This window comes from Gobio gobio (genome assembly GCF_949357685.1).
Source record: "Gobio gobio genome assembly, chromosome: 3".
Taxonomy (NCBI): Eukaryota; Metazoa; Chordata; class Actinopteri; order Cypriniformes; family Gobionidae; genus Gobio; species Gobio gobio.
In genome coordinates, this window is record NC_137099.1 from 22,745,267 (window position 1) to 22,817,355 (window position 72,089).

Consider the following 72,089-nt stretch of genomic DNA (forward strand, 5'->3'; position numbering starts at 1 on the left):
TGGTCCGTCCCGCCCCGCGGTCTCGCCATAGGTTGCTGCAGTTGCAGCGGCACAGCCAATCAGCACACAGCTGCTTCCTGCTGAGAGCTGTGCAGCTGCACTGCGTGTATAAGGTATTTTTGGATAAAAATTTGCTTCAATATCTCGAGGAAAGGAATTTCCCCCATAGCGTTTAGCAAACGCAATACTCGTTCCCTCATCTCAGGGAACCGATCTTACGTTAGTAACCGAAGCGTTTCACAGCACTGCTTGTGTTCTCCAAATTAAAAGCGAGTTTTTCCACTGCTGGCATATAATGAAATATTGGTGTCTGTTTTGTTAAGGTTTTTTCTCTGTAACTTCATTAATCATACTAAATAAATACAATTCGGTCACAATTTTTTGTTTATTAAATTTCAAAATGCCTTCGTCTCAGGCAGCTTATAGGCTACACTTTCATTGAGGTATACTTTATAGTGCAGTAGTATCGCATATGCTCAAGATATCGCATATGCTCTGCGGACTGACAGGGACTTTTAAATTGAATGAGAAACATTTGTCATTTCCTGTGTAGGCAGTAATTGGAGATATTTAAGAAAAGGTTCCTAATTTAGGTCAAGGTTTTGGTTTGAGTTGTCACGCAGATACGAATTTAGATGACTAGTAAAATCGTTTTTTTTTGCACAAATCATCTGAGAACCCCTTACAAGACGGACGTATTGCTAATACATAATTAAATATTGGGTGGTAATGCATTAATTGCATGTGTGCAAGTCTAGTCACAAGAAACGAATTGCCACAGCATAAGCGGTGCGTGATTTTGATCATCTGCTTTGCCAACATGATGCGCGTGCAAAAGGGGGAGTTGGGGGTCGAAAGCTAAATATCACGTGTATTGTTGCACAGTAAAAGCCATGTTGCTTAACAACTGTGTCAGACAAGAGGGAAAAGTTGTCGTTGTCCTTCGTAAGAGAACATCCCCCGCCTTCTGAATGAATATACGCGAGCCCTGTTTTCCACGCCTTTAAAAACAAGGAAAATACGCCAAGAAATTTTCACCGGATGGGTGTTTGGTTTCTGCTCCTAATCTAAGAGAAAAACGGCCGCGATGACCTGTACGTCCGATAAAATGCTTGTTGGAAACAGTATTGTCAGAGGTAGGCTCGTTTGTTTTTTTATTGCGCTGAATCAGATGGCAGCATCGTAACATGTCGTTGTCACGCAGATACGAAGTTGCTGCAGAAACGATGGACGTGTTATTTTCCTTTGCCATGTTTCCCTTTCCTTTGAGCTTAAGTCGAATGCATTCATGACCGTTTTCATTTGTGTGCTCTTATTGCGTCCTGTGTTGCTTTGTTATTCCATGCAGGTCAGGGCATTGTGATGATACATATTGTGTTCGCATTGCATAGGCTATACATTTGGTGGCAAAAAGACATATAAAGAATATTTGCACAGAACGTCTCAGATGGAACCCTTCTAATGTTTTCGGTAATAAATATGTTCTTTTCAGGTATTGGCAACAGGGACACTGAATATAACGAACAAAAATAATACTGCAAAAAATACTAAAAACAAACTTCCAACATTATTTTAATGTTATCTAATAGTGAAAGAAGAACCTTTCAGCAAAAAAACACAACAATAAAACAAGCTTGCATATTTTTTGTTGCATAAAATGAACTATTTGTTAATGTTATGTGTGTAATCCTATAGTGAAAGATCCTCAGCGTGTTGTGCAGCCCTAAATAGGTTTTTATAAATTGCTTGACCCAAAAATATTTGATCATGTCCCATGAATTCAAAATTAGAGTTCTGTGATAACAGGGACACTGAATATAACAAACCAAAACAATATTGCAAAAAATACTAAAAGCAAGCTTCCAACACAATTTTTATGTCATATCTGTAATCCTGTAGTGAAATAACCTTTCAGCAAAAAATACTAAAAGCAAATTCATGTCCCATGAATTCAAAATTAAAGTTATGTGATGGCTATTCTTGTGTATTCCTAAAAGTTGAAAAAATGAACTTTTAGCCGATAAATTACCATTCAAAAGTTTGGGTCAGTAAGATTTCGAATACACTCCTGAGAAAATAAATTAGGCCAAGCCCAAAATGGCTAAACAAACACTAAGCTTTTAATTTAATAAGTCTTAACCACAAATTGGCATTTAGAAACTAGCATAATTTAAAGGGTTAGTTCACCTAAAGAGGAAAAAATGTAATTTATTACTCACCCTCATGCCGTTCCACACCCGTAAGACCACAAATTAAGATATTTTTGTTGAAATCCGAAGGCTCAGTGAGGCCTGCATAGGCATCAATGTAATTTACACTCTCAAGATCCATTAATGTACTAAAAAGATATTTAAATCAGTCCATTACAGTACAGTGGTATAATATTTATATTATAAAGCGAGGAGAATATTTTTTGTGCGCCAAAAAAAATTCAGGATTTCAACAAAAATATCTTCATTTGTGTTCCGAAGATGAACGGAGGTCTTACAGGTGTGGAACGGCATGAGGGTGAGTAATAAATTACATTATTTTCAGTTTTGGGTGAACTAACCCTTTAAGGAAATGCACTACTTAAAAAGCCATTGCTGTCTCAAAAAAACATAAAAGACAGAATAAAGTTTTTGGCACAAGAGTTGCATGGTGATGCTCCAGAGCGGTGTTTTCGAAAATCTGGTGAGAAATATAACAATAAATGCATCTCTATCACAGTGAAGCATGGAAGAAGAGGGGTCATTGTGTGGGACTTTTTAGCTGCTGGTATTGGTGAGCTACTTCACTGTGAAAAGTCATTTAATGCTTTGGCGTACAGGAGAATAATGCAGAATGGCTTGCTTCCCACAAATGAAAAGTTATCTACAGAGGAATGATCAGATGTTATTTTTCAATAAGACAATGTTTCTGCCCAAATTGCAAAGACAACCAAGAACTGGCTTGAGAAAAGTCCATCAGGCTCATGTTTTGGCCTGGGCAGAGTCCTGTAGTGAATATTTGGTGTCACATTAAACTTAAACAAACTGGCAAACATTTTTCAACTACTCATGAACAATTTGAAGACATCAACATAGAGTGGAAAAACACTGACTCTTCTTCCTGTAAAAAGCGGTCTGCAAGTTTACCCACACAGCTTAAATATTTAAAGAAAACAAGGGGAAGGCTGTTCTGTGCCAAGTTACTTTATCAACAGTATTTGTGCAATTCTTGGTCATTTCCTGACCAGTGATTTGTGATATAAAATGTTTAGGCCCTTAAAAGACCTCTAAATATTGTGCCATTTTTGGCTTGGCCCATTGTACATGCTGTTCTTATAAACCTTCTATTCATCAAAATATCCTGAAAAAATGCACAGTGATTTCCACCTAATTAAGCTACACAACTTTTTCCAACATTGATAATAAGTCTCTTGAGTACCAAATCAGCATATCAAAAATGATTTCTGAAGGATCATGTGACACTGAAGACTGGAGTTTTGCCATCACTGGAATAAATTACATTTAAAAAATATTAAAATAAAAATAAATAAAATTTGAACAACAAATACTGTATTTTTGATCAAATAAATTCAGCCTTGGAATTCTATTAAAAAAAAAAAAACGCATTTAAAAACTGTAGTGCAGGTTGAGTCATGAGTATTTGTTGGTCTGTTTCCCAAAAGGTAATGAATCCCAAATAGTAATGAATTACAAATTACTAACGGTTATGGTATGTTTATGAAATATTCTCATTTGACTGGACAAAAAAACTGTAATGCATGATGAGTCATGAGTATTTTTGGACCAAAGTACTCATAAGCATCCCATAACTGTATTTTATAAGCGAGTATTTCATAAGCATCCCATAACCGTACTTGCTAATTTGTAATTCATTACTAAAGCCTATTTTATTTAATAATAATAAAAACATATAAAAAAGAGGAACTTCAGTATGTCCTGCCCAAGCTTTGTTTCAACAGGAAAAATGTCAATACAAGAAAGAAAACTGTAATTACAATGATATTTATTATTGTATTTAACAAATGCATTTGTCCTGTTTACACTAAGGTGATCTGCCCAGGTGAGGTGGCTTGGTACTGACAGATATGGAGGTGGGAAGTCTGCCTGTCGAGCTTTGGCGCCTCATCCTGGCATACCTGCCTCTGCCAGATCTGGGTCGATGCTGTCTGGTGTGCAGAGCCTGGCGGGAACTCATTTTGAGCTTGGACAGTACACGCTGGCGGCAGCTCTGTCTAGGATGCCCTGAATGTCGCCATCCAAATTGGCCCCGTCGCCCCCATCTGCCCCCGGTGTCCTGGAGAGAGGCTCTCCGTCAGCATGCTCTTGCCAGCCGAACCTGGACCCAGAACGGCTCGGACCTTCATTCGTCTGCCTGCCTCCACCTTTTCCGCCGGAGGAAAGACCGCAGAGTTTGGCATGTTGGTACAGTGGCAGGGCGCGGCTATGAGACTCTCAGGGGGGCGCTGGCTGCGGCAGGGCCGTACGATAAGGTGGTGCTCCATGCAGGTGTATATGAGGAACAGGTGGAGGTGTCCCTCAAGGTGCCTGTGGAGATTGTTGGAATGGGCAAGTTGGGGGACGTATCGTTGTTGGTGAGCTTTGATCAACAGTGCCCGACGGCGAGACTGTGCAATCTGGTGTTCATGCCAGCGTGGTTTTCACCAGTGGTTTATAAGGTGAGCCTTGATACTTCCACAAGCACACACATCCACTTCAAAAGCATCCATCCATCCTTTATCCATCTATCTGTCTCTTCGTCTATCGTCTGTCTATCTAACACCTAAAGGGATAGATCACCCCTGTCATCATTTACTCGCCCTGAAGTTGTTAAAAATTTGAACACAGAAAAATATATTTTGAAGAATATGGGGAACTAGACAGTTGATAGACCACAGTGACTTCCATAGTAGGGGGGAAAAAACACTGGTTACGGACATTCTTCAAAATATCATCTTATGTGTTCAGCAGAAAGAAGAAATTCATACAGTTTTGGAACAACTTGAGGGTGAATAAATGATGACAGAATTAAAAATTTTGGGTGAACTATTCCTTTAAGTATATTGTTTATCATCTCTTTTATCTGAAGGTTGATTAATATTGGTTCCATGTGTCCCTGACACTCTGTAACAGGCTTTACACAGAAAACACTGTCGGTTTTCCTATGCTATAGTTACATATTTTTCTTGTTTCTTTCTTAGACGTCTTCTGGTCACGTCCAGTTGGACAACTGCAACTTTGAGGGCTGTCAGCTGCATGTCCGGGGTCCAGGGACGTGTCAGGCTCGTTTCTGCTCTTTTGCCCAGGGCAGCTCTGCCCATTTTCTAGGAGTGGCCATCAGTTTAATGGACAGTTGTGAATTCTCAGGGGGCGATTCCGCCTCTGTCACTGTGGAAGGTGCTCCGGTCTCTGAACGCAACTGGGCCTTCAAACACCTAGTCGCCTTGGCCAAGACCTTCACCATGATGACTAGTAATGGGTCAACTGAAATATCTAACCAGGGTGGAAAAGACAGCATGGGTGCTGGTAGTCCTGGAGAAACACCCTCGGAAGGAGTAAACACAATGAAGGACTGGAGTAAACAGGAAGTAGATTGGGAAACAAACTGGGCAAAACAGAAAGGTGGGGAGAGTCTTCTTCCAGGGCAGGATGGTACAATGATTGAGGAGGATGGCATGGAAACATCAAGTGAGTCAAGTGAGGACGATGATGTGCTAGATGGCGAGAAAAGCACAGGTTTAAAGCTTTCATACGACCAGCATGGACTAGCGCATCTCTCCAAAGCGGATATGCCTGATTCTTCTGCATTTCCTGCACTGTTGAGTCTGTCTGCAGAGCTGCAGAGGGATACAGAGGCACGGGAGTTGGCCGCATTGGTTCAAGGCTGCCTGCTGCGCCGTTGTCTGCTACGGGATGGAAAAGGTGGTGTGCATCTGTGCAATCATGGTCAAGCTCGACTGGAGGCCAATGTGTTCAGGGGGCTCAACTATGCAGTGCGCTGCATCCAGAATGCCAAAGTGTGTAATACATGTATCTTCATGCCCTTTGAAGCTGAAGTGTGTAATTTTGTCAACGTTAAAATTCCTTCTCCAAGTTTAATGTGCAGAGACGACTGTAAGTAAGCCTTTAGTTGGCTGATTTTCCTTCAAAGTGTAAATATTGAAGCTCTGTGGTGCAACTGGTTTTATGGTATGGTTAGTTTTAAGGGTGGGTTAAGATGTAAAGGAAGGGTCAACAGTTTAACTGTAGATACAGTTACAGAAATTAATTGCAGCTTGTAGTTATATGCAGGTATTTTTTTTCAATATAAGTACAATGTAAAAACGTGTACACAGTAGTTGCATTCTAATAAATGATCAATTTAAAGGTAGGGTAGGCCATTTTCAGAGGAGCTAGCAATAGCAAGTTAGCTTTAAATGCATGAGATTCCTCCCTCCCTTCAGAGCGCATCCAAAGCCACGCCTCCTTCAAAACACATGAACGCACACAGCAAGGAGCAAACAAAAGTGTCACCAGAGACAGTGTTAAAACTACCTCATGTCTCAAAGCACACATCCTTAAACAACTTAAAGAGTGCTGACCTGTACCACCTAACTGCTGCAGATTCATTTTAGTGTTGATAGTGTTGCCATTGAAGCGCTTAAATTCGAGTCACAAACCGCTCCGAGTATAACATCACAGGTTTCCATTTCTTCAAAATTACAGTAGTTATGGCGTGAATGCAGCATTTGTTTTTGGTTCAGGAGGAACTGTAAAAGGTGGCTGCTGTTTCGGTTGCGTTGCTCGGTGACGGACGCATGTCTAACCTTGCATAGTGTTAAGGGACATAAGTTTAGGACCCAAGACCAGTTGTGAAGAATGAAGACCACGAATTAGGAGTGCAATTAATTAAAGAAAAAATGACTGAAGAATAGTTTGCAGTTTCATCAGCAGAAGCCAGCTTCAAGTCTCACAAGGAGTTTCAAGGCAGCGCTCCCTCTCTACCAGTTTTTCGTACATACAATTTTTTCAACAGTTATACTCTTTTCAAGGTGTAGCTACGTCATTACTGCAGGATGAATGATTTTGATTGGCTAAGAGAAAATAGATCGTCATAGTAAATTTCCACACATTGTCAGTTAATCAGATGCACGTCTCCATAGATCACTTGTTGACGCTTTCACCCCGGAATTAGGCACGTAGTGACCTTCCAGGTCTGGAGCAGGCGCCAGCTTGTCCAAAACAACATGCCCGTTGTAAACCTCTAATACTGATCTGCAATACAGAACCCTAGCGCACATACACAGATACACAGGCTTCTCTGAGGTTGGAGTTGGCTGAGCCCCAGCTCTGACCAGAAAGTTTCCCAAAACAAACTGATAACATGTGCTTTCTCTCAGTAAGAGGTACAGACAATATTCAGTTTCTTTAGTGTTTCAATAAAAGGAAATAATATAAAATGGGCTATGTGAGTAAGCACTGTTACTGCACTCCTGGCATGGGCCAGACCCTCAGTCAATCCTCCAGAGACCAAATACGAACTTTAGAAAACATATATGAAGAAACAATAAACAATCGGTGGTTCTATTGATTAAGTAATACCATAACTGGAAAAAATTATTAAAAATCATTATAATAATATAGGAGGATAAATATTGATTAAGGCTTTGATTATAAATTGAATTAGGAAATATATATTTATATATATTTATATATATATATATATATATATATAAATATATATTTCCTAATTCAATTTATAATTGAATATATATATATATATTGAAGCAGCAGTGGATTTCAGAATCCACCCCTTCAATAGCATGAAACGCGCTGATGACCTGCATGAGCGGGGTGTGCGGAGGTATGAAAATGCATATTCTGACAGGAAGGTCATCGTACCATTGCATTCGGACGGAATGCAATGATTGGACAAATATTTTATGATATTACGCCTTCCGCAGACAATATATATAAATACATTTAGACCACTTAACTTAAGCTAGCTTAAGCTATCAGGATGTGAAGAGCTTTTCAACCAGCATTTAAAAAAAAATGTCCTTGAACAAATTGCCTACCCTGCCTTTAAATGTTAGTTCATAGTAGTTAAATGCGCTTAATATAAGTGGGGTCATAATGTCATTACTGGACCTACCTGTGAAAGTGACCGACTTCTTTCTGGTCACGACTCAAACTGATGCATAGAACCAAGTTCCTGTCCTACATTTTTTTCCCGATAAACGTCACAATACAGAAGAAAAGATCTGTTGCTAATTCCACACATCTCAAAATCAATATCCATTTTCATACTGTACATTTATAATGTTGTGATACCTAAGTTCACATAGCATTTCAAATGATATATATCTTTTTTTTGTGTGTGTTTCATTTCTAATTTATTTAGGCAACGTAGTATAGATTTTATTATATTGGCTTAATAATTATTGGCTTATTGGTGTTAGCCAGAGTTTTAATATGATTAGCTCATGCTTGCCATTTGTGCAAAAGTATTTTGGCAAATGAAGTCTGGAATACACTACACGACTTTGTCCAGAGTCGATGCTATTTGCCGAAACCAGTAGGCAGACATTGGGCAGTTGGAGTTGACAGATTTCACAGATGAAAGACGTTGTGAAAGACATTTCACAGACATTGTGCAGTGTATGATGGGTACAGACTCAGACACAAACTTTTAGCTTCAGACTATGATTCCGTCCAGTCGAATGTTTGGTATTTTGAAACTAATTTAGAACAGATACATTTCATTTGTCATGCATCTTGCATGCAACGAGGCGCGTATTATTGCAGTTCATAACATGCGATCAGAATTACAATTTTTACTTGGCAGATGTTAAAACGGCAAAGAAGCGAACACTTAGAACACCCTAGCAACTGCATAGTGATACTCAGAAACCACTCAAAACACCTTAGTAATGGCATAGCACCTTCCTGACAACTATCCATAACACCCTAGTGTCATGTCAGAGCCTTCTGCACAGGCAGGCACCAGCAACAATTTCTTAAGAAATGTATTTTTTCATTCCATTTTATACTTGCAAGCACAACTATTACAACCAGCAGATGTAATAATATCTGCAATCATAGAAAATATTTCATGATGACATTTGCTGATGATCTTCCCTCTTTTATCTTCTTTTCATGTTTTAGTTCTCTTTCATGAATCTCTCTCCCTTTCTCTCTCTCATACTGTGTCTCCTTTTTTCTGTTTAGATGGTGATGTTACGTAATGAAGTGTGTGGGTGCAAGGCGTCTGGTGTGTTCCTGCGACTCTCTGCTCAAGGTCTCATTGCTGACAACAACATTCACTCCAATGGAGAAGCGGGACTAGATATCCGCAAAGGGGCTAATCCTATCATACTGGTACAAATTTATTTTAGTACAAAAAAATACTTTAGATTCTAAGAGTTAGTTAATCTTTTTTTTCCTTACCCCAATCACAAATAGTCCTTTCTCACACCATCAAAAATGTATCCAAATTTAGTGAGGTTTATATGCTTTAAACGTGGAAAACAACTTGCCAGTGGGGTAAAAAAACACTGTATAAACTTGTTATACAGTTAAAAATCTTAATATTTTACATGATTGTGCTTTTAAATAAATTTGTTTTAGGGAGTTTGTGTATATTTAATGGGAAACAAGACAAAAATACTGATTAAAAACATTTTGTTTTCACTTTTTTAACTTTAGTTATTGTGTAATGTTGCTGTTTGAGCATAAACAACATCTGCAAAGTTCAAAACAAAGGGAGATAATTTTTCTTTTATAGAAATCTCTTTTTAAGGACTACAACAAACGGCTGGTAGGGACTACAACGAGCTTCTTCACGGGTTAGTGACATCACTAACCCTAAAATTTACACAAACCCTGCCCCTGTGAAACACGAAACAAAGGGGGTGAGGCCATGTTGGGCTGCTTTTGAGAAGATGAAGAGTTGTTGTAGTAGAGCATATTTGGGAGTCTGCTCAAGCTGTCACATTCACCTTTTTACATTTATTGCAATACAGTACCTAACACAAATGCAATAGCATGTCATAAAAGCAAGATGACAACGTAAGTTATAACCGTAAATAAACTAAACTATACCTGTTCTACCTTCATGTGGCATATATTTTCTGGTTCTGTAGGCATTTTACAACAGTTCCCACTCAAGCGATTTATAGACTCATGACAGAATATGTTAATCAATGACTTGAACATAGTTAAGTCCACATCAGTTACATAAAATCATCAACTAACCATTCAGAAACATCCTGTTGCATTCTTCATGTTTTCACTTCTTAGTGAGTCTCTCCATCATAGTCCAAATCCGGTTTGAACATATAAGGCTGAACAGTTTCGTACATTTTCAGTGGTGTCTGCGTGAGGTAATCGGAGCTGCTAACATGAGCTCTTGAAGCTGCGCCCTCTTCTAGAAAGGGGGCTGGGAGCAGCATCTCATTTGCATTTAAAGGGACACCGAAAAACGGTGCGTTTTTGCCAAGCGGCAACCTCCCGCAGTCTCTCTTGAAGCCAATACCAAAGTGACTTAAACTGCAATTCATCGACTGGTCGCTAGAGACAGGCTCCAAAAAGGAGCAGAAACTCATTGAGCCCCATGTTAAAAAGCCCAACTTTACAGCAGAAAAAAACATGTTTACAGCCTGGTACAAATTGTGGTTTTGGTCTATATAGCTAATTTTTCCCTTCATGATAACTGTGAGAGGGGTTTTTTTATAACTCATCCGTTTAAATTATATTAAGCCTTAAAGTTCTGCATAATTAAGGGCGTGGCCACCAGAGTGAGAATTGGATTGCTGCTATGGTTGAGCTAGATGGGCGTGGGTTCAGCAACCAGTCACCTCAACTCCAGCCACGTCTCGCCTCTTTGCCCATTTTCTGTTATCTAGGAGTGACGTGCTGCTAAGATGACAACGGCTGACTTTTAGGCCTCAAAACTGCTCTTCGGAAACCTACGGGCCATGGACACTGTCCATATTTTTTTACAGTCTTATGGTTTTTGTTCACCCTCAAAAAGTGACAATTTTAAAATGCTAAAAAAAAAAGATCTGTGGGTATTTTGAGCTAAAATTTCATATACACACTCTGGGGACATCAGAGACTTATTTTACACCTTGTAAAAAGGTTTTTTTTTAAAAAAATTATAGGACCCCTTTAATATTAACTAACATGAACTAACAATGAAAAAAACATTTGTTACAGTATTTATTAATCTTTGTTAATATTAGTTAATACATTGTTTGTTCATGTTTGTTCACAGTGCATTAACTAATGTTAACAAACACAACATTTTAATAATGTATTAGTAAATGTTGAAATTAACATTAATTTAGATTAATAAATGCTGTTGAAGTCTTGTTCATTCTTAATTTGTGTTAACTAATGAAACCTTATTGTACATTTTTACCGGGATTTCTGCTGTTCCATATAATTTTCTGTGTATACTGTGTAAATATAAATTTTTTTTTTCTTTCCCTTTTTCTTTTCCTGGCTGTAGTGTAATAGAATCCACAGTGGCTTGCGTTCCGGGATCGTTGTCCTGGGCAACGGGAGAGGTTCCATTCGCAGCAACCAGATCTACGGCAACAAGGAAGCTGGCGTGTATATTCTCTTTAATGGCAATCCTGTTGTCAGGTATGCAGTGCAGGCCAGGGGTCTTTGTGTTTTAATGCAAATCAAGTTGGATAACAAGAACCATTAGATATATTTGTTTGTTATCCTGAAACTAATAAGACTAAAGATCTGACTTCTGTTTCTTTCTGTCTTCATGATAGTGGAAATCACATTTTCCAGGGTCTTGCAGCAGGCGTTGCTGTCAATGAGAACGGAAGAGGACTGATCTCTGGTCTGTTTCCATTTTCCATTTAATTGTTTATAGATGCAAGGTTCAAGCACTGTAGACCTTGCTTTTTTCAAGTGTTTCCTCATGCTCTTGAAACAGCTAAATAAATGTACCTGCTGCTTTCCTTCTCTCGTCTCTGATAGAGAATGTTATTAGGCAGAATCAGTGGGGTGGCGCTGATATCCGCCGTGGAGGTGATCCAGTCCTGCGCAATAACTTCATCTGTTATGGCTACTCGGACGGAGTGGTGGTGGGAGAGAGAGGGAGGGGTCTCATTGAAGGCAACCACATATACGGTGTGAATATTTCAGCTTTTTGTATTTAAGGCATTTGGCAAATGTTATCCAGAATTTGTTCATTCTGTATGCGATCAGGCATAACATTATGTCCTAATATATGCTATGCAACCCCATATGCAACAAACTTTTGTATTCTTTGTATTCATCTTTCTATCAAAACCATCATTAACTTCTTGAGCAATTTAAGCTACAGTTGCTCGTCTGTTTGATCAGACCACATGGCCCAGCCTTTGCTCCCCACATGCATCAATGAGCCTTGGCCACCCATAACCCTGTCGCCGGTTCACCACTGTTCCTTCCTTGGACCACTTTTGATAGATACTGACAACTGCAGACCGGGAACACCCCCCTAGAGCTGCAGTTTTGGAGATGCTCTGACCCAAACTCGCTCAAATCCTTACGCTTGCCCATTTTCCTGCTTCTAACACATCAACTTTGAGGACAAAGGCTGCGTCCGAAAACCTAGGCAGCTGACTTGTTGCCTTATCAGACAATGGCTTGGAAGGCAGCGTTTGTGCATGAAGGCACCTCACTAAACTGATTTCAGACAGACTTCTTAGGCAGTGTAACCGTTTAATGATCTACAGCAAAATAGAGAGAGCTTTGGTGAGAACTAAACAAATATTTAATTACTACATTAGTAATTTCTCGCTAGAAATGACATCAGACGTAGAAAATGTTTATAAAAAACGTACATTTACATACAAACTGACCAAACTGAGCAAACGCAACTTTCGGACACCATCTTTTTTTCCCAGGTCAACTGTGACAGAATGGAAAGCACAGGATTGTGGGATATCAAAGGCAGCGAAGGATACAAATATGCTGCCTTCAAAAATCGATCAGATGAAGGTATCTCAGGAGACAGGAAGTGAAGCTAACATGAGATTCGGACGTGCCTTGATGCCTTCCTGCCTTGAAATGTGTCCTCCGAAGGCAGCATTTTCCAGGTTTCGGACGCAGCCCAAATGTTCACTCGCTGCCTAATATATCCCACCCACTAACAGGAGCCGTAAAGAAGAGATAATCAGTGTTATTCACTTCACCTGTCACACTTCACCTGCCATTGTTCATAATGTTATGCCTGATCGGTTAATGTGTGTGATAGAAATGAGTTATGTGCGTGCCATGCAACACAAAAATTGTGTGCCCTAACACAAAAGCTGCATCCAAAAAAAAAAAAAATAATAATAATAATTATATATATATAGTAGGCGAAAAACAGTATATGAGAAAAGAGGTATGTATAAAGTACTAATATTTGAAGATGAAGTCACAATTACAAAGGCATAACAATAGCTGTTTCCATCCAAAGTTGCGAATTTTAACTTGGAGTATCGCAAAGAACATTTGCAAATGAAGCAGGAAATTCCTGGGAAATTGACACAATGTGATAAAAATGGAAGTTGCTGCAATAGGGGAAACCACTGTGGCTGTTTTTCCTACATCACTTGTATCTCAGAGCACGCAGATGAAACAAAATAAACGTTGTCATGTTATCTTCCGTTCGGGTGCCAGGTGTTTAGGCACTCAATCATGTGAGCCAATTCTGAGAGGGCATTATACCAAATAATTCTGATGACAGACTTTGGCTCAGGCAATTCAGAACGACCAAACCAACATTTGAGATGCTGTGGAGTGAAATTGGTCCACTGGTTATTCCAATTATCCAATCACATCCTCTGATGAGGCAAAGTCATGTGAGTTTTTTTGTTGAGCATCAAGGGATTTATTTGGTAAACGTTTTTCCATCGTTGTTTATCTGCATGTCTTCTTATCAGATAAAAAATGATCTGCCTCAATTGAGTTAATGCGCACTTTTATAATTTATACGCCTAAACATAGGTGGATGGAAACATAGCTATTGCAATGTTAAAATTAGACCATGACATTATATTACTATTTATATTATTACATTACATACATTATTTTAAAAATGTATTTAATGAAATTTTCATTTTTCCATTCTATTTATTGTGAAAAATTGTATAACTCAAATATCAACTGATTTAAAAAATATATATGAAGAGTTGTTGACTAGGAAGACCTTTTGGGAAGAATTTAATAATAGACCTTTGACAAGAAATAGACATTTCGAGAAGTTTAAAGTAATAATGTTTTGAGAATAAAGTCAAAATTACAAAGACGTAACATTGCGATGTTAAAGTCAGAATAGAAAGAAAAAAAATGTGGTCATGACATTGTGTAATTGTGTGCTTCCCTGGTGTTTTGTAGGCAACAGAGGCTGTGGGGTATGGGTTATGTCATCTAGTCTACCTCAGCTCATTGGAAACCATATTACCCATAACCGCATGTATGGGCTGGCTGTGTTCTGCCGGAAGGACACAGAGTCTGCAGTGAGCCGAGAGGGCTATCGCTCTTTACAGGACAGAGAGCGAGGAATTGGAGAAAGGGACAGAGGAGGGCCGGAGAACTTCAATGAGGAAGGAGAACTGATGGCATGGGAAAGTGATATTGATAGCGAAGATGAACGCTTTTCTACTCGACGGCCAATCACAGTTGCCCTAGTGGAAAACAACTGCATTAGCCACAATGGAGGTTAGTTGCTGTTAGATATCAGGTCTCTTTTATGACAGCTGGGATATTCAAATTACAGTTATTTTTTAGAAGTTGTGTTTTAATTTTGCTGCTAATTGGAACACATACATTTTTGAAAATGCCATGAGATATTCACAAATAAAACATGGCCATGATTTAACTCAATTAAAATGAGGGAAGAAACGAATAAAATGTGAGAATGAATTCTAAATTTGTGGCTACGTTCTTTTTTGCATATCATGTGCAGGGCTCCATAAATTACCATTTATGTTTATGTTTAATATGTTAAATGTTAACTTTAAACGCTCTTCTCTATTATTTGATGATAATGTTAATGCTGCCTTTTGAAGTCTAGTTGAAAACCATAAAATAAATCACATTTATTTTATTTATTGACTTTCTACAGAGTTTCTCCTTGCAACTTTGACTTTTTGCGACCTTTGTGAGGCAATATTCTCCTGAAGCTGCTTTAGATATTTATTGTGGAAAGTGTTGTTAAAATATATTTAAATTTGAAAATGTCAAATTTATACATAACTCTTTGTATAATATTTTTCAGATAATACTTTAATATTAAGCCAATTATTTAATTGTTTTTACAATGTCATGCTTAATATTCATTCATTAATGTCTTTATACATGAAAATATATAGTTGCCTTTATATTTTAGTAATGGGGTCCTTCATAAGGGGATCAAGTCAAGTCAATTTATTTGTGTAGCGTTTTTCATAATAAACATTGTTTCCAAGCAGCTTTACAGAATATCAGAATGTTAATGTTAATAATGTTAATATCTTCCTGACACACATTTAGCAGATTAAAGCTGGACGATAATTGAGATTTGCTATATAGTATTTATTGCCCTACGTGAGTGTACTGTATGTATGCGGATAAAGTTGAACATGCTTATATATCCAACTTTATATAAAAATCTGGGCAATAATATAGTTACATTTTGCAATTAAATAAAAGATCAGGCAATTAATATTTGCTAGTATATATCGCTTTATATGTGTACGTATGCATAAATTATAATATATATCCAACTTTATGTATACAAAGCTGTGGGATTATACAGTTTACAATTTTGTGATGAAATAAACAGTTGAGATTTGCTCAACAATGTATCATCATATCTTTTGCCATCAAAAAGGTAGTCAGCTTCACCTGAGTATCCCTGTCATACAAATTCAGATTAGATTGATATCTCACTCACTTTTGTGTTCATTCTTCTTCTTCTCTTCTCTCTCTCTCTCTCTCTCTCCAGCTGTAGGAGTGTATGTGAAGAGCAGTGAGCCTCTGAACGTGGTTGCCAACATGGTGAACAATAACAGAGCTGCCGGCATATCTATCATTCAGAGCGCTCAGCTGACACGTTTAGTTGGAAACTGTGTCCTCTGTAATGGCTGGACAGGAGTGGCCGTGGACAGAGAGTGTCGAGTAGAGCTGCGCGGCAATGGGGTTTATGGTAATGGCTGTCACGGTGTCTGCTTCCGAGGCGATGGGCTCATTGTGGAAAATGATGTGGTCGCAAATAATGCTGTTGGAATACGAGTGATGGACAATTCAGATGTTAAAGTGAGTTTGCTTCAATGTCTGTCACATGGTTGAGAAAGTAAAAGAATACAGAGGCTGTGTTTAAAACCTAAAATATCCTGTCTTCACAGGCAATATACAGAAATATATGGTGTTCGCGTCAGAGAACAGATACTTTTTTTTAATGGCCAATATTGATACTGACAATTTTTTTAATAAGGGTTCTGACGTCACAACATCTCAAAAGGGTTTTCCTACAATTCTATATTTTTACTTTTTGACATAATAATAAAACTAAAATAATTATTAGACTACAATAAAAAAATGGATAACTTATTTAATATAATAATAATTAAATATAAATAAATATGATTAATATAATAATAATGCCATGTTCTAACCATATACACTTTTATTGTAGTCTAATAATTATTTAATTATTATAATACTATTATATTATTATAATTATATTATGATTTATTAATATCAATAATATTAATACATGTATTCTCATTACTGTTGCTATTTAAATCATAATTAGCCTTTAAAGGTTCTTGCTGTTTCTCAATAATTTCTAACTTAAGCATGGATTACAAAATTTAAAAGATTTTTAAAAACATTTAAAAAAAAAGATTTGATAAAATTATATGATTATTTTTTAAGTCATCATATGCGTCTCTTACTTCCTATTATATCCCAGAATCCTGAGTGCAAGAATTGGTGGTTGGTTGAAAGAATATTGTGTCGGATGGAGCAGTTGAAGGGATAAACTTATTGATAAATGTGCATGTTTTAATGAGAAATAAGCTAATCATTAAATATTTATATGGTTAGCCTATCACCAAAGCCTATATTCATACAAAAGCATTGGCTGTGTAGCAAATCCTTATGTTTCAGACATTGCCCATGTACTGTTTGATCTGCAGTCCCGAAAAGGCTCCTGCTATCAGATGCTGATATTTGATATCTGTTCTGCAGGTGTTGCGCAATCGCGTTCAGCCGTTGCGGGGTTATGGGATTTCTGTGAAGGCGCGGGTCCGAGGTGTGGTTCAGGAAAACCTGGTTTATCAGGGCCACCCTACGAGTACTAAAACCCCCATACGGACAAACACACAGAACATGGAGTGTGTTGTACTTAACAACTCGCTGCTCAGACCCAGGTTAGACGCACTCACATGTGACATACACAAAACTATATGTAGTCTATAAGAAGCTGAAAGATGAAACCGTAATAAAGTTTATAATCTTTCTACTCCAAGTTGTTGTTTAAATATAAACATTTAAATGGTGGCGGTAATAAATTGTTTTTGTGACAGACATGCATTAAATAATGAAGACAGGTTTAAGTAAAAATATATAATGTAGTGCTTATATACCTGTATAGCAAAGTGCTCCTCTCTAGCTGAAAGGCTTTCCTGAGGTAAATGTAACATTACACAACATTGTTTTCAAGCTGGTCTAGTAGTAAAGAGGAAGGTATGATCAGTTCAACTGAGGTGGCTAAAGTGATCTGTCACATTAAAGAGAATTAAAATGACATTTAGAGTTGAATTTTGTTATAAAATTGACAGAATTTAAAGCATAGACGAATTAGTGGACGTATGTGCTCTGCAAATAATGTTTAGTTTTAGTTTAGTAGTTTTATTCACGTATCAACTGAAAATAGCATAGACTAAAAATATAGTGGTTAATCGAAATGAAGATCAACCCAGCCCTATAGCGTCTACACATTTTCCTGTTGTGTGTATGAAATAGATGCTGAAACAGTCAAATGCACAATCGGAGAAGCGCCAATTAAATCAATAATTTCGGCCCTCTGTCTCAGCCGAAGCTGAAAACAAATTTAATGGTTGCTAAAAATTCAGTGCATCACTAATAATATATGGCATAATATATTTGACCTCTACCACTCTTTCTGTCTTAGATCACAAGCCCTTTGGGCCCTGGAAAATCCACCTCCTCGTCCCCACAATAGTAACCCCTCTAGTGTGACCCCTGCCACATTCCCTGCTCAACTTGCCATCACCATGACAAACAGAATCACTGCCTCTGTAGAAAGCGGTTGCCATAACAACGGCAGCATCTTTTGCTCAATTTTATGAGGTACATAATTCCCGGCTTTATAGCTCAACAATGGATCAGATGGAAACTCATAACAATTTTCCCCTCAACATGAAGAACATAGAGGAGGCCAAGGCGCTGCTTCAACATTCTGGGTTGGATTATGGACATTTGGATTAAGCCTCAACCACTTGACATTCGAATTATATTAAAAGCAGTGGTAATTTGTTTAGTAGTCAATGATCAAACTATGAAGGATTAAAGGGATAGTTCACCCAAAAATGAAAATTCTGTCGTTAATTACTCACCCTCATGTCGTTCCAAACCCGTAAGACTTTCATTCGCCTTTGGAACACAAATGAAGATCTTTTTGATGAAATCTGAGAGCTTTCTGTCCCTCCATTGACAGCTACCCAACTACCACTTTCAATCCTCAGAAAGGTAGTAAAGACATCATTAACCACTCCAGTGGTTTAACCTCAATTTTATGAAGCGATGCAAGTGCTTTCTTCGTGCAAAAAAACACAATTTACCGCTTTATTTCTAAAATATTAATCTCCAACACACGTTCATGAGAACACCATGGCGCATGCGTGTTCTGTTGACGCGAGAGTGGACTTCGTTACGTGAATGCACGTTGGAAATTAATATTTTTTAAATAAAGTGGATTAATATTATCCACGTGGATCACATGGATTACATTAATGATGTCTTTACTACATTTCTTTGGCTTGAAAGTGGTAGTTGTGTATGCTGTCAATGAAAGGTCTCAGATTTAATCAAAAATATCTTCATTTGTGTTCCGAAGATGAATGAAAATCTTACGGGATTGGAACGACATGAGGATGAGTAATGAATGACATGAATTTTCATGTTTGGCTGAACTAACCCTTTAAGACCACTTTTTTGATCATTAAAAAAAACAACAACAGTGAAGCTGGTCTGGGATCAGTGTTCACGAGCAACTTACTGGACTGGAGTTTATATTTTATCCTTTACCTTAATTCTGATTGGCTAGCAATCCAGCTAAAACCTGCCGCCCCATCCAATACAGAATACTTTTGTGTTGGAAACCTCTTTTTTTTGACAAAACTATTATTGTTGGAAGCAAAACAAGATAGCAAAGTTTTTATTGAAAAATAAATCCTATATGATTCAGTAAGAATTTTATTTCCCAGTGAACCTACAGCCTGTTGTTATCATTTCAGCCATTCACACAAAGTCAGGAGGGAGAAAGAGACTCAAGGGGAAGTAGAAGAGATTATGAGAGAGACATGGCACGTGCCTTTCCCTGAACCAGTGCTTAAAATAGAAGATAAACAATTTCAGTGCATCTTGGGAATTGTTGTCCTGCTGGCTTCTGCTAAGATTCTTTAATGGACAAAAACAAATATGCACACACTGGGTACCGGGATGCTGCCAGTCAGGTGGCAATATTTAACTTTCCCATTGAAACCCTCCAGTTTTATGTACCTATGCACATTACTGAAAGGTTTAGTTCTCATATGACCTGGTAACCCTTGGAGAATTTGCAAGAACTTCTCAGAAGAAAGACCATTTAAAGATCCTAAATGTGATTTCACAAGCACCGATTCAATATGCCTATTAATGAATCATTTATTTTGAAATGAATAGCAGTGATGAATTTTACAAAATATTGGGATATGCAAAATCTGCTGATAGCCGTTTTTCTATTTTGGAGACTGTAAGCAAGATTATCATATGTTGCTCCAGCTAAATAGTATCCTATGAAAACCCTTTTGAGACGTAGTGATGTCAGAACCCTTAATAGGTATGAAAATAAAAAGAAACAAATGATGAATTGTAATTTAAAGCGACAGTCCACCCAAAAATATAATTGACACTAAAAGAAGATATTTTGAATAATGTTGGTAAGAAAATGGTTTTGTTCCCAATGATTTCCATACTATAGACAACACACATACTATGAAAGTCAATAGGAACCAAAACGGTTTCCTTTCCAACATTAAAAATATCTTATTTTGTTCTGCAGCAGAAAGAATGTCATACCCTCATAGTGTTCCAAACCTATAAGCAAATGACAGAATTTTCATTTTTGGATGGACTATCTGTCCCTTTAAATCAATCTTCAGGTAGTTTTCCTAAATTTGTCATGGGGTTTGAAACAGGGTTGTTGTTTTTTCAAGAGACCTTGAATGGCTATGCTAAATATTTTTTGAAAACTGTGCAGCGTATACTGTACATAAAACAGTAGGTTTTATTCTGAATCCATGTAAACATCACATGACCTCATTGCTTATGAGTGGCATCCAATTGTCAACTTGCAATTTAAAAATGAATTGTGGAAAAATGTCTTGACCTTTGGCAGTCTGGTCAAATAATGACTTAACATGTGTTTTAGCAGTAATTTCGGTTCATTCATTTTACTGGAAATGGAGGAATACTTCATGGTCCTTGAATTGCTTGTAAAACGTGGTAGATGGTTAGGAATCCTGGACCTTTGCACACTGTGTACAGTATAAATACTGCAGGAATAATATGGAAGTATGCCGTTTCGAACATAGTCCATAGCTAAAATAAGGGGTCTTGTAATGTGATTTCCTTTCAGAACACTAGACCTTTTTTAATAGAAAGGTAGCCATCTTATGTTAGATTTACAGCAGGCTGTTATTATTTTAAGTAATGTTTTCATACCAACTGCTGGTTTGATTTTTTTAAGTGCAATATGTATCTACTAAAATGTGCCTATTTTTACAGTATGGTTTTTATACTTAATGTGCAGTATAAATATAATCGCTATCATTGAAAACGGACTAATTTCTGTCATTTTTGTCTGAAGTTGCATACTGCATAGATATGGATTTGATTCCTACAATTTGTTCACATAAAAAAACATACACTACACACAGGTGTAATTGCAGTCATTTCAAGTATACGGCACGCAAATTAAACTCAAATGGACCGATTTTGTATCAGGTTGTTGTAAAACTAATCAGAATTCCAATTTTAAATTAACTGAATAGTCTTTTATTTTCCAATTTCAATCTTACAAGAACAGTGCACATTTGTGAAACTGAAAAATGAAATGCAGTTATAGCCTGTTCCTACACAGCTTAGAAACACACTACAGTCCACAGCTCAGGTCATCTTCTTGCGTTTCCTGCGTTCCATCCGTCGTTCATAATGCACCAGTGGAAGCACCAGAGAGGCTATTCTGTGCTCATCCTTTATCCCTTCCTCTTCTCCACTGGAGACAGTGTGACGGGACAGAGTCAGTCCCATGGCCTTGGCCAACTCCAACATTCTGCACACAAACATTTGAAACCTTGTCAAAATAAGGATAAGGTTTAAGAGCAGTGGTTCTCAGCATTTGACTCCAATGCCCCTTTTTGTACAAGACAACATTCAAAGACCCTCCTATCCAAATGGATATTTACCTCTGGTGCTTCTGTTGTAATAAAAAATACTGCATATGATGTCTGTTTAATGTTGTACATCTTTACTTTGTGGTTTTTAGCATTACAATTAAGATTACTTCAGACTGAATACCTGAAACTGAAATGATCATTTTAAGATTTACTGGGGCGCCCCTGGAAGTTTGCTGAGGACACCTAGTGGGCCCTGCTCTAGTTGAGAACCGCTGTTTAAGACCATCACAATAAGGAAAACACTAATAGTGCATTTCATACATGAATTTCTACGGTCTTTAAATCTTTAAATCATCAACATGATCATACAGAGCCCCTAAAAAATATGTGCTCTCGCAAAACTGTGTTCCCGAGAAACTTTGCATTCACACCCAAAACGTGTGTTAGTTCACCCAAAAATTTTAATTCTGTCATTAATTACTCACCCACATATCATTCCAAACATTCTCATGTGTTACGCAGCACATTTGAGACTAAATTACATTTGTTTCACCATATACAGGTGCTGGTCATATAATTAGAATATCATCAAAAAGTTTATTTATTTCACTAATTCCATTCAAAAAGTGAAACTTATATATTATATTCATTCATTACACACAGACTGATTTATTTCAAATGTTTATTTATTTTAATTTTGATAATTATAACTGACAACTCAGGAAAATCCCAAATTCAGTATCTAAAATTAGAATATTACTTAAGACCAATACAAAGAAAGGATTTTTAGAAATCTTGGCCAACTGAAAAGTATGAACATAAAGTATGAGCATGTACAGCACTCAATACTTAGTTGGGGCTCCTTTTGCCTGAATTACTGCAGCGTGGCATGAGGGTGCGTAATTAATGACTTTTTTTTTAATTGATAACTGAATTTTCATTTTTGGGTGAACTATCCCTTTAAAATGCAAGTTTCAAGTAGGATACATCAGGTTATTGAGGAAAGTTTGTTGCTCAATCATCATTGTATTGCATTGCTTTATGTCTCTCGCGCACACACACACACACACACACACACACACACACAGACAGACAGAGGTTTGACCACAAAACTAAGCATTTAAATATCATCCTAAGACATCATTGTGAGATATAGAGAGACAACTGATATTTATATGCATTTTATGCGAGTAGCCTGCTAAGATTTACTGATTTACATTACATTATCAGAATTATATCTTAGTCTTTTCCCATATAAATATCAGCAACTGCACCAGATTGCGCCTGGATATAATTGAGAGTTTGAGCCTGGATATATTCTCCTACAGTATATCATACTATATGAGCCATAAAAGCTTGAAGTATCAAACATGATACTCAAAAAAAAGAACATGCAAACTTTTGGCTAAAGCTGGGGCCACACAATATATATATATATATTTTTTTTTTAAATATTATAAGATTTTAAAGAGGCGGGGTCAACTCCAGCACAGGAATCTTGTTGTCAACCCTGTTGTGGTGTCTGAAATCACTCACTTGTTTACTGATTCTCCAATCCCTATATAGTGCATGGCAGTTGAATGCACTATATAAAAAGTGAAAGAATAGTGAAAGAAATGGAGCGAGGAATTCGGACACTGGCATATTACACCGCTTTAGAGAGCAGTTGCAAAAAAATGTGTCTCATACATTTATCCTATATGTACCTTACTTTAGAAAAGGATAACAGTAGTAGCTTTAGAATGTAATTATACTCCATGCTAGTTTTAGTTTAATTAATACAATCTGAGTAACGTATTCTGAATACTTGGATTCCTTCCACATTGAATTGCATTTTATAAGTGTAGGAATGTGGCCATCAAATCCTGCTTACTAAACATATATTATAAAATATTTAGCTGACATCAAACGAGGCCAACAGCTCTAGTAAACCAGCGCATAGGAGAATGTAAAGTTGTACGTCAACTAAGCAGGAGCACCGGCGGTGGTCGGCCAAAGCACTTTTTTTTTTGTATGTGAAGCTGTTTTACGTGAATATTATGACACGAGTGAAGCACAAAGCTTTATTTACAAAATAAATAATATTAAATGTTTGCAATTAAATGTTACATCACAGCCATGGAAACATGTGGGTTCATGCCGAACGAGAGAGGAAGCTTTGTGTGGTGAGCCAAATTTAGCCTAAGTTTAATTGCTTGCGTTTTGCTATCAGGTCACACGATTTTCCACGAATTTAACAATAGGCTTAGCCTACTCCATTTTATTCTACTGGACATGGAATCTCTTCCCCCCCCCCCCCCCCCCCCCCCCAAATCCTCATTTACGTCTCTGACAGGGGATTAAACATTTCTTCCTTGTTTGTTTTATTTAGGAGTAGCCTATATTCGCATCATTTACTGTGGTAAAGTAGAAAACGGAGTAGGACAGATACATTTTACTTCAAACTTTACTTTATTTAACACAGTTTGTGCTTGCTATTAGACTTGGTCAAGATTTTGTGTATAGCGCATTTCATACATGCCGGAGATTTTTAGTTTTGCTTTCTCTCACAGCGCATAATCAAACAATGCCTAAGTTCTTGACCCTGCGGAAGATAATTTCGTTCTTCACATTGTACTACAAGTAGCCTATCAGTTTTGGAACATCAGGAGAAAACATGAAGATATTAGCAAGCGATGCTTCCTTCCTGCTCGTGTCATCCCTTTCAGCGCAAAGAGGCATGACGCACGTCTATGGGGAAATATAAACAACATTTTTCTTTAACTAATATTTAACTTATATTATTTATATTTCGATTATTTACAGATATTTATTTAAATGTTTTACAGACTGTAGTATGTTGTTTCCCTGACGGAAGTAGGCCTACGAAAATAAACACGCATGTTTGAGCCTTATATTTTTTGATTTTCAAAATGTAGGTATTTAATTGATATATAGGGCCTATATATATTTAATTGATATATATATATATATATATATATATATATATATATATATATATATATATATATATATATATATATATATATATATATATATATATATATATATATATATATATATATATATATATATATATATTTAATTGATATAATATATATATATATCTGTGCAGTGGCGCGGTGGTTGGGGGTGGCGGCTACACACGCACGCACGCACGCCTATATTTTTTATATAGCCTATATTATATATATAAATTCGTCATATATTCGTTAAATATATTATTCGTTTTTATTTTCAAAATGTAGGCTATTTAATTGAGATGTAGGCTAATATATATATATATATATATATATATATATATATATATATATATATATAGCCCCCAACCACCGCGCCACTGCACAGATACACTGCAGTGTTATATTTCGTTCTCCCTTCTCTTTTTTTTAATATGAAATGCTGTTTCAATTTCCAAGATAGAAACGCTTTATTGCCCTGGCTCTGTTGTTCTGGCTCCATCTCTACCTGCCGCTGCTCCTCTTCCGACTCCATTGTGACTGATCACGCAAACTGTGCATTTTTTCGTTTTCATATTGGGGCGTTCTGAGAAATGCATTGAGTTGCCTTAATTTATTTAGAGAGTAAAACTCATGAAACAGAAGTATCGTTAATGTTATCCATTGATTTCAACAATGTAACTGTATTCTAAATATCAACTATTTAAATTATAACTGTAACGGAATACAGTTACTCATAATATGTATTGTGAATATGTGATGCCGCTACGTGTAGGCTATTCCGTTACTGCCCAACACTGAACACGACCTATTAAAGCACTAAGACATGGGAACAGTATATCTAACATTCACATTTGAATATTTATCGCAAGTCATATCGTCATCGCAAAATTAAACAATGTTATCGCACATCACAGCTTTTCCTCATATCGTGCAGCCCTAATGGGTCGTTGCCCGTTGATCACGCCTCTTGTGGTCTGATTGGTTGAAGGACTATCCAATTGCGTACAGAGTCATTTAATTTATGCGTGTTTATGCTCGCGTGTGCAGTAGAAAATACAGAGCACACTCCCCAGACCTATGTTCAATCTTAAAATGAGCTTGGTCTGGTGATAGCCACACAACCTAGGATTGTCAGAAAGGGAGAAATCGTTGCAAAATCGCCACAAATATCTTGTAGTGTGTGCCCAGCTTAGAGGTTCAATAAACTGTTCCACTTAAAAAAATTAAAAAAATAAAAATTTCTGAGAATGATTTCATGTCAGGCTTTACAGGGGTTAATGTATAAAATAATAAATTTAACTGACTTGGTATCTCTGATGTCCATGTCTCTGTGTAAGAGAGTGAGATTAGCGGTCTGATCACCCATGTGCAGCAGTAAAGCCAAACAGTGAGAAACCAGTTTCATACGCATGGACACAGTCACCATGTTCCTGAGTCTGTAGAGAAAAACATAACTTGCATTTAATGGTCATCTTTTCAAAACCTCTGAAATTTCAGACAAAGACAAAAATGAACTCGGGACAGGCTGCAGGACTGTGCCTTGTTAATATACACACACACCGGCTGTTGTTGAAACTCTCCACTGTGAAATTCTTCAGCACTTTGTTGAGGATGATTTTGGGACAGTCATTTTCAGTACCAACTTGCAAAAGAAAGTGAAAAAGTTATTTAAAGGTATAAAAAAATCAAATAAAAAAAACACGATGTACATATACAACCAGTATGCTTGGAATCAATACATTATTACCATATCATCTACTGGCACAGACACACTAAAGAATTCAACTTTTGTTTCTTTAACACTCACATTTGAAAGATACACTACGTTTCTGTAGTGAGATTTTGATGAGGAAGGACAGGTACCAGGCACAACGAGACAGTCTGTCACGAGCTGCGTCCTCGCTGGGAAGTGATTCAAGAAATCTAAGAACAACCTGTGGACTAGAGAACACATTTTTATGAATAAAAATAATTTCTATAATTAATCTGGAGCTAATAAAAATGACCAAAATGGCATCCAGCAAGATTCCCACACCTTTAAACCCATTATTTTCCACGACATTCATCAGCCATTTCCAAGATTTTTGAGTAAAATTATTTATTTTTAAAACTTTTGCGGTGCTGGAATCACAATTTTTTTCTCTGATATTTCAAGATTATTAAAAATTCAGTTTGGGGTAATTTCTTTAAAGAAATGAATTGTTTTATCCAGCAAGGATGCATTAAATTGATCAAAGCGGCAGATTTTTATACTGATACAAAAAAGTATATTTCAAATAAAATGCTGTTAACTAATAAGAAAAAGTTTCTTAAGCAGTAAATCAGCATATTAGAATGATTTCTGAAGGATCATGTGACACTGAAGACTGGAGTAATGATGCTGAAAATTCAGCTTTGATCACCCATTTTAAAATATACTAAAAAGGCACAGTACGCAAGTGTCACCACTAGAGGTAACTTTTTTAAAAGGCGGAGCCTAGAGCCCAGGACTTTTTACGTTGCCGTTTTTATTATGCTTATGCTGCAGTTACAGTTACGTTTTATCACCTATATTCACATAACTGTATCTGATTCTAATGAAATAGTGCTGAATTACTATCATACAGGTCACTTTATTTGATGAATTTAAATGGTTGGGTAACAGCCCTGTTTTACTTGGTCAAAACAATCATACAAAAATACATTTGAGTGTGTTGAAAGTTATGTTAACGTTACTCAGTGGCTGCTATGAGACACTTGTTGCACACTGCAATAAGCTAGATCGATATTAGAATAGCATATTAATACAGGTGACAAAAACATTTTACCGCATTTGACAGGTTGGTGTTAATTTCAAACCAGAATATCTTGTGTGAGAAAGTACACGAAAAAGCTTTTTTATTACGTTGTGGTTATGATAGTAAAGCTGCATTCGTTGGCAAAATAGTAATGTTAGTAGTGAAAATAACACCAACAACTTTAAATCAAAATAAAAGTCGACCACGTCAGGCTTATTAAAAGTTCCAAGCTTGACATATTACTGAAATATTGAAAGTTTATCATAACATTTCTTTAACAGATGCTTACCTTAATAGGGCTGGGCGATATGACCAAAATCTTATATCACAATACAGATAATGATAAGCTATTTATCATGATAATAGTTATTTTTGCTTTAAATAAGGATTTTATGATATCAACTTTTTGATACCATATACATTTCACAATTCTTGTCACCAATGTCAATATCACAAAAAAATACTAGCCTAAATAAATAAAACTCAAGCTCACTATAGACAAGTAAGCAGTTATTATGAAATAAGAATAAGAAAGTAATTACAAGCAATAGGACAAAAAAAGCTACAGGAGAACAAATAAATAAATGCTATATGCACTGTATAAATTAATCATATGTATAAAAACACTGCATAGTCTTCATTGTGTAAATGAAATATATATTTACTCTGATTAAATTTACAAAAGTAGATTAGTCAAGAGCAGTTGTTTGATTAATATGAAATTGGAAAATTAGACAGCTGTCGCATTAAGCGCTGCCCAGGTTTCTCTATGGCTCTGGGTCCATTATACTGTAACACTTGCATTTTCTCTCTCAGTTTACTTTCATTTAAAACATAAATGATGGCATTTTGACACATACAATTGTATTTATAACCGTTCAAGGCCAATAAAGTACCAAATATGTGTCTGCGGAAATTAGTCGCTTTTCGCTGCGGACTGCGATTTAAAGGCTTAAAAGTATCCAAACAGTTGCTCACCTGCCTAATAAAACACATACTATATTAAAGGTCCTGTTCTTCGTGATCCCATTTTTCAAACTTTAGTTAGTGTGTAATGTTGCTGTTAGAGCATAAATAATACCTGTAAAATTATAAAGCTCAAAGTTCAATGCCAAGCGAGATATTTTATTTAACAGAAGTTCCCTTTCAAAGCCTACAGCGAACGGCCGGTCTGGACTACATCCTGGTACTTCCTCCTTTAATGACGTCAGTAGAACAGTTTGTTGACTAACCTCCGCCCACAAGAATACGCGAAAAAGGGGGCGTGGTCTTGTTGCTCCCACGTGGAGAAGAGGAAGTGTTGCGTTTGTATAGTGTGTTTGTCGCCATGTCGTCGAGACGCTGTTATTTTCATCCCAGAGTCAAATCACCTTTGTTTGGCTTTCCCAGGGACGCTGTACTTAGAGATCATTGAGCGCATGCATCTCCGTTATGGTAAGAGGCGTGACCTTTCCAGGCAACGTGCGCTAAGCTGCTGTCGAATCACAACACGGGAACCGCTGGCACAATCAGTACTCGTTACGTGTTTCTGAAGGAGGGACTTCATAGAACGAGGAAATTCTCAGGCCGTTTTGAGGACAGTGAAAACAGCGGTATACAGATAAGTAAATTGTGTGAAAAATACTGTGTTGTTTTACACGCGAAACATGAACACATGTTATATTGCACACTGTAAACACAATCAAAGCTTCAAAAAAACACAAAAAACGGGACCTTTAAAGCATCTTTGGTGTTTACATGAAAATCGAGGATAAGGCGAATATGATGTCATTGACAGGTGTTACAATGATTAAAATGGCTGATTACTCTGGATTTAAACATGATTGGAAACATTTGGTATAATGCACATACACAAGTCAATAAAATATATAACAATATGCGGAAAAACATATTGTAGTCCAAAGATCTTACATATTGTGCCTTTAAAATATAAATTTTTAATACAGAGTTTTAATATTTCACAACTTTACTATTTTTACTGTATTTTTTAATCCAACAAATCCAGCCTTGGTGGTTATAAGAGACTTCTTTCTAAAACTTCTGAATGGTATGTGTGTGTTATAAAAAGCACTTATCAAAAGGCATGATGTTCTCCTTACCTGCCTTCATCTCTCATCTTCTGCAGCTCTTTAGGGGTCAGTGTTGCCATCTTCATTCCAACATCCTTCAGTGCAGCAAACTCATTCGGAGACAACACTAGAACAAAGTTAGGGATCTTGACACCGAAAAAAAACACGGAGAAGCATATATAGACCTAAAAAGGATACATTGGTCAAAGGGGTATACGTCTTCTGGTTTCTCTGCCGCAGTGTTGCACGGGAGGCAGAGGGGGGTCTCTGTCTGAGCCTCAGTTTCAATCACTTCTTTACGAAGAGCTTAGAGACAGAATTGAAGAGCCATTGCTATTAATCCTCTTTATTGTGCAGTTCAGTCATATGAATTGTGAAAACCCATACTGCTACTTACCTTTCACTCCTTTCTGAACTATGACATTGCTGGCAGCCTGTGCCACAGCCTGCTGAAGCGTTTCGTTGCCCACCTCATTGAGTCTCCTGGAGGTTAGAGCACGCTTCTGTCTCGTCGTCCCAAATGCTTCAATGAGAGCATCCACCTGTGCCCAGACAAAGAAAACACACACACACACACACACGATTGATTCAAAAATACATTAAAATGCAATTCACACATATAATGACTTCTTCAATGATGCACATTTTTTTCAGTTTTTAGTTGAAGTACATTTTGATATTTTTGGGGGGCTCAAACACAAGTGTCGAAAGGTCCCCATATGCAGTAAATGTCCAAAATATGAAATTCTTGAAAAGAAATCTTTAACCATAGGTAGTTTTTGGTAACACTTTATTTTACAGTGTCCTTGTTACATATGTTACATGTATTTACCATAGTAATAACAGTAAATTATGCATAATTACATGCAACTATCCCTAAACCAAACCCTAACCATATAGTAAGTACTTGTTACTTAATATTGTGTAACAATGACACCTTAAAGTGTAACCTAGTTCTCTTATAAAATAAAAATTTCTTATAAAAATATGCAGTTTTGCCCAAGTATTTTTATTACTTGAAAACTTTTGTTTCAAAGTCATGTGGGGCAACCATTTCCAGGAAAAAACAAAACAAGAAATTATATAGAGAGAATCTCTGTGGACCCTCAAGATTCAGTGTTAAGGCAAACAAGTCTGATAAAGTCATCATGAAATCAAAATGAACAATTCAGATTTTTGTATGGAATATTGCAGTGTTTATTATAAATGATTTATCTCTGCATATTGTTGCTTTAAAAAAATTAACGTGTCCTCGTAATTTTTAATCAACGTTAAAGCATTTTTAAAGCTGATGACATAAGCACTGGCGCAAGGGTGGGACAACAATGATCCAACAATCCCATCTATTCCCAATGGACAAAATCAAGTCTTTTTTTTTTTCCTCATTTGACAAGCTTTTGTGACTTTTCACTCAGATGTGTCACAATAGAGAAGAACATTATGATAGAAACTTCTGTTTTGTGCCAGCTTAATATTTCAGATAATTTTATAACAAGGCAAGGTTGGTTCATGTTGTAAAAAAGTGAATCCCAAAAAACATAACATTTATAAATGAATTCATATTTGTAAAAAAGTTTTTCAAAACCATATGAATACAAAAAATATATATACATTTCCAAAAACTAGGCACATGTGACAATCTAAATGTTTATTTTTTGTTTATCTTGGACACTATTGTTTGTCATTGACCCCTACATAAATTATACTAAGATTTATAAATAATTTTTATGCAACTACTTATGTAACATGGTCTGTACATTTGACTGATCTCTGATCAGTTACTCACCTTTTCTCTGTATGTCTCAGCTTGCTTTGTGTTGTCATCTACTGCTGATTCACCTGAAGACACACACTGAACATTGAACTTCTCTTACACAAAATTAATCCTAACGCACATGTCTCTATTGTAGACAACAACACTACTGTTGAACATTAAAGGATTACAGCAGAGCCATGATAAAAAAAAAAAAACATAATATCAAGCTGATAAAATATTTTAGTGTGGAGCATACACATACAAAATTATATTCAGTTTATTCACCATAAATAACTATTATACAATAATAATATTATAACTTATACTGCAAACAAATAATATTAACAGATAATCAACTTCTTTAATGCCTGAAAACTTCTGATAATTCCCATGACCGTGAGGAGCCCTGAAAAAAACTGTATGCCACTATTACCATACATTACAAATGTACCATATTTACCTGGTATAAGAGGAAGCATATTGAACAGCTGAGCATTATGAACATTCAATTGCATAGTGCTCTTGTCCAGAACTCCTACAAAGTACCTGTAACGACCATTACAATCCCATTATTCAGAGATCCAATTATGATTCAACTAAATCAATCTTCACTCAGATGACCTCACCTGCACAGATTATTACACTGCAATGATCCAGACCCAAAGTTGGTCCCAACATAGGGAAGTCTGTTTGATTCTGCAACCTAACAAGGAGACAGAAAATAGATCTAAACACCACACACGCCAAATTTACTTCAATTTAACCAGTATCAAAATCTAAAATAAAATGGTTTCAATAGGTAGTTTTACCACAATTCGTCTGTTTTTCTTTCTGGGGTTGACCTCATCTTCGTGTTTGAAGAGTTTGACGTCCAGATGTTTTGCATTTTTCACGAGTCCGTTTGAGAATTTAACTACAATGACAAGACTGTGACTTAAAAATATGAAAACGACTTAACAACAAATATCTGGCAACGATTTAAGACTATTTGAGCTTACAATCTATTCGACTGAGTATACATTGTTTGGACACGAACGTGGTGTTTTTTCCACGTGGGTTCGTTAAACACAAAGATTAAGTGTAATATGAATACATTCGAAAAAACAAATAACGCCAAAAATATATTTTAGTACATATGAGATGTCTCGGATATTAAAAAGTTACCAATATAAGCGCCTTCGTCCGTTTCTTTGCATGATTTCCACTTACAGGTCGCCGCCATCACTGCAGTTTCTTCGGCTGAAATTCACACGCGTATCTGCTCAAACAGCGACATCCAGCGGTTAAAGAAACTCGTATACAGTCTCTATCCATCCGTTTTCTTAAAGAAATAGTTCAAAATTGATAATTCTGTCATCATTTACTCACCCTCAAGTTGTTCCAAACTTGTATGAATTTCTTCTGCTGAACATTGAAGAAGATTTGAAGATTGTGGGGAGCTAAATGGTTGATGGGCCCCACTGACTTCCATTGTAGGGAAAAAATTCTATAGTCAAAGATCAACTGTTTGTTTACCGTCCAAACTAAACTCTGTAACAGGATCAAAACTTGTACAGAAAACTGTTTATTTTTATTTTTATAAACTTATACTACTATGAGGAAGTTGTGTCCTTGAAAATTAATCAGATGCTGACTTATGGAATTGTTTCCGCCACAGAATAAAACATTTTAAAAGATAATTGTGACTTTTTATCTCACAATTGTGAGTTTACATCTCGCAATTCTGACTTTCTTTTCTCAGAATTGCGAGATATAAATGCGCAATTGTGTGTTAAAAAGTCAGAATTGCGAGATATAAAGTCAGAATTGCGAGATATAAAGTCAGAATTGTGAGAAATAAAGTCAGAATTGCGAGATATAAAGTCAGAATTGTGAGATATAAAGTCAGAATTGTGAGATATAAAGTCAGAATTGCGAGATATAAAGTCAGAATTGTGAGATATAAAGTCAGAATTGCGAGATATAAAGTCCGAATTGTGAAATATAAAGTCAGAATTGTGAAATATAAAGTCAGAATTTCAAGATAAAGTCAGAATTGTGAGATATAAAGTCAGAATTGGGAGATATAAAGTAAGAATTGTGAGATATAAAGTCAGAATTGGGAGATATAAAGTCAGAATTGAGAGATATAAAGTCAGAATTTCAAGATAAAGTCAGAATTGAGAGATATAAAGTCAGAATTGAGAGATATAAAGTCAGAATTGTGAGATATAAAGTCAGAATTGTGAGATATAAAGTCAGAATTGTGAGATATAAAGTCAGAATTGCGAGATATAAAGTCAGAATTGCGAGATAAAGTCAGAATTGAGAGATATAAAGTCAGAATTGAGAGATATAAAGTCAGAATTGTGAGATATAAAGTCAGAATTGGGAGAGATATAAAGTCAGAATTGTGAGATATAAAGTCAGAATTGTGAGATATAAAGTCAGAATTGGGAGATATAAAGTCAGAATTGTGATATATAAAGTCAGAATTGGGAGATATAAAGTCAGAATTGGGAGATATAAAGTCAGAATTGGGAGATATAAAGTCAGAATTGGGAGATATAAAGTCAGATTTGTGAGATATAAAGTCAGAATTGTGAGATATACAGTCAGAATTGCAAGATATAAAGTCAGAATTGTGAGATATAAAGTCAGAATTGGGAGATAAAAAGTCAGAATTGGGAGATAAAAAGTCAGAATTGGGAGATAAAAAGTCAGAATTGTGAGATATAGGCTATAGTCAGAATCACATTTTCAAGTTCTAACTAGCAAGATTCTAAGTAAATTGGAGACAGAAGCTTTTTTTATACTCCACGCATTTTATAAACGGTTGAAATCGGTTGACAGATGTAAACGTTATTGTGCTTTTTGTCCAGAAAAACCGCAGCTTGTAGAGAGCCTGCCCGGACCAACATGGCGGACTCTTTCGGTGTCAGCTGCATGCATCCGGTGTCATTTTTTTATTAACAACAAAAGAAGAGTATGTTTCAAATTATATTATCGTATACAAGGAAATATATCATAGATGTAACAAATAGTTGCAAACTAAATTTGAGCTTTGCGGAAAGAGTTCTGGTGCCCGCCAGAGGCACGCCTACGAACGTCCTACTCTGAGCCAATCACATAGGAGGGAAGAATTAATATTCATATTCCAAGCCTTTCTCATAGTTGGATTGGTAGTAAAGCCACCCGGAAGTTCAGTTTAGAAATGTTTGTCGAAGATTTTTGCTTAAATCTTGAGTTTTTGGCTTTTCGTGTGATGAACAGGCATGGAGTCACAGCGCACATCGGTTTATGGCGTGCGTATAAACATTTTATTTCGTTTGCTATTATTCCTACGTGTAGTAAAACGTGTATGAAAGCAGGGTCCCGAGGGCAGCTGTAATGCAATACAGATGGCCTTGATATGACAGACTTGCTTTGATGTGTATGATTTATGTGTATATTTATGTAACACATGTTTCTCTGTGAGGTTGTTTTGGTTATCTGTTTGTTTATCTGTGTATGTGAAGTAGTAGTAACGTTAGCAGTAGAATAATATACACCATATTTATATAGGAGCTAAGCCTCCTTTCAGTGCCTCTTTGGTCTCTATAATGAAGCTGCTATTCGTGTCAACAAATGTTTTGATAATGGCGCTATTCTCTAGGTCGTTTAGCTGGTGACAGAACCTTTTTACATTTTTTTTTCTGTGGGATAGAGAGTCATTATTGGGCCCTAATACAGTTGCTGCATTAGCAGTTTGAAATGCATAACTTCAAAGTAACATGTAATGCCTGCAAAGCAGCTTTCAGCTGTAGTGTATGGATGCTACGACTATTACAACGCACGATCTAACCTGTATGTGTCTCTCTTTTTTTGTGGCTAGAATAACACAAATGTAGATTTTACACAAAGCACTGACGATGACCCTCTCATTGATGGACCACTTGTATCCCAAGATGCATTTGAGTCAGTAATCAAGAGAGAGTTTCAGAAATTACCCACTCATTGGGCTGTGAGTGTCCTCTCGTTTTTACACGTGAGTATAGAAACAGACCATTGCAAAAACAATGTTGCCCAACGAAAAGTTACTTAAACTATGACAGTTCTGTCATTTACCCGCCTTCATGTTGTTCCAGACCACTTTCAGTTATAATAATAAACCTGTTGCACACACACTACATGAGAATTGCTGTGTACTTTTTGATTAATTTCTCTCTTTGTGTTTTGCAGGTGGTTTATGTGGCGTTGTGTATTGCAATTGCAGTATTTTGCTGGATATCTGATGAGCACACTCCCGAGTGCACTGCGGCATTGCAGGGGTTCGACTCCAAGACCGTGGTGTTACTGGGAAAAGTTGCACTCTGGGTGATGGTCTTTATATATGACAGATTTGTCCAGCATCACCATGGCGCTGTGAGACGAAGAGGTTACCTGGACTTCTACAGGTTGACCCGAGGAGTAAAAAACCTTCCTCTGCTCATTCACTCAGCAGGTGAAAAGATATTTCACACCAAGTTAATGTCACATTTCCTCCCTCTGTTTCTTTGTCACCTCATAAAGTGAATCTCCATAAATAACTTGCTAATGCTAATTGAAGTACTTTGTCCGTTCACAAATGACCACTAGATGGCAGCACATCTAAATCCTGGGGCCCAAATCATAATGGTAGTTGAACAAACTCAGGGTTACAGGATTAGTTTAAAGTGTACAAAACCAAACCAATTCAATCAGGCTTTGTTTGTATCATGATCTTCACTTTCTCTGTCAATTCAGGATGTAATCCTGAGCTCATGGAGTGTGTGCACATGAAAGTGTGAGATCAGTAGCGAACAGCAAATCATCATGTCTTGAAACAGAGAAACTGCGATTCAATTCACACAAGATAATCAGTTAGATTCCCTTCTCTCTTCTGCCAAAGATGAAGAGATGGAAGAATATGAAGTACATAATGTATTTACATAGCAAGAAGAAAATATCTTGCTATATCAGTGCAAGTGAAAGTTGTGAAGTTAGTTTATATAGTTGATAATATTTATAGGTATACAGAGACTCAGATATGTAAGCTCACATGTAGTCATTAACTGTATATAATTGTTTATTTAAACTAAATGTTTAATAATAATTGTTAATTCAAATTGCTAATGGATTAGGGGTACAATAATTATATAAAATAATTATAATAAATAAATAATTTATTTAGCTTTGCTATAAGCTAGATCATTTTGTGTTTAAAAACCTTTTACTATGTAGTGACCTTTATTTTGGAGAAAGAGAAACTGGGAAGTGACTTTATTGCGTCAGAGGTTTGTCACTTTGCTCACAGCTGATTGGTCCAATTTTAGTTTGGGATCTCTTACACAAAACATAACCTGCCCTGGAGTAGGTTAGCCATGGAGCGAAAGTTACTATGGTGATGAACACCGCTAAAATCTGAGACACTTTCATGGTGCCTAAAACCCAGGGTTGAAGCAAACTAAACTGAAATATACCTGGCTAAACCAGCTTTATGGTATAGGCCCTTGGTGCATTGTTTTTGTCAATATTCTAATATGATAACATCTACACTACACTTAATAAATAATAGTAATAATACTTTTATTCAGCAAGGATGCATTAAATGGATCAAAACTAAAGACTTTTAAATTGTTAGAAAAGAAATAAATGCTGTTCTTATAAACGTTCTATTCATCTAAGTATCCTGGAAAAAAAGTACAACATTTTCCACAAAATATAATAAATATATAAAGCAACACAACGGTTTTCAACATTGATAATAAATATTTCTTGTGCACTAAATCATTATATTAGAATGATTTCTGAAGGATCATGTGACTGTGGAGTAATGACTGCTGGAAATTCAGCTTTGCCATCACTGGAATAAATTACATTTACATATTTTTTATTAAAATAGAAAACAGTTAATTTGAATTGTAATAAAATCTCACAATATTGTTGTATTTTTGATCACTGGACACGCGTCTTTTCAAAAACATAAAAAAATCTTACAGATCCCAAACTTTTAAACATTAGTGTATGTTTTGGGCAAATAATTGTGAATCATACCAGATTAATCCAATTGATCCAAACTGAACCAAGACGAAATAACAGATTTTATGCAGTGTATTATTTAGTAAATAAGACAAAATCAATAAAATATTTACATTCCTAACCAGTGATTTTTAACGGCTGATACAGATATTCATGGCAGATATAATGCAGAACTGCTCTCTTTTTCTCTCTTATGTAGGTAATGCATTGGTCCTGACTGTAATTGCTCCATCCGCTCTGCTGGATGCAAGAGTGAAGAAACTGTCTTTATATCTTCTGTTGTCCATCATCTGTCTGGAACTACTGCTGTCACTTATATGCTTGCTTAGATACACAGGTACTCCCACACACCAGTTACATTTGCACAAAATTCCTTTATGGTTCATTCTAATACATAATCATACACCAAACCTCCTATATTTTTCTCACACAGGGTCCAAAATGTATTTTTTGCCACACCTGCCAATAGCAATAAGTATATCTTACTGGCTATAAAGCTGTATTTTTTTGCACTATTCGTTGTCCTTCTGACAGTAGAATTATGTACGTTTTAGTTTCTCTGTAGAAATTATTGGATAACGTGTAGCTCATATATTAGCTATTCTCTGCAATGCTAACGCTCACAAAAATACACTTGTTTTGGTGGCTAATTGCGAGTAGTAGTTGCCACAAGGACTGTACACGCACACCTCCCCCAGCATGCATTACAATACCTAGCTTCTGTCCTTGTCCCCTTTAGAAACAACCCAGGCTGCTGTTGTCCTTCTCAGCCTCTTTTTCTCACATTTTGTGCTCCTAGTGATAAAATAACAAATAACTCTTTAATCACCTGTGGTAAGGGATGGGGAATATTTGAGAGATTGTCAAAGAGAAAGACCATATGTGGGGGGAAGAGGCTTGTTATGGACACATAGCTCATCTTTGCCAAAGGCAACCTGAATCCACCCCACCCTAATACACCATGGCATTGTCTTCACTGTTGACACACACACACACTTACACACATTCTCGTATCAGTGCCTGGATTCCAGAGATGATTAGTGAAGTGAAGCTTGACCACATGTTATCTATAGAGACACACCCTCACTCGCTCACTTTATTCTCAATGAGGTCTATCAGCAGATATCACCTCATGTCTCGTATATCACTCTGATGTATTCATGTGGCGAGAAAATGTTTTAGATGTTTTTTGTATGCGTATATACCAGTTTTTAAAAGTTTGAGGTCAGGAAAGTATTTTTTAAAGAGATGTATACTTTTATTTAGCAAGAATGCGTTAAATTGGTCAAAAGTGACAGTAAAGACATTTATAATGATTTATAGTGATTTCGGTTTCAAATGAACGCTGTTCTTTTGAACTTTCCATTCATCAAAGAATTCTGGGAAAAAAAATTATGGTTTCCACAAAAATATTAAGTTGCACTACAATTTTCAATATTGATAGTATAATAATAAATAATAAATGCTTCTTAAACACCAAATCAGCATATCAGAATGATTTCTGAAGGATCATGTGACACTGAAGACTGGAGTAATGGCTGCTAAAATTGAGCTTTGCCATCACAGGAAGTTATTTTACAGTTATTTTAAATTGTAATAATATTCCACAATATTACTGTTTTACGGTATTTTGTTTAAATAAATGTCTTGGGGAGTATTTCAAAGTCTTTCAAAAATATTACTGACCCAAATATATTTACATTTTTAATGAATATAGGTGTATAGGTTCAGTGAGGTTCAAAAGTCCACAAAAATATTTAAGATTCTGCACCTTTTTTATTTCTATTTTTGCTTCCATTGAAGCACAAGATGCTCTTTGGAGCATTTTAAAATCTTATGGATAAGATAACATGATCATCAGGGTTTGCACAAACTGGGTTTCTTTAAGCTTGCTGAGTGCTGCTGAAAATTTGAAATTCATATTCATTTTTTTAATCTTTTCACTCATTGTTATGCTGATAATATAACTATATATTTAATACATATATATATATTTTCAAATAAAAAAAATGTCTGTAGACATTACATGGATGTAGGTAGATATACATATTTAGCACATGAGATGATTCCAAAAAAGCGAACCCAAGTCTCGATCAAAAACCCTTTATTTTCTGCACATTTATTGTGCTAACGAGTTATCTCTATCCATTTAACCACCATTTATCTCCTCCTATCCATATATCCATCTCTCTGTCTCTTTCCTAAAGGAAGGTGCAGTTAGGTCAGAGTCATGCTCCAGGGTCTTTGAAGTGTCCTCTGTGATGTTGTATCTCTGCCTCTCTCTCTTCATTTGAACATGAATGCAGCGTTCTGTATGGGCCGTATGCCGCCTCTGCACTTCAAAGGAAGTTTAGGGCCCTTCAAAGGGGGCGAGGGAGGTGATTGGGACCGGCATTGTTTTACCGCGATGCACGGAGAACATGTGCTCGGCCCCCGTCATGTCCAAATGTGCACAAGGATGCCATTGGAATGAAATGGAGAAATATGATGCTTGAGGGAACATATTAATTTAAAGTAGACTACAGTATTTTCCATTCCGTGCTCCAGAATGAACTGCTTCTCAGTTCTAAGAGCATGTGTATGTCGCACAAAAGCGCCAACATTTTTCTATGGATTGGACTTCTGTGCAACATTGTGTTAGAATGCAAATGTCATGAATTATTGACCGTTAGGTTTGGTTTATTGTAATGGTGTTTATTTTTACGGTGTCTTTTGTGGAGGGAAGCACTACTGTTTAGCAAAGATATAAGGAATGTGACACGTATATCAGAAAGACTGTCACTCTTTCTCTTTAAAAACATTCTTTAAAGGCTATTCTTGATGTGTGGTGACAGATCTGACAAATTACCCTTAATAACCTTCCAACATTACATATCTAAACTCGCATACACACTGTATTCATCTCAAATAAATGCTTAAGCTCCATTTACTCATATATTTTACACTTATATGACACTTCAGAGCGAGAGAAAAGGTGTGCATTATCTCTAAAGAGGGAATCCCTGATCTCCTTCCTGCCCAACTCAATGGCCTGTTGGCCCCCATTTCCTGCAGGTGATTGAAGAAAGAGCAGTTTTATCTGATTGGTGTGTTTGTGATGGGTTGCCCAGGTGTGGATCAGGAACAACGCTGTGGTTTGTGTATGTGTGTGTTAATGTTTTAGGTGATTATGGTGTAATTAGAGTGTATTCAGAGACCCTGAGATATTTTCCACTTTGATTTGTAGATTATCTATAGACAGATATGTTTGATCCTTTAGCACAACCTCTAATGCTAATCCTATTCATCTTAAAGGTGAAGTATGTTGTTATTTTGATATTAAAATGCAGAGTATCAAGTAATATCTTAAACGTTGCCCTGGTTGCCGCTCAAGATATAAGGCATCTGCTTTGGATCGCTAGCAAACTTGAAGGTCTTCTGTGCATTTTGTCTATGCGTTGTAAACTACAAGTGGTATTAATATAGTTCCCATGTTTACTGACCAATGGCGAACTGGCGTTGGTGTGTGCCTGAACTTTTTTTTCCTTCTGTGCTTTAATAGAAAATAGTTGCCTGGGGATTTCGGCTAGATGGCCACTGAACAATTCGACCCACCTTAAAAAGACTTTGGAAACAAACCTTTATCATGTTGTACATCACTGCCGATAATAGTTACACTACCGCTCAAAAGTTTGGGGTTGGTGATATTTTAAAAAAATGTTTTTGAAAGAATCTCACCATATTTAATATATTTTAAAATGTAATTTATTAATGTGATGGCAAATCTACATTTTGCCATTACTTCAGTCTTCAGTGTCACATGATCCTTCTGAAATCGTTCTTATATACTTATACGATCAAAAACATTTCCTCTCTTTCTTCTTCTGCTTAATATTGTTGGGTAAAGCATGATACATTTTTTTCCAGAATTCTTTAATGCATAGAAAGTTAAAAAGAACAGTACTTTTTCGAAATAGACATTTTTGTAATAATGTAAAAGTCTTTACTTTTGATCAATTTATTGCAATGAATGCTAATAAAAGTATTAATTTCATTTTTTTTAAATTGCTGAACCCAAACATTTTAACGGTTAATTAGTTTCCAGCTATACAAATAGTTAATATTTAAGATGTACTCTCTATATGTTTTTTTCTCTCTCTCTCTCTCTCTCTCTCTCTCTCCATCCCAGTCTGCCCTTTTTTGATGTCATGCACATATTGTGAACTCTAGAATCTTTGGTTCGGATTCTGATCGAAGCTGCTTGAACTGTTCCCAGTGTAGGAAGTGAAAGGTTGCTGATTGAGAGACACATTAAAGGTGTGAGAGAGGAGGGAAGTGACGTGTGAAATCCCACAGTTGCCCTCTGTTCTCACGCTCCCAAAACACACACTAGCCACGCGTCTACTAGCACACCTTGTGGTGAAGTGCATCAGCGCTGAACGTGACTCCTGCTCACACACACTGAGCGTGTGTCTTCACACACCTAGCTTACGTTGCACCGTCAGACGCACACTACAGCTATCAACATTTCTGTCTGGCTCAATTTTACTTGTCAAATTTTTGTAATGGTAAACACTTTCCCTGTTTATCATATTAAAGGAAGAGCCATTGTGGTCTTAGACTTTTGGAGCCCACTGTATATTCAGTCGTATTGAAAGGAAAGAAGAATGAGAAGGGGTTGGAAAAAAAAAGAGAATTTCACCTGTGTTGTTTTTGTACATTTATCTCTTTGTATTCTGTGTGTTTCAGTACATGTGGTGAAGTTTAATAGCAAGAAGCCACATCCTGATGTGACTGAACAGGAGCGATCTCTTGGCTGCTCCAGTGAAGCTCATACAGAGACTGGCTTCAGGTAAAACACCAATATAGGTCTATATATTGACCAGACAGATTAATCAGCTTATATTTGACCATCGTGAGAAACCGTTTAGCAGAAGTATTAGTTCAAAGTAAACCAACAGCCCTTGTAAGTGGATAGTGTCAAGTTTTGTCCATTGTATTTCAATTAAATATTGAGTAAATAAGTATTTCATTTTAGCATTTGCATCTCCATATCAGGCATATGCAAACCCATATCGGTCGACCAGTAGTATACAAACAAATTGTACCTGGTAAATGATCAAAGAATATTATTTTAAAGAATATTGTTTGATTTAAATTTCACTTATTGGTCTAGTGAGTAAAACTTCAGTAACACTGATAGCTATTCATATAATTTGTTTATTATAAAATTAATAATTACTAGCCTATTTACTTATTGTACAGTGGAAACTGCTCTTCATTTTAAAACCAATACAATAGCAGAAAGTTCTTAACCCATTGGAATATACAGTAAATAGTCCAATTCAAAAGTTTGGTAGGCAGTTTTCAGAGAGGCTAGCATTAGCCTTGAAAGCATAAGATCCCACTGTCCCTTCAGAGCGTCTCCAAAGCTGCGCCTCTTTCAAAACACATGAACCACACAGCAAGGAGCAAACAAAAGCGTCACAAGAGACGGCGTTAAACTAGCTCATGTCTCAAAGCTCATAACATTACAAAAATAATGAACATAAACAACTTAAAGAGCACTGACCATTCATTTCAGCATTGATAGTGTTGCCATTGAAACGCATAAATTCAAGTCACGAACCGCACAGAGTACAAAGTCACGGGTTTCCATATCTTCCAAATTACAGTAGTTATGGTGTAAACGCAGCATAAGCTTTATTGTTTTTGTTCAGGAGGAACTGTAAAAGGTGGCTGTTGTTTCAGTTGCGATGCTCAGTGACTGGCATCTGTCGAATGCAATGATTGGATGAATATCTTATGGTCCTACTCCTTCTATAGACAATATATTTATATATAAATACATTTAGACCACTTAACTTAGTGATTGCTGTCAGGATGTGAAGAGACTTTCAACCAGCATAACAAAAAATGTTTCTGAAACAAATCACCTACCCTGCCTTTAAAGGTCCCATGGCATGAAATTGTCATTTTATGAAGTTTTTCAACATTAATATGAGTTCCCCTAGCCTGAATATTGTCCCCAAGTGGCTAGAAATTTTGATGGGTGTAAAACGAGTTCTGGCTGTCTTTCTCCGCCTTTGAGAAAATGACAGGCCAGACAAGCTGATCTGGAATTTTCCTGTTATGAAGTCATAACAGGAACGGTTACCTCCCTTTCCTCCGCCCAGAGAATCTGGCACGCCCATGCAAGCGCCATATTTGTCCTCGAGAGATCATGACTTGTGAATGAGAAACTGCCAGCATTCACTCGGTGTTTGGATGTACAAATGAAAACCGAAGTCTTTTTTCAGTTCCTTCTGATCTGTGATCAGTGATTTCTTATGTGTAGATAATTATTTATTATTCGTGCACACGCTGCGGCTTCTCTCTCTCCAGACAGAACGGTGTTTTCGTGTTTTCTATCTTGTGAGTCAGTGTTTTTGAACGTCCTCGTTGCGTCTATCTGTTCTAAAATGTGCATACAGTTGTTTCTGCTCAACATCAGCAGACTCACATCTCTTTAGAGATAAACCTCACTGCACTGGCCGGTCGGCCTTCAACATCACCGACCCCCAGTACTGCATCTGGCCCACAGCGGAGGCGCCATACGCGGCGCGAGATTAAGCAGAAGGGGGTAAGCATGAGCATATCCGGGCTAGCCAGCCTAGACCCACAATAAACTGGATTACATTCGATTACTCCCCTGTTGTGTCTTTGTTTGCACTGTGTACTCAATGCTCACTGTACTCACTGACACTTTTCATATGATAGGAACATATCTAAAAATAATGCTATAATCAACACTTACTTGTAACTCGTTCATCTCGACAGCTGTAATGGTACATTGCGTGTGTTACAAAGTTGGTAATAATGATGAAGACGGACTCTGTGTGACTGGGACTCGTGTTTATTCAGAACTCTCAGATACAAACACAATAAACTTGCGCTGACAGCTCTCTCATAACTCAGTAGTTACTATAAATAACTTTGTTAGCAATCGCTCCGTCTCTGGTACATTAGTGATGTCCGGTTCGCGAACTAATCATTCTTTTGAACTGGTTCTTTTTAGTGAACCGAATCAGTTCACCAAATCGCACTGAATCGTTCTAAACGGTTTGCGTCTCCAGTCAGCACTGATCCATAATTTACTAAAGTTACTAACTTTCTGACATGAGTGACAGCCCCTCCGACTAGAAATAGACTAATAACCTCAAGGATATGCTGTAACTACAACAGTTCACTGAACTGAGACTGACAGAACTGATGTGAAGTGAACTCAAGTCCATCCGTCTCTCTGTCAGCAGGCTCATGCCTGGTAGACCTCGTTAAACCACGCCCCCTCCACTCATTTCAAATGCAAAGATGTCAGCCAATCACAACAATGGCCGTTTTTACTGAAGTCTCACAGCAGACACGCCTCTTGAAACAGGGCATTCAGCCACAGGGCAAACATCAGTATTGAAAAAATGCCTTGTATTTCTAAATTATGGCATTTTATGATGTAAAAATCATACTAACAATTTAAGTACACCTCAGGAAACATTATAAAATAATAGAAAAATGCCATGCCATGGGACCTTTAAGAACCTTAAGACAATTGCACTGGAAAACAAGACAAAAATACTGAGAAAGAACACTTTTTTTATTTATTTTTTTTGCAGTGCGATCAGAAGGTACAGTAAAAGATATTTACATATCTTTCCATAGTTCTAGTGTTTGAGAACAGAGCGATTCAAGCTACTTTTTTTTTTTAAAGATTAATGAAAAAGTAATGAATATCTGTTGGAAGTTTTCTGAAGTTTTGCTAATAGAACTCTCTAGTTCTCCCTAGACATTTACATTTAGAGAATTATATTTATGTACAGTTGCAAGAAAAAGTATGTGAACCGCTTTCAAAATCTGTGAAAATGTGAATAATTTTAACAACATAAGAGGGATCATACAAAATGCTTTATTTTTTTTAGTACTGTCCTGAATAAGATTTTTTACATAAAAAGTGTTTTTACATATAGTCCACAAGACAAAAAAATAGCTGAATTTATTAAAATGACGCATTCAAATGTTTATGAACCATTGATTCTCAATACTGTGTGTCGTCACCTGGATGGTCCACGGCTGTTTTTTTGTGTTGTGATGGTTGTTCTTGAGTCCCTTGTTTGTCCTGAGCAGTTAAACTGACCAAAGTTCTTCAGAAAAATCCTCCAGATCCTGCAAATTCTTCAGTTTTCCAGCATCTTTTGCATATTTGAACCCTCTCCAGCAGCGACTGTATGATTTTGAGATCCATCTTTTCACACTGAGGACAATTGAGGGGCTCAAACAACTATTAAAAACAAGCTTCAAACATTCACTGATGCTCCAGAAGGAAACACGATGCATTAAGAGCCGGGGGGTGAAATCCTTTGAACAGGATGAGGTCCACATTTTTCTTATTTTGTTTAAATATCATTTTTTTTCATTTAGTACTGCTCTTCGGAAGGAACAGAAGATACCTGCATGTTTTCCCAGAAGACAAATTAAATATCTTCAAATTCAATACGTTTTCACCCCCGGCCCTTAATGCACCTTTTTTTTTAGTATTGAGTCCCTTAATTGTCCTCAATATGAAAAGATGGATCTCAAAATCATACAGTCACTGCTGGAGAGGGTTCAAATATGCAAAAGATGCTGGAAAACTGAAGAATTTGCAGGACCTGGAGGATTTTTCTGAAGAACATTGGTCAGTTTAACTGCTCAGGACAAACAAGGGACTCAAGAACAACCATCACAAAGCAAAAAAACAGCTGTGGGTCATCCAGGGAACGACACATGGTATTAAGAATCAATGGTTCATAAACTTTTGAACGGGGTCATTTTAATAAATTCAGCTTTTTTTTTTTGTCTTGTGGACTATATGCAAACATTTTTTTTATGTAAAACATCTTATTCAGGACAGTACTAAATAAAAAAAAAGAACATGTATTTTGTATGATCCCGCTTATTTAGTTCAAATTATTCACATTTTCACAGATTCTGCAAGCGGTTCACATACTTTTTCTTGCAACTGTATATTTATGTTCCCTTCAATTAATTCCTTAAATTTTCTTGACTTGGTCTTAAAAAGGTCTTTAAAAAGTCTTAAATGTACCTTCATAAAACCCGCAGAAACCCATTTTGTTACTGTTAACTGTAGGCATGTATAATTTCTTTATTCCAGTGGATAGTAGTAGACCTAAATTAGTTAAACGGTTGTAGTATAAGAAAGATTGTTTACTGCACTTGCGGCGTTTTAAAATGAGAGCGGTTTTCTACTGTAGATATTTGGCGTCTCACAAAATGCAGATTGATCTCTTAATACCTAATAGTATATAGTTATCTGTATCTGCTAAAACAGACCATATTGGGGCATCCCTGTTTTTTTGTGTCACTAGTGTTTTCATAGAATGTGTGCGCACACACACTCACATTTCAAGCCCATGTGCTGTGGACAGGTCAAACAGGTGCACATGTGTTCTGTGGTTCATTTCGCAGGGACGGCTCCAGTCTGGAGGATGTGGTGGAAAAGCAGGCGGATCTGATTGATTATCTCAAACAGCACAACAGCGTTCTGAGCAGGAGGATCCTCACGGTCACCGGCCAGCAGATCAGAGCCTGACACATGCAAACAGAGAGAGTGATTCAGGACTGTTTGTGCTTATGATGGGGTCTGAAGCGCTGCGTGCGAGTTTGTGTGAGCGCGTCTATCTTGACTGGCATCGGCAGCCATGGCTCGGTGATCAGAAGACTTTTGGTGGGAAACGAACCATGGCAACCTCTCTAACAACGCTCTCATGTTTCCACGACGACAAGTCGGAGTAGACAATGGCCGCAATTAGGAAGTCAAAAACCTGCTGCACTAAAGATGTTCATTATGAGTCCATGGGATAGCGTGTTCTTATCAAACCAAATGCTTTAATGTGTGACTTATGTTTCTCTGTGTGCATGTATGGGAGAGCACGAACAAGAGGGTAGAGCAATAGTTAATTGTGTACTTAATTTGGCTTATATAGTGCATCATTCGTATTTTGGCTTTGTGGGTCAGTGCTGCTTTTGTGTGTAAGAATTGTGTTGGAAGGGTGTGTGTGTGGTTACATACAGACCTTTTTAGTACTGATGCTTAATGACACATGTTTTGAACTACTGACTTTTTATGTAATAATGTGAATAAAATTGATTTAAACTTTTTGGGAATAAAAAGCATTTTATTTAATCAAATAGATAATGTGCTCATAGTTTGATGTGCATGTCAAGATAAAATAATCCTAGATCGGAAATGTAGTTTAAAACACACCAAGTTCTTAGAAATGCACTATTTTTGTTGGTTGCAAATGGGCTTTTATGCCATGTCCAATAAAAGTTTACATTTGATGACGTGTGGTGTAACCTACTAAAAATGATATATTTTCTTTACACTGTGAGTACAGGTAGGTGTACACATCTTAATTATTGTTTTGAAAAGTTTAGACATTTTATGATGGTTAAGAGTAAACTTTTCAATGTAATATCCAGCTCTTTTGTTACAAGTATTAGTAAAAAGTTATACTTACTGTAATTATGTATAATTTTTGACGGGTTGCACCACATGACATTTTAAAGAAATGAAAAGGTAAAATTCTTATAATTTAAAAGACTAGATGATCTTGACATCAATTCACTCTAAAAAAAAAATGGTGCTATTTGGCACTAAAAGTGATTCTTTGGCTCGTAATCATAGGGGAACCACTTAAAGTGCTGTAGCACCAAATCTTGGCACTTCAGTGGTTCTTCAGGATGACTGAGGTGCTATATAGCGCCGCTACCATATACAGAACCTGTTAAGATATGGTGCTATATAGCACCAAAAGTGGTTCCCCTATGATTATGAGCCAAGAACCACTTTTAGTGCCATATAGCACCAGAGTGTTGAGTCAATTTTGGGGACATTAAACTGAAAATCTGTTTTTAAGAAATCCTAGTTGGAAATCATCTATGGATCCATTTTATAAGAAGCTAAAATAAATCCCCATCTGGGGTTGGGAATGTTGACCTTTCTGGGTTTTTTTTATTTCGGTCAATCAAAAATAAAACAATAGCAATTTGTCAAACCAGACAGTCTACTCTAGTGATCCCAGTATTGCTCTTTTTCCTCTTTTAATATGATAGCAGCTTGTGAATTAGACTTTCTGTATGGATTATAAGACACGTTGAGCCCAGGTGAAAAGACAATACACTTTTTATTTAATCAGGATAATAATAAAACATTTGAAGTGCATAACTTACATATAAACATTTCATTCAGTCCTTACTATTTACAATGATTCTGGCAAACTCAAACTGATTGAGCGATGAGTTTTAGCGTGTTCGGTTGCAGTGGATCTCCCCATAGATTGTTCACTAATATTCATAAAACAATACACTCCCTCTATACAGAAGTGACTAACATGGCTTGGTTACAATATATGGGCGAATGAACAGCCCTCAGGGAGTCTGATGTCAAACTTTTTCCATCCATTGCTGGTCTTTGGTTTCCCTAATGCTTGACGAAGCATCATAAGGATAGTTGCGTAGAGGTTCCTCTAGAGTTGTAAAACCTGATGGAGAAGAAAACAAATAGTTTCAATCTACAATGCATGGCTATGGAATGGATATTTATTGTTCTTTATTGTGATCTTTGTGCTGCTTTTCTTTTAGACATTGATTCTATATATGTGTGTGTGTGTGTGTGTGTCTGTTTGTGTGTTTTGTTAACTCCAGACTAGCTCTGGCTCATTGTGTGGGGGTCACAGAGTAAAGGTTAAAGGTGACAACCTCTTCAGAGTGTCTGAAAACAGTAGGCGGCTCCGGTAGGCTGTCACAGTGAATGTGTGTCCCCACCGATACTGTCACATCACACACACATTTCAACATTAACACCATGTGCTTATGGTTCAATGATCGTGTCAAAATTAAGAAAACTAATATATGTTCAATATAATTCATATTATAATACAATATAATGTAGGCTACTAGATAAAAATGTAGCTCTTTGTATTTATGTTGGTTACAAATGGTTTTGGAAAAGTTTTATGCCATGTTCAACAAAAGTTTAAATTTAATGACGTGTGTGGTGTAAAAGGTCATTTTAAAAAGTGTATTATTTTAAGTTTTTTATGAAGTTATTCTAAATATTTTATGATGGTGAAAGAAACTGTTCAATGTATTATCAAGATAAGATTTTGTTGCAAGTATTAGTAAAGTAAATTAGTAATAATTAGTTTATTTATAAATTATTTTGAGGGATCACATGAATTTTTATCAAAGAACCAGCTCTAAGCTGTACTTGACATCCACTTTATGACTTGGTACCTTTGAGTTTTGCTCTTTAAGTTACAAAAAGGCATTTGGCAGCCAAAACACGTTGGGTTTCTATGTTTTATGGGGACTTTCTATAGACGTAATGATTTTTATACTGTTCATATTACATACCTAAACCTACCCATCACAGAAATCTTTTTTACATTTTCAAAAAAGCATCACTTAGTTTTATTTATCAGCTGTTTTCCTCAAGGGGACCAAAAAATGTCCCCACAAGCACAAGGATTTTGGATATTGGCGTCTTTGTGGGGACATTTTCTCCCCATAATGTAGGGTATACCTGAACCACACACACACACACAAACTTCATTCACCTCTGTAACACTTTGTGTGGTATTTGTGCGCTTGATAATCATTTTATTATTTTATGTTTTATTCAACAGGGACAAATCAGCATAACATTACTTCACAGTATTGATTCTATGCTTCTACCTGATATCTAATTTGCACTAATTAGCATATGTCCCTGGTTAGGCTTTTACTAAAAACCTAAGAAATACAAGTATTTCGTTTTTTAATAGCTATATTGATTTTTTCCAATTCTGTCTATTAAATTCTATTGGTAAACCATTTCATAACTGTACTCCCATCACTGAAAAGGCCACCAGGTGTTTCTGAGGACTGGCATTACTAGGCGTCCCACCCAGGTTTTACAGTGTGTGTGGCAGATAGTTAAAATGGGTTGAATTCATGGGGGTAGGGCTTTTCTCGTCTGTCTGTGTGTCTCTGCTTGGGCTATGTAGGTTTCCACTCTTTTGTGTGTATGTGTGTGTGGCTGGGTGTGGAGTGTTTGTGTTTACTCCCGGTCCGAGAGAAAGTCACACAGCTATAAAGATCCAATAATGTCCCAGCTCATTTAGTACAGGGTATTTAACCCAAAGTATCTCTGTCTGTTTCTGTTATGGCTTAGGGCCGCTAGAGATCCAACAGGCAGTTTAATCTGGCCGTCTTTTCTCCAGAACACAAACCCACAGATCACAATGGAGTGGTAAACACCATTCTTAAATGAAGTGCACGCACTTGTTAGTCAAGAATCAGTTTGTGTTGTCAAGGAGCCACAAAAGTAATTTGAGGTATTTCACGATTATTTGTCGGCAAATACTTGCAAGGAATGTCAGAATTTGGATTTGCTAATGATGCTCCCCTTTGATAACTCTTTTTCAATATTTGCCCATTCCTCAGAGTAATAAAAGGGAATAAATAGCCTGCATGTGAACTAAAGCCTCACCTCAAGGGAATGGTACTCTGGAGTGAAGAGGTAGACAACGCTTCTTTGGACAGTTGTGTCTACGATATTTCCGCCTCAGGTGGAGAAAATCTAGAAAATGGAGAAAAATAAAACACTTGTCAGAGCTATGAACTAATTAAGTTACTCTCATGTCAAGTCACATTTATTTATATAGGGCTATAGCCTGTACTATACAGATTGTTGGGTAATAAACAAGAAAATAACAGTATTAACATTGCAAAGTTCTAAAATTATTAAATGAATACAATTTTAGCTGTAAAACTGTAAACCAGTTCTAATAAAAACAATAGTGTCATTATTCAGCTCAATTTTCCAGCTAACAGAGAACATTCTTAGAAACTTTCTGGCAAGATTCTCTCAAAATTAATAAAACATTTGTTCAAAGTTATCTGGTTCAAAGTTATCAAAGTTAATAATGTTCTTAAAACGTTAGCACAAAAACAATGATCTATCATTCATGAACCGTTTTTGTTTTCTGAAACATTAGTTGGATCTTCATCTAACATTTTTTAGTGTTACTATTTGTAATGTTGAGAAAAGATTCAAAAGTAACATTCCCATGTTTGCAAAATGGAATGTTCTCTTAACATTCACATGACAAAAAAACCCCCAAAAACAACTTTTAATATATTTTAAAATATTTAAAAACTTGAGCTGGGTTAGTTCAATGTTGATTTGTTTGTACAATTTGATATTTTAGGGGGGTTGGGAAGATGTGCCACCCCACCCTCCACCACCCCCTCTCCCCAGATTGGGGTGTTACCTGAAATAAAATAAAAATGAATGGTCTCCCCAGTTGGTAACAAACAATCTAGAAGGCAATATAACAATCAGAGCTTCTTGTGATAACGCTCATGTCACTTCCCTCCATAAGCAACTATTAGATCCTCTCCCAGAGGCGCAGGGACAATGGCACGATGCGCACGGGAGGAGAACCGGGCGCTTTTATATCTGCCTTTGACTAAAGCTATGCGAACTCCATGTACCTCCCTCTCTTTCTCTCTTTCACCGCAGTAACCCTATGCTAATGCATTATACCTATTGTGCTCAACATCATGACTAACAATGAACGCCGGTGCTTGATCGCCCACGGGCACCAGATTAATTGCGCATAGCCGCCACAGCAGCGGGAGATTAGAGTGTATACACGTAGGCTAAATTACATTTACAGTATACGAATAGGCTATATGCCTCAGCGTTTAGATAAGCGCAAAACAATAACGTAAATAGTGTAAAAAAAATACTGAAAAAATTGGTTATTTCCAACTTTGCTTTATAAGTGTAAAATATAGTAAAGGCCTATTTAATATAGAAAGAAAGAAAAACATTTATTTCCAAGTCAAGGGTCAAGTGGGGTCTTAGTGAAACCTGGAGTTAAGACTCTGAACTTTCCAGAAGCGTCAAGCCACTTAAAATCCACTCAAAGCACTGACCCTAAATCAGCCATGACTGCGCACAGACCAGTAACCAGGACATACCTAAATATGCCAACAAGCTCTTAGTTTACTAATGAGGTGACGTTCATCCAAAGTGACTCGTGACCGTTCGTGAGGTTTAATCCTGCACAAACTTGAAGGTATACCTGAATATTATTCCAAAAGTTATACCTATAGCTGCTTTAAAATGTCTTACAAAAAGTATTGTATCTTTAAATACTCCCTGTGAACAACCAGTCAGTAACGATAGGCCTATTTGTTTTACGAACCTTCAGTACACAAAACTTTATTTCGAGACGGTAAGTCAGTTTAATAGGCCTAAGTGAATCAGATGTTGATTCAGTAACCGCTCTGAGTGAGTTCATTGAGGGAGCAATTCGTCAGATTGATTAAAACCATTAAAAGAACCTGTTCATAAGAGTCATTGCTCGTGAATCTGAATCACATATTTTTCTTTTTAAATAATTTTCTTGCCACTTTCTATATAATAATAATAATTACAAAAAAAATCTTATTGCATTCAATTCAGACCACAAGCTCACAGCTTGGGTAAATTGTTCATTGTTTTGCTTTTGGCTTCAGGTGTAGCCTAGTGATTAAAATTCCTTCAGTGCAAATGTAGCGCTTGGTTTCGAATTCCCATTAGGCCTAGTTCATCAAACCGATTCAACAGAATCAGTGTGATTCACTACTAAAAATATTTTCTTAAAAAATGTCTAAATAAAGTTCACTTGATATTTTGAGCAAAAATCGTATATAGAACCTAAAAATAGCACTTAAAAAAAGGCCTACCTTTTCCCCTTAATTTATAGGGGTTTGTTGCATGTGTTGCCAGTGCTACACCACACAACAGTCGATAGCACATTAAAATGTTTTAACTAGCCGAATTCATACATTCTTTACCCTAAAAACGAGGTCTTGTGGTTTTGTACCTTTTTTCTCGGCGCTGGCGATGAACAGGACTGTCAGCAGCAGCAGAAGCAGGTAGAGAGGATGGAAGAATCTCATGGTGATGCTGTGTGAGGGTTGGTCCGCTGCGCAGACCCGAGTGTCCTCAGAAGTTTCCGGTACCTCCGAGGGCAAATTCTGCGAGTATGCAGATAACGCACTGTAGAAATCCTTTTATGCGTCTTTCGTTCTCAGTATTTTTTTTTTTTTCTCGGAGCTCGCATAAGATGCAGTAGGCTACTATGCAGGATGCAGTAGATGCAGTTTTATAGTGGATGACCTGCAGTCAGTTTTCACGCTCTCCAACTTTTCCAAAGTTTCAGATAGCGATATTCACTTTCTTCTCTCTCCTCAGAGGGATGGATAGGCTAGCTAGATAGATGACCTGATGAGTGGGAATGTCCAGTCGAGACAATGTAGATTCACCCCCTCTTTATACAGACAAGAGAAAGGGGGAGGAGAGGGCACAACAGAAGGAGGGGTATGGAAGACCTAAAACTGGGTGGGGACATGGGACATCACACACACACACACACACACACACACACACACACACACACACACACACACACACACACACACACACACTTTGCATTGCACATATTGACTCCAAGTTAATTCAGTAAGAAAGCTGGCAGCTGATAGGACTCCCTCAAAACAACAAGTTTGAAATAAGTGTTTGGAAATCATACTTTGTGTGTGAAGAATTTATTTGTTACGTACAGGAGTCCAAAGGTCTCAGTTTACTAATCAAATTGCTTTTTTTTTTCTTTTTGCATTCTTTGCTCATTTGATAGATGTGATGTAGGTGTATATGACATGCTTCTTTCAGACGAACAAAATCTGAGTTATATTAAAAATGTTCTGGCTAATCCAAGCATTATAATAGCAGTAATAGTTGCTCTGTTTTTGAAGTCTATAAAAAATGCCTCTGTCTGTCAAATAATGTGCTCCACGCGGCTCCGAGGTGTTAATAAAGGCCTTCTGAAGCGAATCGATGCGTTTGTGTAAGAAAAATATCCATATTTAAAACTTTATTTCATTTTTTTCTATGGCTCTGCATTCAGCCGTCCCAGAGCCATCACTTCCGGCGAATAAGGTCAAAATACATGCAAAATACCGGCGTGATCATAGATATATACAGGCATCTACATATATAAATCTTTGATCGCGCCATTATTTTGACCTTATTCGCCGGAAGTTATGGCGCTGGGAATACTAGATGACATTCGTCTGATAAGAGGTAAAAAAAGAACAAATACTGTTCGGTTTCCTGCAGAAACCGATCATTTCGTGTCTTAAAGGACAACTCCGGTGAAAAGTCGAGCTACGAACGCTGTGCTAAGCTGCGTTAATTCCTATCGACCAGCTCTCTTAGCACAGCGTTCGTGGCTCGACTCGTCCAAGATGGCTCCTGTCTGTATGCGCGTAATGTACTGTCTTTATAAAGTATCTTCTTATTAAACTGTTTGTACTCTTACAAAGTTCTCAATGCTTCGGTTTGCATGTAGGGAACCTCATTATGCTACCGTGTTAGTGTGAGGCTATTTTGAGCCTTGTTAGTGGTATTAACCAGCGATTTAATACTAGCATTACAAGCTAATCTGTTTTTAGAGATAAAACTCTTTACATTCGATTTTCATGAAAACGCATCCCAGAGAACGATCTACTCGGTAACCATGTGTTAATTACCCCTAGGTTCATTTTTCACCGGAGTTGTCCTTTAAGACATCAATGTGTCACCACGAGCCTCATGGTTTAATAAGGATTCGGATGTCTATGTGTTTTTACTATCATTGCTCTCATACTCTAAAATACATTATACGACTATCACACTGCAACGGTTGGAGTTAAAAATCTTAATTTGTGTTCTACTGAAGAAACAAAGACACTTACATCTGGGATGCCCTGGGGGTAAGCAGATAAACGTTAAAAAAAAACACTTTTTAGGTGAACTATCCCTTTCATACATAAGTAAATACATTTTTTAGGTACAAAAAAAATTATTTTAATTATTTTTTTATATTGATTTTTTTTATAATATTTATAATAATTGTTAAAGCATTGTTACATATTTAAAGTATAGAAAACAATGCTAATCAAATGTACAAATATTATCACAAATACATACAGTACAAATAAGTGCACAAACTATTTTCATCTTTAACTGTAGACAGATTTTCATTGTAATGTTAGAACACACTGTGAATCAAAAAAAATTATATTCACATATGGTAATATGTGCAGTTGAGTGTGTCTGTTTTTGGTTAGAGATTAGCATTGGTCAAAGAGGTATGTGAATTATTGGCTGGCCTGGTCAGTTAGGTGTGTGTGCGTGTGTGTGTTTGTGTCGTGTGTGAACGAGCTGTGAAGTGCTGATTATAGTGTAGCAGTTGGATCTATGAGCTCTCTCTTTACTAATGAGCTACTATTGTACTTCACTACCTAGAACAAAACCTCACAACAGGAGAGCCAGCCTGACACACACTTACACACTGGCCAAAGTCTGTTAGCGCTAATGTCCACCTTTTTCATCAAAAGTATGGATTTACATGGTCTAATACTCATCTGCTTGAGTTTTGCAGGCATAAAATGCTAGTATATCACCATGGAAATAACCAAGGAATGGAGCGAAAAGACAATTCATAATGGCAGAGCATTAGAATAATAATTTATCACACAAAAGATAAATACAGTAGCCTATAAATTAGAGGATAAGCTAGCATTTAAAGGGAGCCAGTATTAATTCAGGAACACCCCATGTATCATTTGCATGCAAACACTGAATTGAATGAATTATGTCTACATATGCTTCCTTGAGTTCAAGTACAAGTGTGGAACATTTTTGTTGGAGACAACCTTGCAAAGACTATTTACCCCAAAACAGACTGAATAATGGAAGAATCACTTTCTGATGGACAGAAAGAGGGAGTTTTAGCTCAGAATGGCTTTTCTTTGTGTGCATGCTATTGTTCAGTGATGTGATACTAAACTGGACAGATACCCTAGTGTGTTATGGGTCCAATATGGTAATGTTATTAGATTTACAGATACCCCATGTGTCTCTGTGCGTTATAATGAGCCGGAGCCGCGAATGGCTTGCCTGTGCAAGACAATGCGAAAAACTAGTACAATATGCACATAACTTAGCAGCCCCATCAAGCAAACAAATGACAGTAAATATCAGATCATTTGTGGGAGTATGTGATTGAAGCAGGGTTATTATCGTTAACAAAAAACATTTTTGCTAATTGAAATAAAGCTGAAATGAAATATAAATATTAGATGAAAAAACTAACGTTCAACTAATGTTGCCTTCGAAGCAACTGAAATAAATTTAAGATGAAGCACTAAAATGACTGAAAATACTGTAAAATTTTAATAAAAATAAAATATAAAACTACAATAGTACACAAATAATACAAAAAAGTCACTTAATAAAGTGTTTAGAGAGAGATTTTGGGATAGAATGAATGTGTGAGTGTGCCTTAGTTGACCTCTTGGAGTGTAAGTGTGTGTTTGTGTCCATAATGAAGTGCATATGTGTGCAAACCGAGTGTGTGAGCCATATGTGTGTCCACTCTTTGACCTTTCTCATGAGTGTGACCATTTATCTCAATTCTTCTTTGATATACTGGGCCTGTCGAGTTTTAGGTTGGTCTGATATAGTGCAGCTGTCATAGATGCTGTCTATTCATTTGTGCCAACTGTGTGTGTGTGTGTGACTACACATCCTCTGAGCTTTTTTCCATGTCAATTAGGATTAGAACCCAGCATGTAACTAATGGACGAGGTGGACGGACCAGCAGTCACTTCAGTCCAAAGACTAGCTTTTGACCCCCATGCAAATGTCTGTGTGCAATGTGCAGATACCCTTATTTATTTCTTTATAACATTTGCAAAAATGTTCCTCATCAGTGCAGTGCATTCTGTGTGTATGTCTTCTAATTCTCCCTGGTGATTCACATTGGCCCTGCACCATATTCCCTCAGTTTGAATATGCTAATGAAGTTGCATTCTTATTCGGAGCCACCTGGCATCCATGGAGACTGATACCTATAGACTAAAATGCATGCATCGCATGCATGAAAACACTGGCTCGGTGAAGATGTGGGGTCAGTTTGCTCATTGACTCGTAATGAAATCACAGACGCAGCATGGTCTGGGTGGGTGTATGTCTGTGACTGTGTGTGTGTCGTAACGTTTGCTTTATTGGGGATTAGATGTCATTACTTGGATTAACCTGCCTGCTCAAATAATCCCTCTGATTAGAGACGTGTGTTACTGACTCCACCCGCTGTACTGACACACACACACACACACACAATCTTGAAGAAATTTAGATGCCTTAAAGTGTAACTTTAAAAATTAGTTATTCTAGTGCAACTGTTTAAATGTTCTATATCAAAGCCAAAGCCTGATGCCAATATAAAGGTAGAGACATGCTACATGTAAACTTGTAAATGTTAAATGTTGAATCTCTGCAGAACAGAGGAAGAATTCTTATATGAAGCGTGCTGCTTGATCTTTACAATCTCACACACACACACACACACACACACACACACACACACGCAGACACACACTGACCTTAAAAACACCCCTGTCCCAGCAGGCAGAGGTCGAGTCCATCTTTCAGGAGCAAGAGCACATGATGTGTCAATCAGCAGATAGACACACACATAAAGTCTGGAAAGGCAGTGAGAGACTTTTGGGTCTTCCAAAATTCTGTTTGGGTACTTCAAAAAATGTAAGAATGAATAGAATGAAAGCAGGCCTATATGAACTAAATCATTTGGTACTTTATCTGCTAGAACTTTGGAATAGTATGTACACCAAAAAAAAAACACACAAAAAACACTTGGACATTTTTTCAGCATTATTTATAAATCTAAAAATCTTTTTTTTTTTCAGAACAATTTAATGGTGCCAATGTGTCTAATGTTGTCACTAATATTGACACTTATGGTGTCAATGTGTCAATGTGTCTACTTATATATGTATTATATTATTAGATTATAATCAGGATATTTCAAAAGTAGTTAACATTCTTTAACTAAATAGAAATGAGTTTTTTTAGCTCAGCGCTGAGTTCAAAGTGAGAGTGTGATTGTTTGTGCCAAGTGCGTTTGTATATGATTGGGTCAGTGTAACAGGAAGTGTTATCAGCGTGTAGCTTTGTTGACTGTTGCAATAGCAGATAAGAGTGGCATTCCCCATAACCTTTCTTCCTCCAAAACTAGATTACTACCCTCCCTTTACAACACACACACACACACCGAGAGACAATGCCCCCTTCTGCAGTTTACAACTCCAAGTAGTTACTGCCAGGAAGCGCATACCCAAACTACTCCCCCAACATACTCCCTTCCTCCAACATACCCATGTAGCGTTATATAATTATATATATATATATATCCAAAGAAGAAGAAGAAAAAAAAATCATATTTTGGAAACTAGGTTGTAGGCATTCTTCACATTTTGTCGTAAATTGGTCACTGAATCTTAGAGAATATCTTTATTTTTCTGCATGAAGAAATATCCCAGTTAAGGAAAAGTAAGAATATAATGAATTTTTAAGAAAGGCTTGAGAATTAGTGCCTGCATGGTTGGTTTATTCAAGTAAATAAAATAACTTTTTTTACTATTAGTGGGCGCCCTATATTCTGTTACCATGCTCACCACAGAAATAACAATAAAAAATTTTTGCTTTTATGCAGTATGCAATAAAAGTTAATAAAATGCATGGAACTCAACACATTATGATTTAAATGGGAGAATTATATACAATTATATATTGTGAACTTTATTTCCATTCTAACTGTTCAAGTGTTGCACTTGAAATTGACCTGCAGCGTCTTGAGTAGCTGTAGTAACATGAAGCGCACATGGCCATGAAACTGGACACTGATGACACTGTGTTGGTGTCATAAGCCCATTCTGTCACCTGATGGAATTTGGGTTCCTTGCCACTGTCGCCTCTGGCTTGCTTAATTTGCGACACTTAAAGGGATAGTTCACCCAAAAATGAAAATTAGCCCATAATTTACTCACCCTCAAGTCATCCTAGGTGTATATGACATTCTTCTTTCAGACGAATAAAATTGGAGTTATATTACCAAAGTCCAGGCTAATCCAAGCATTTGAATTTGATTTATAGTTGCTCTGTTTTTGAAGTCCGTAAAAAGTGCATCTGTCCGTCAAATAATGTGCTCCACGCGGCTCTGAGGTGTTAATAAAGGCCTTCTGAAGCGAATCGACGCATTTGTGTAAGAAAAATATCCATATTTAAAACTTTATCAAGTAAACTTTCGTCTGACCGCCTTCTGTGGAAAAGTGTTGAATGATGAAAGTGAAACTCAAGATGCATACGTGACGTCATGACGAGCGTACCTGCTCGCGTTAGTCTTTCGATCGGCAGGGGACTTTCACATTTTTTTTTCCATATATTGAACAGGGAAGGCGGTCGGCCGAAAGTTTACTTTATAAAGTTTTAAATATGGATATTTTTCTCACACAAACGCATCGATTCGCTTCAGAAGGCCTTTATTAACACCCGGAGCCGCGTGGAGCACGTTATTTGATGGGCAGATGCACTTTTTATGGACTTCAAAAACAGAGCAACTATAAATCCAATTCTAATGCTTGGATTAGCCTGGAATTTTGTAATATAACTCAGATTTTATTTGTCTGAAAGAAGAATGTCATCTACACCTAGGATGACTTTGAGGGTGAGTAAATCATGGGCTAATTTTCATTTTTGGATGAACTATCCCTTTAATATTCAACAATAATATTGATCTGATTGTACTGACGCTGTTGTATGAGAACTGAACTGAGCTGGACGGTTACCATTTTTTGCAGAACTACTTTATAGATGAAATTAACTAATTTAATAATTGATGATCTTAACAACGGATCTGAATCAACACAGAACTGACTCCAAAATGCATTTTCCTTTGAAACAATCTGTATTGTATAAAGCACTATATAAATAAAGGTGATTTGACTTATGTAACCTCACTGTCCATAAAGGCCTATCATTTGAGACAATGCAATCTAAATGAGTGGATTTTAATGTCATGCAAACATTTTAAGATTAAGTGCATATAGGAACGTACCGAGTGCATCTAAAAGGAATGTACTGTCATTTTCAAGATACTTCAATGGCCATAATCCAGAGTTAGCAGTTAGTTAGCAGATCTTTATATCCAAAGTGACTTACACAAGACTAATTGCAGGGGTAGTTGTCCTGCAGCACAGTGGTGTTAACTACCTTGCTTAAGGGCACAATAATGGGTCATATTAACTGAACCAACAATTTTCAGATATTTATTACTGGCCAAAATATATTTGAAACATGGAGTAAATATGAATTGTTAAAAGATTTTGTTTGCAACTTATATATACACTATGTTTCAAATATACTTTAAATTCATTATAAATGTTCCCCAGGGAGCAATATAAATGATCAAAATGTTGGTCCTCATGAGGAAAACAGCTTATAAATGATACTAAATTGTGTTTTTTTTTTTATGCAGGAAGATTTCTTTTAGTTTTTCAAAGTTAGGGGATAGAATATACAGTTTGTCCAGGATAAAAATCATTATGCCTATGGAAAGTCCCTATAAAACATGGAAACCCAACATGCGTGTGTGACAATCTCATTTTTATTTTAAAATATAAAATATTTGTGGAAAAATAAATAAATTACAACTAAAAAAGTATTAAATAAAATTATTATATATAATATACATTTTCACAAAATACATTCATCAATATATTTTCCAATTTTTACTGCCATAGTCTACCACCACCCAGAGACCTTATTTGCAGTTTGCCCAAACACCATAATATATGTGTAAAAAAAATTAAGGCTCCGCCAGAAAGGTTTTAAATCATTACATTACAAATGTTAAGCAGATTTAGGTGGGGAAAGGGGTGGGGTTTCGGTTTCAGTAAATCCTCTTTACATTTCTTCACTGGCTAATTACGTACTGGATCATACATTCAAGCCAATCAGAAACAGCTGAGAAAAATCACGCGTGTCTTGAGGGTGAACTGAAAGATAAGGTTGATTGAAGTCCATTTTCAGTCTCAAGAGATCTTCAGACACAGTTTGTCTGCTGGTTAACTGCATTTGGTGAGCCAGGCCTTTTATCCAATGCGCACCAATGGAGAAATTCTGTAAATGTGTTCATGGTATGTCTTGATTGGTTTTGGTGACAACTCTTTTATTCTTTGAGTTGTTCTTTTGTTGCGTTATCTTCTGTTCTGTCTGAATGTGGTCATCTATGGGACACGTATAGACTTTAGGTGACATTTTGATTTAGTTATTAGTTCAGTGTTTGGGTGAGTGGATAAAGAAAGGTTGCTTACCCTGACGGTTTGTATTATGTGTGTAGACTGCAGCCAGGCCAAATAAGCACATGATAGTAAAAGCAATGACAATGAAGACCAACTCAAACCCGGAAAACAGATGATCCATATCAAACACACACTTTCACCCTACACACACACACGGACACAGAGAGGGGTGTTAGGAAGGCATTATATTAAATATGATTACAGATTCTTAAACAGTTCATTATTTCTCTTAAAAAGGTTTTAAAAGTATTAAAAGTGAATGCAGAAAAACAAGAAGAGTGAAAGACTAAAGCAGCTGGGACATGCAGGGCTCTGAAGATTGAACAGAAAATCCATTAACAAACTGCACTGTCCTCAGAATCAATAAACTACATTCAGCTGTGCAATTGTGTTGATGAATAAAGCAGAAGACTGTAGAAGACCCTTAAAGGGATAGTTCACCCAAAAATCGACCTTATTTACTTTGTTAGGAAACATTATTGGTCTTAGGGTGAACAATTAATACACAGAAGGTAATCTTTAATCAAAATCTGAAAAGTAACTTCCGGTCTGGAATGGCGTTCCCTTTCTGATGATGTCAGTTTGACGGCTTGGGTACGAATATCCTTAAGCACTAACCTCCAACCGTTAGTCTGCCATGAGCGAGAGATGGAGAGGAGGAGCGCTGAAGTAAAACCCTGCCCTCTATTCAATATTTCGTTTCACTTGGAAATACGTCATAGCACTGAAATAAAATCAGTTGCAACTTCCGGTTCACTGGGACTTTAACACTTTCAAGGTACAGAAAGGTAGTAAGAACATTGTTAAAATAGTCCATATGACTCCAGTGGTTCAACCTTAAAGGGCACTCATTATCCAAAATTAACTTTTACATGGTGTTTGAACATAAATGTGTGTTGGCAGTGTGTGTACACAACCACCCTATAAATGGTAACAATCCACCCACTCCTTTTTTTAATCCCCATAAATCATAAGCAGTGTCTCAACAAGCCATTTGCAGATTCCTGGCAAAGTGATGTCACATTTTATAGTCCCCGCCCACGAGTGTTGATGGACACTGACGTATTAGCATCAGACAGTTATGGCACGCATGGAGATGAGAATGGCATGTATGGACTTATCTAACTCTGGGGGATACGGTGAATAAGCTAAAGTCCCAAAAAGTCGGCGTGTTCGTTTAATAAAGCTACTAAAGTTCATTCATCCAAGAGCAGCGAGTTATTTTCTGTTTCTCTTTTGTTGTTTGATTCATATTAATAGCATATATAGCAGTAGGCACTGTATATTACACTGCTTTCACTTTAGTACACAGATCTAATACACACAGGATTTCTGTACTTGCTGCATACGAGCACAGACATAACCAACTGTTTTCATGTGAACTTTGTGTGTTTCTGACATAACCATGTGTGCATTTGACTGTTTAATCGCAACAACACATGAAAGAGAACTAGTCTGTGGTGTCGAAATACTATTGGGTAAATTGGCAACGTGTTTTAATCGCACAGACTAAAACCAAAACAGACATTCCGACACGGAACCCCCATTTCAAAGTAAAATAACTGGCTGTAGCATTGTTTTTCAGAGAAACGAGTATTTGAAATCACCATGTTTCCTAAATATCTGCAAACATATATTTTTATGCTTTAGTACAGTCAAAAACTTACATACAGCATCTTTAAAGATACAGCTAAAATATATATTACATGAAGATCATATCCTTTGGATATGAAACATACACAAACTTAAACTACAGAGTTACCCAGGGTTATTAGCTAAAACCATAGCATTTAATTAATATAAAATAAAATCTATACATATATATTTAATAAAAATTTAACTTTTTATTTCATCTAGTTGCCAAAGCAAATAGTCTTATTTTAATTTAGTTCAACGATGCATTATCATAAATATTAAATTAAAAAATATTAATTAAAATCTGTAACAGTATCTCAATGATATTACTAAAAATGGTCATCATTAAAAACGTCTATTTCATAGACGTTTTAATTGCTTATTACATAGTATAATGCAACATGTATTCTTTTGAAGTCAGCATTTACTTTTATAGGGCCTTAACGCTGTGTGTACAGAGAGAAAATGGACATAAATACCTTTGATTGCTTTCAACAGGATTCAACCCATCAATAGCACCTCGTTCCATTTATGCCACACACAGTGTATGAAACATGCTTGTGCGTTAGACTTTTACAAGCTTCTCACACAGAGCAATCAAGTCCACTTCTTCCTGCTTCCTTACAGCTGGCTATAAACCATGTCAACGTTAAACCCACTTTTCATACTTAAGGTACCTACTACAGACATACACTTGCTGTTTTTATTGTTTACCTGAGTTTGCAGCCGGATCCATTCCAGGCGATGAGCTTTCACGCGCAATAAAGGTAGCAGCATACAGGCCAGGTTATGTGCACAGCAGTCAAAATGTTTGATCCTGGATAGACCATGTTGCACGAACTCAAGTCTTGAGAGGCATGCAGGTGGACTCAGACGATGAGTGGTTCCTCAAGTCTTTCTTTAATATCTCCACTGTCTTTTTTATAAGAAGAGAACAAACAAAGAATGCCACGTCACATTCGAAACTAGCTAAACCCGTTTATATAAGACTAGTACAATTCTTGTGCAAAAGGCAAATATTTGTTAGGGATGGGCATTTTTGTCAATTTTTCATTTCGAAGAGGCTTCGATAGGTCTAACAAAAAACGAATCGGTCCCAAAAAAGAAAGAAAGAAAAGAAACCGATTGGGGGGCGGGGCGTGTCCGTCATGGCGATAATAATCATAGACATAAATACAATTTATTATGTCTATGATAATGATAGAGTGGTGCAAGTATGACGTCACTTGTAGGCCAACCCGCAGTTAGCATCACACTGTCCCTCCAGACAAATTTTGGATTATGCTAAAAACAAGCTCTGTGATCAACACAAGTTTATGATACTTACACGTTTTGTCCATCAAGATAATTATCACAGATGAACAAAACTTTATTAATTTTGAAGCCTAAATGCAATCGCCTGAAGTAAAAAGCTAAAAGGTAGGCTATAGACTTCAATGTCACGATCACATAGTTCCGACAACTATTACTATTACTGTACAGTTCTTATCACAAAACATTTTCTCAGAGCGTTTGAGTCAAACTAATTTATAAGAGCACAATAAAGGCTGTAAAAGCGGATTGAGTTTGCCTTCTCGGCATGATGAGGGATTAAGGGTGCGTTCACACTTGTAGTTTGGTTCATGTGGTCCGGACCAACCCCCCCCCCCCCCCCCCCCCCCCCCCCCGCAAAGGCTGCACTTTTAATTAAATAAATATAATCATGTTTAATCAGTCAAAACGTTTCTATCTTCTATTTATTCAGCCTACAGCGCTAGCTTCACATATTTATTTTTTTATTTATTAAAGGGGCTATATGCGTTTTTCTGAAATTTAAACTCGCGACTGACACCTGTGGACAAAAAACAGAACTGTTCTTATTTTCTGCTCGCTCTCGCAGCGGTGGTGACGTCACATCCGCAGACAGCGCGGGAAAAATCCGACCCAACAGAAAATAGGAAAAATAGGATACAGGCAGAGCCCGTCTACGGCTCTGCCATGAGCCCGTGCCATATTAGACATTCTCTGATACAGGCTTATAGGTGCACCCACTGTGAGCAGACAAGGTGTCAGTATGCTCATCAGGAGATGTTTGAGTCATAAATGGTCAAATAAAAAGGCTATTGTTACGTTTATTTTGGGGACAAAGTTGCATATAGCCCCTTTAAAAAATAAATAAATAATAAAAACTAGTACTTCCTATAGTTTTCACATGTGGCAAATGTGGCGTTTCTGCTCGAGGGCGCCCTCTGCCTTCCAGTATGAATGAAACTTTTGGGTAAAAAATAAGAAAAATACTACTTTTCCAAATAAATGTAAATGACAATCCATGTTTTTCTTTAATCTACAGGATCAGATGTACAGAACATTTTGTATCTTTATTGGTTTGAGTTACTATGAGTATACAATGGAACAGATTGTCATGTATTTATTATATTGATTCATTCATTCATCTGGTGTGTGTCTCAATCAGCTCCCTGGTTCAGTAGTCAGGGCACTGATCAGGACATAAGTCAATGGGCTGACTCCCTGATCAGTGCACTGACTACTGAACTAGGGAGCTGATTGAGACGCACCCCTATTTAATTTTTGCTTCTAAAGCTCTATTCGCACGGGATTAGTATTATCTGGGGACCTCGTGTGATTTAGAAATTACTCCCCCACATCTGAATTTTGCGTGGCGCATTCGCACAGGATAAGCAAGCCTGTGATTTTACTGACTATCTCCCGGATATGATGTCAAGACTTGTAAATGTTTTCTCATTATAGATATAGCTGTATGAAATTATAAACAGTCGTTTCGATATCATTTTGATTGTTTTATAATAATTTCATAATAAGTTTCAAATAATCAAATAATTTTGTTCAGTTAGAGAACAGACGCTACAATTAAAAACTTAACTGAGCAATATAATATACGGCGGAAGATTCAGTTTCAAAGCTAAATGTAAAAGCGCCCATTTAAGCGAGTTTGTCATTGTACTGTTCTGTTTTTGTGTTTTTCATTAAGAATAATATTAAACACACCATTCAAGCAATTTACTCCCAAATTGCTCATTCTAAAGTGAAAGTATAATCCACACGGCCGCACAGGAATCCATAACGGTGCGCATTATATGCAGCCTAGCGCCATTCTTCGTGAAAGATAAAGATAAAAATGCGCACAGGACACAAAAACCTTGCAAAAATTATATACGATCCGCCTAATCCCGGCCAAATCACAGAGATGCCGATTCACACGGGACTAATATCACATGACCTCTGTGTTTGGCGAAATATGGTAGGTAATTTGCGGGGGAATTTTTACTTTACAAATTACAGACATGGCCGATTCGCACGGGATTAAGATCACAGACATTCTCTGCAATTATTACAAATCACCAGAGGTCCCCACATATACTAATCCCTTGCGAATAGGGTTTAAGATAATGCGTTGGTCACGAAACATTTTGCGACAGCGCTTTCCCTCACTTTCACCAGAAGAGGTCCTCGTCGAGCTCTTAAGTAATTAACCTTTTTCTGATACAATTGTGCTGAAAGCTTCATTGTTTCAGAAAGCTTCACTTCGCCATCACTAGTATTTTATGTCGTAGAATAAAACATGAAAGTGTCTTGAGCTTGTGTTCACAACAGACCTTATTTCAGCCGTTTAACCAAAACCCCATTGACGTTGAGACGAGAGAACCGGAAGTGCTCAAATGCTAACTCGCTTCCGAGTTATGTCTACAAAGTGATGTCATACCTGCACAACTCTATTGATGGTTTGCATCGACGTCACTTTCCCGCCAGAAGCTGTTTGACTGGATTTAATAGGGGAACACGCGAGTAAAACAAACAATTATCAGTTTAAACTAAAGGTTGGACCAATGATCCAGTGATCCATGGATATTAAGATGCAGCCAGTAATCGTGTTTTCCTGACATTTATATGAGCCTGATTTCGATACATGAATATTTATCACCGTCAGTCATCACAATTTCGAGAGTAAATCCCGCATTTATATACGGATGGCCGTATTTTCGAAGCGTATGTGTCCACTTGTCAAGAATGGAAAACAAAAGTTTTATTCAAATTCTGATTAATTATTTTTTAAATCGCATAGACAGCACGCAAAGAGCGCTCCCTTTATAATCACTAAAAGCATTAAGTCACTAATGCAATGAACACAATTGGACAAAGTTCAGTTATATTAATCAGTGAAGCCGATGACACAATGAAAGCTCTTTTTTACATAGTCTACACTTTGCTAGGTGTAGAGGATTTGTGCGCATGCACAACTCAGCACAGGACAAAAACTCGAGCGGTGAGTGGACCTGTGATTGGCCATTGTGTTCAAGAAATCAACAAACATGTCTGTGATGGCTACATTATTCACCGAAGTGAAAACGGTGAAAATCATTTGACGAGCACAAATACAGATACGTACTGGATCTTATTATAGATATGCTATTATTACGAAGAAAACAGATCCTACACCAGCAGTTATGGGCAGCTTTTCATTAATGCAGATTATCTGTTGTTCTTACTATTTCGAGTAATGATAAAGGACGGAGCAAGAAAAAAAAAAAAAAAAGTACTTTAATGTAACATCAGTTATTCACATTAGTGCTCTGCTAACGTATGCGCTGTTATTGATGCCATTAATGATACAGTTTCCACATGTGCACCGCAATAAATTAGAAATATACTCAGTTTGTTGATGGGCATACCCTTGTTAATGCTGATGGTGAGGAATTACAGTTGCAATCGCTCAATGTACATCAAACTGAGTAGCGCATCACTGAGAAACGTCCTGCTCAAGTTGTCCTTGCAGAGAAGGTTCAGGTTGAATAACTAGTTCTTCCAATGTTTCATCATAGGTCTCGCGTTCAAATTGATATGGTAAAACCGACACCATCGTTACTGTCTTTACAGTGTGTACAATCGCTGATGACTGAGGAAGCCTCTGGAGCTGAAATTCTGTGACGTTTCATTTCTGACCAGCGTGGCAAGCGGTAGACAACAGACTGGTTAATCAGAGCAGAGCTCCCGTCAACTCAATGCCCCATCGTCCACATGAGCCACTCTCGCTTGTTTATTTCACGGAAACCAGCATTTACCCCTTCCCTGGAGCCTGTGATGTGGTTTCCTTTGGCACTGCCCTCACAATTCGATTCGATTACGATTCACCAGGTAACGATTCGATTCAACGATGCATTGCGATGCATCAAAATTCTACTGCACACAACAAGGCAAATTTTTAATCGGTCATGACTCATGAGGCAATACAAGCAGTCAGATATTGAACAACAGGTTGTATTGGCTGCTATGAGTGTATTATCACTCTCCTGTATCTTTGACATAATGTCATTAAATAAAATAAAATTGAATGGTACAGTAAAAAGCTTTAAGACAGGGCACTTCATGAACTCCTGTGCAAATATTAATCCGTAATTACAGTCACACTATTGTAACAACAACCACCACCCAGGCACCCAGCAATAAAAATATTCAGTGCAACACACACAGTAACGTTGACACTAGGGACTCGTCAATTCTCGTGCTTGATTTTAGTGTGGCAGGCGCGTAAGCAGCGCATATTTTTTTCGGCGCCCATGTTAACAGATTAGAACATTCACATCGCACGCAGAGGCGGCAGCGCATCGCAGGAGAAGCAGCAGTGCCGCGATCTTTTCGGCACCGAGTCTATTTTTGCCGCGCTGCTCACGCTGATTTAAAGCCACAGTGGATTGTTCTTGATCAAAACTGACCAGATTAACATGGAAAATAACAAAATTTCACCATGAAATCATGTAGTGAAGTGACATCCAGAGCTGTTAAAAAAAATTAAAAACACAACACTGCCAGAAGTTTTTGCCCAAACTTCAAAAGCCTGTTTAAATTATTAAAACTAGAAGCATATATTCACTTTAATGTTAACTTACATTTATCATGTGAACTACTTATATAGCCTACAACAAGTTATATGCATATGTGTTTGGGACAGAGGGGAACACGGTCGCATTTGCAGCATTCTGCCCATCATAAATCAAAGCACGAGACAGACGGGGCTCGGAGGAGAAGACCGGAAAATGTGACATAATGTACAATATTTGTCTGTATTTGCAATATCCGCGCGAGACAAACGCTGCCAGTGTGAATCCACAATGGGAGCGCGGGCTCCGGCTCTCCATACCCACCGCACCGCGTGCGGTGTGAAGCCGGCGTCAGAATCCGAAATGTGCCCAGATGTCCGCTTTCCAAGCTTTGGGTGCGTTTTTAATTACCCGTCTATCGCGGTCATCTCCCTCCGCCTCAGCCATCTTGATTGTTGTTGTTATGACCCTGAAAGTAATTGAAACTTCACAACTTTATTGTCCAACTCAAGTCCAGAAAATAAACGGTGACATAATCGATTATGGCACTTTGCCGCATCGATGCTGAATCGTGCATGCATCGCAATGCGGGGCGAATCGATTATTGTTGACACCACTAATGTCCACAGTGGTGTCGGAGAGAGGGGAGTGGGGCCACAGCAATAGATGTGAGCGAGCCTCACACAATCGTCGACAACAAACTGCTGAGGGTCCTCACGAAGGCCATGGATGAGCTAGGGTTGGAGAGGTCTTCCCCTGCTGAACCTGCAAGAATTGATTGGATGAGTGTACCACCAGTCTGGCCACAGCCAGAAGAATGGTTCCTAAAAGCCGGTGCCGTTCTTCTCTGAAATACATGAGGAGCGGGATTCGAACCATGGTCTCAGGCATGGGAGGCGGGTGCTCTAACAAGGAGGCTAAAGACCACAGCCTATAGTATCCGTCTAGAGCGCCTCTTGAGATCACGGGTGTGAGATTTACACGTACAGCTCTTACTGGCCTACGACAGTTACACGGACCTGAAAGACTTGACAAAGTGAAACTCCTTGATGCCCCGGTTAGTCCAGGAGGGTCAGTTTGGCAACGCGGTGGTGTTCACGGAGAACTTCTCCAAGGAAATTGAAGGCCATTTGCCACATCATGCTGAATCGGGCCCTCTCTTTGTCATCTCAGCAGCCATTGAGACTAGCAGCCAGCTCTACTTCAGCTTCTCAGAGAGAGCCTAAACCAGCGGTGCACCACAAGATGTAGGGACCAAAAACTTCCCTTACCCAATGTGGTAGGGCCCTTGCCCCAGGAAACCGGTGGCGGAATTGCTGCCATGTAGCCTACCTGATTTTTCTGGTGGGATAAGGCGACGGAAAGTCTGCATTAACGATTTAGCATCCCAACCCAGAGTTATGGGATTTACATGCCTGGCCCCTCAGCGAGAATGTGCCATTTACTATATCGGAGGCGAGAGCCTCTTCCACATGACATCTCTATGCAAGTAAATGGAAGGTCTTTACAACTTGGTGCAGGGTGAGGACCCCATATCTTGCCCCTTGCTGGTTCTTCTATCTTTTCTACGGGAGCACTTAGAGAACGAGTGTCCATCTTCCACGCTCAGTGTATGTGGCAGCGATTACGGCGCATCACCAGTGGATTCTCAACAAACCAGTAGGTAAATGTGATGTGAAATGGGATTCCAGCTATGGTAGTCGCTGGCAGTGGCAACCACCTTTATTCTAGCATATATTTTTAAGAGAATTAAGTATCACTTGTGTGCTGCTTCTGAAACCTTCATGCTTAAACTGCTTAGCTTGATTAGTTGTCCTCAACTAGGTCTGGGGGGTATTCCAGAAAGCAAGGTTAACGTACCGCCATATATACCTTGAACTCTCGGTTGATTAACCCAAACCTTGCTTACTCGAGGCATGCTGGTTCCAAAAACCAGTCCGTGAGTAAGTTCAGACAACTCAGAGTATGTTAACCGTGAACAGACAAGACATCCTCAACAGAGCAACGAATCGATGAATCACCATGGAAACAGACGCTAAGAAAAAGCGCACCATTCTACTTCCTCTTCTTCTTTTGTTAAATGGCGATTTACATAACCGACTGCACATCGCCACCTATTTGGTGGTTGTGCAATCATTTTTTCAATATCTTTGTTTAATTAGTAATCTTTATTCACAGAGAATAAGGATTATATTGTTTGTTTGATGCTAATTAATTTAATGCAGAACCATGTGAGATGACAATAAAATAAATAATAAATATATTTGAATTGAATTAACATTAACTATATAACAAATTTAATTACATTACTAAACAATATTACTATATTAATTATATAACATGCATCTGAATACCTCTTAAGCAAACTAATCCTGGAACTGTTCATGAGCAGGTTATGTTCAGAGAGTGAGTTTCTATGGCTACTTGCATACCCTGAAAGTTACCTCCGTTTTTGAAACCGAAAGTGGAGGTTATCCGCTTACTTACTCTTAAACATACCCGGGTATGTTACATAACCTGCTTTCTGGAATACCCCCCTGGTCAGCAGAGCACCCATGACATTTCACTTGGCATCAGTATGGCCCTTCCCCTGCAGCATTGGAAGAACTGTTAGCAGGCGACTGTTTTGTTGCTCTCGCTGTTCCTGCTGTTGTGCATTAGCTTGGGGTTAATGTTGCGTTTTAATGTTTTTGTTAGCCTATCCAGTTTAACCCACTAGATGTGGTGCTGCAGCATTGTCATTTACTGCGCATTTTCTGCACTCCTTTTCCATTGTTTTCTATGTTAACGTGCTAGACGGACACCGTCGGATCATTACACTTGCGTCTCCGCACAAGAGAGCTGCATGTTTAGAAAGCAATGGAATGTTAAAAGTTCATTGTTAAAAAAAAAAAATGTCTCGAATGTGTGTTTTTTTTTGTTTGTTTTTTTACGCGAAAAAGTAAAGTAGTGTGATTGGCGCTTCAGCTCTTTGTATTAAATAATACATACATACACGATGGTTCATAATTGTTTTTATGCAATTAACTAAATTATATTTGATTTATAAACGTTATTACTTTTTTTTATTTTTACAGTCAGTCATGTT

The 72,089-nt window shown here is 37.1% G+C and overlaps 4 protein-coding genes across 10 annotated transcripts; 2 read left to right on the top strand and 2 right to left on the bottom strand.

Annotated features, from left to right (window-relative positions):
• The first annotated feature begins 879 nt into the window (after positions 1-879).
• Positions 880-21,068, top strand: fbxo10 (F-box protein 10). Its single transcript, XM_079813611.1, has 11 exons — positions 880-1,136; positions 4,038-4,666; positions 5,189-6,004; positions 9,198-9,347; positions 11,482-11,618; positions 11,759-11,829; positions 11,970-12,122; positions 14,361-14,684; positions 15,952-16,262; positions 17,199-17,380; positions 18,145-21,068. The coding sequence occupies exons 2-11, from the start codon at positions 4,076-4,078 to the stop codon at positions 18,320-18,322; spliced, it is 2,913 nt and encodes a 970-aa protein (XP_079669737.1). The 5' UTR covers positions 880-1,136; positions 4,038-4,075; the 3' UTR covers positions 18,323-21,068.
• On the bottom strand, positions 20,499-32,470 carry polr1e (RNA polymerase I subunit E). Of its 3 annotated transcripts, none has more exons than XM_079813612.1 (12): positions 32,361-32,470; positions 32,006-32,109; positions 31,823-31,899; positions 31,657-31,742; positions 31,227-31,279; positions 29,838-29,982; positions 29,639-29,746; positions 29,471-29,567; positions 26,402-26,535; positions 26,155-26,236; positions 25,899-26,030; positions 20,499-21,567 (listed from the first exon to the last, which is right to left on the bottom strand). In XM_079813612.1, the coding sequence occupies exons 1-12, from the start codon at positions 32,416-32,418 to the stop codon at positions 21,402-21,404; spliced, it is 1,242 nt and encodes a 413-aa protein (XP_079669738.1). In that variant the 5' UTR covers positions 32,419-32,470; the 3' UTR covers positions 20,499-21,401. The 3 variants fall into 3 exon arrangements, with proteins under 3 accessions (XP_079669738.1, XP_079669739.1, XP_079669740.1); XM_079813613.1 differs by having other exon boundaries at positions 21,056-21,567; positions 32,006-32,123; positions 32,361-32,455; XM_079813614.1 differs by having other exon boundaries at positions 21,056-21,567; positions 32,406-32,452.
• A 1,859-nt stretch (positions 32,471-34,329) lies between these two features.
• On the top strand, positions 34,330-47,566 carry tmem192 (transmembrane protein 192). Of its 5 annotated transcripts, none has more exons than XR_013816264.1 (7): positions 34,339-34,480; positions 35,050-35,202; positions 35,397-35,658; positions 37,414-37,551; positions 41,943-42,045; positions 43,687-43,815; positions 46,692-47,566. XR_013816264.1 is itself a non-coding variant. In XM_079813655.1 (7 exons), exons 1-6 carry the CDS (start codon positions 34,451-34,453, stop codon positions 43,803-43,805), a joined length of 786 nt encoding a protein of 261 aa, XP_079669781.1. In that variant the 5' UTR covers positions 34,340-34,450; the 3' UTR covers positions 43,806-43,815; positions 46,692-47,388. The 5 variants fall into 5 exon arrangements, 3 of the variants coding, with proteins under 3 accessions (XP_079669780.1, XP_079669781.1, XP_079669782.1); XR_013816265.1 differs by having other exon boundaries at positions 34,340-34,480; positions 43,690-43,815; positions 46,692-47,384; XM_079813655.1 differs by having other exon boundaries at positions 34,340-34,480; positions 43,706-43,815; positions 46,692-47,388.
• Positions 47,567-50,761: 3,195 nt separating this feature from the next.
• Positions 50,762-53,225, bottom strand: apela (apelin receptor early endogenous ligand; the record flags this gene model as incomplete). Its single annotated transcript, XM_079812303.1, has 2 exons — positions 50,762-50,850; positions 53,150-53,225. The coding sequence occupies 2 exons, from the start codon at positions 53,223-53,225 to the stop codon at positions 50,762-50,764; spliced, it is 165 nt and encodes a 54-aa protein (XP_079668429.1).
• Between the last annotated feature and the right edge of the window lie 18,864 nt (positions 53,226-72,089).

Excerpts from the sequence above, each read along its gene's own strand:
- fbxo10 (XM_079813611.1), top strand. The coding sequence starts at position 4,076 with ATGGAGGTGGGAAGTCTGCCTGTCGAGCTTTGGCGCCTCATCCTGGCA. Across the intron at positions 4,667-5,188 it reads TTTCACCAGTGGTTTATAAG|ACGTCTTCTGGTCACGTCCA; the intron begins GTGAGCCTTGAT and ends TTTCTTTCTTAG. Across the intron at positions 9,348-11,481 it reads GGGCTAATCCTATCATACTG|TGTAATAGAATCCACAGTGG; the intron begins GTACAAATTTAT and ends TCCTGGCTGTAG.
- tmem192 (XM_079813654.1), top strand. The coding sequence starts at position 34,451 with ATGGAGTCACAGCGCACATCGGTTTATGGC. Across the intron at positions 34,481-35,049 it reads AGCGCACATCGGTTTATGGC|AATAACACAAATGTAGATTT; the intron begins GTGCGTATAAAC and ends TTTTGTGGCTAG. Across the intron at positions 35,659-37,413 it reads TCTGCTCATTCACTCAGCAG|GTAATGCATTGGTCCTGACT; the intron begins GTGAAAAGATAT and ends TCTCTTATGTAG.
- polr1e (XM_079813612.1), bottom strand. The coding sequence starts at position 32,418 with ATGGCGGCGACCTGTAAGTGGAAATCATGCAAAGAAACGGACGAAGGC. Across the intron at positions 31,743-31,822 it reads CAGTGTAATAATCTGTGCAG|GTACTTTGTAGGAGTTCTGG; the intron begins GTGAGGTCATCT and ends TGGTCGTTACAG. Across the intron at positions 26,237-26,401 it reads ACGTAGTGTATCTTTCAAAT|TTGGTACTGAAAATGACTGT; the intron begins GTGAGTGTTAAA and ends TTCTTTTGCAAG.